The sequence below is a fragment of the Maniola jurtina genome, chromosome 3 (genome assembly GCF_905333055.1).
Source record: "Maniola jurtina chromosome 3, ilManJurt1.1, whole genome shotgun sequence".
NCBI lineage: Eukaryota > Metazoa > Arthropoda > Insecta > Lepidoptera > Nymphalidae > Maniola > Maniola jurtina.
In genome coordinates this window covers 7,226,304-7,285,586 of record NC_060031.1, presented here as the reverse complement: position 1 = coordinate 7,285,586, position 59,283 = coordinate 7,226,304, and the positions used below count along the sequence as shown (strand labels likewise).

General features: G+C 35.4%; 1 protein-coding gene across 1 annotated transcript; it reads left to right on the top strand.

Moving 5' to 3' along the window:
• Positions 1–6,733: 6,733 nt before the first annotated feature.
• LOC123880453 (5-hydroxytryptamine receptor) lies at positions 6,734–47,259 on the top strand. Its single transcript, XM_045928583.1, has 5 exons — positions 6,734–7,082; positions 43,825–43,918; positions 44,745–45,005; positions 45,536–45,779; positions 45,977–47,259. The coding sequence occupies exons 3-5, from the start codon at positions 44,774–44,776 to the stop codon at positions 46,833–46,835; spliced, it is 1,335 nt and encodes a 444-aa protein (XP_045784539.1). The 5' UTR covers positions 6,734–7,082; positions 43,825–43,918; positions 44,745–44,773; the 3' UTR covers positions 46,836–47,259.
• The last annotated feature ends 12,024 nt before the right edge of the window (positions 47,260–59,283 follow it).

The window sequence follows — 59,283 nt, the reverse complement described above, 5'->3', positions numbered from 1 at the left end:
TCTACCTAATATCTTGCTTTGTTTGACCTTTTACAATGTTTAATTTATTGCCGTTGAATCTGAGTATTGTGTAATAACGACCAAGTTTCACTGCGATTGAAATGCTTCTATTAATTTTGAAGTGCACTTTATTCGCTCTCAAGTTTAAAATTGGTTTCTGTTATTTTCAGTACTTTCGATAAAATACCAAGGGGTTTCATGAACTCTCGTTGAAACAGCGATGACTTTCCATTTCACTGAATCAGAAACGTATTCAATTACCTACGTACCTACTCGAAGTAGGTACACAAGTACTTATTGAATTGTTTACATTTTTGATATTCTTTTGTTTGATTATAATAATTTTGAATTCACAAAGGGATTGATCAACCCAAATCCACGCGGAAGAAGTCGCAGTTTTCAGAATTGACTTGTCAGTCTAAACTCGTGCAACGTTTAATTCACTAGAAATGAGCTAGTAATAATAAGGAACACGTGAACGTCTGAAGTAAGACGATATCTCTTTGAAACGTTTCCGCTGCTAAATGGAAAATCTACGCTTACACGTAGAATGTTATATGAGAAAAACTAGAACTCGGTGTCGAGACTGAGAGCGCACTTTATTTCAAGAGATTCGATTACTTAACATTGGTCTCTCGGAGCGAGTGTGCTCCATACAAATGTAGTTTGGTCCTCATTTGAATATTAATCAATCAAACTCATGTAATTTTGTAGACACGTTGGAATATTCAAAAAAATCAATATGTGCCTCCTACAGGTATATTTATGAAATTAGGTATCTAATCTTCTTTTTTTTATAAAAGAATATTAGGTTAAGCTATATTAGTTAATTATCATCATCAACCCATTACCGGCTCACTACTGAGCACGGGTCTCCTCTCAAATTGAGAATGATTTGTTTGGTTATAGTCTACCACACTGGCCAAGTGCGGATTGGCAGAAGCTAATAATAAACATGACATCCCCTTCCCTCCGCAAATAAGTAAACTTTAAACTTTTTTGTAGTAGGTATGATAATAATACATACACAGTGCACCAGGTGAGGTTAGAACTATTGAAGATTGAACCCTCGACCTTTTTTATTTCTGAGTGCTTTGACTGTTAAACTGCTGTGGTTTCAAGTTGAAAAATTCAAATCCCATGAGGCATGTCACTTAAAAAGAGGCGTAAATGAAGATCATTTTATACTGAGACCTAACAATATTATCAAGAGTGCCATTCTGATAAAGGTAGGAAGAAATTATAAAAAGTTCAACACTTGACAATAAATAGGAGTAGGTAGCATTGACGTAGGATAGTAGGCATATAGCTGGTAGGTACAAAGGCATTTCATCATGGTACGACTAATATATTTTATTTAAATATAGTAACTCATTACCTAACTTACAAAGCAAGGCTTGAGCGCTTTCCAGGTAAGACTAAAACGCTATAATATGAAACCAGCTGAGAAATCCTTTGAGAATCTATTGAGATCCGAGACTGTATTGGAAATTTCCTTGAGATTGCGTACGAAGTTCCCGTACCTGTTCGTAGAACTCAATACTCATTAGTAGCTATGTGAATATTTAGAGGTAGGAGATTTAATCAATATATAATCAAAAACCGATAGTTTTGATACAACGCTCATTTACGCTGCCACTAAAAAGTGCTGCAGTATCGAGATGTCACAAAATTGCTGTTCAATGCCCGGCACAAACAGCATTGCGTGTGTTGTGTTGTGGTCCTTTATTCATTTGGCAATTCAAAGGGCAAATAGCATACAAAAATATCGAGGGCACCCACGTGCACTTATAGGTATACATTTGGAGTGATCCTTCATTTCATTTTAAATATGCATTTAGTTAAATTCTAAGAACAATATAATAAATTCACTCAGATATGAATAAAATATAGCCGACGATTAATGAATAGCAAGTAAGAACAGTGTCATTGATTATCCAGACGTAGCTAAGCGGTGACTGTGAATGGAGCAACCATTGTTACGCAGGGCTTCACTTTGAATCCTTTTGAGAATGCCGAAGGTCGTGGCATACACCTCACCTTTCAGCATTACAAACTTTTAATACCCACTAGTCAAATTGCTGTGTCATTCATAAAATTTATACCTACCTATAGCTATGATGGATTAAAAGGAATTTTAGTCTATTATAAATGTTCAAAGTTTGTAATGATTTATAGATTCCTTACAATAACGATAGATTCATTAAGAGGTAAATGACTCGAAGAGAAGGCCGACTCGATAAATTACAATTAAGTTAGTTATGTTAATGCACCCTTAAGAGGGCTCTCTCCGTCACTCGTTTCATACAATCGTAGTTCCAATTTCATTTGAATATTAAGCAACCAAAGTCCATGAAATTTTGCAGACATATTCTAGAAACTAATATCTATGTTTGTGGTTTTCCAGATTTCTGTTAAAATATTCGGTTTCAAAGTTACGCGGTCTTTAAAATTTACATACAAATCTTTGAGCCCCTGTAATTTTAAAACTGCATAGTTTTAGAAAAATCTAAAACACCACAGACACAGATATTAGTTTCTAGAATATGTCTGCAAATTTTCATGGACTTTGGTTGCTTAATATTCAAATGAAATTGGAACTACGACTGTATGAAACGAGTGGAAACGAGTGACGGAGAGAGCCCTGTTAAGTTTTTGTATATCTAAGCTAAGTCCTACCGATGGTACGTACTATCTTATTCCAATCATCTATTTAATTTATCATCCAAATCACACGTTTGTATAATTTCATATCAGTCGGACAATTTGAAATAAATCAATTATTATCAATTTCGATAGAATGAAAACATCCAGACAAGAATTGTTAAAAAGTTTTGTGTTGTGCGAAAGTTTTAGATAATAAAGTTATTTAGGTTCCTAAGGAATACTATTTTTTGTTAATATAATATTTAGTAGGTACTATTATTTGTTGCTAATGACTTATATTTTATTTTTTGTGAGTGCTAGAAATTAGACTTGTAATTTGGTATCTACCTACTTTAAATAAGAAAAATTCAAATAAAGTTTAAAAGATCTAGGATCAGGATGCATAGAGCCACGGCGTCCGCGCCGTCGCGTACGAATATGATACGGCCGTGGTGTCGTGCTTTGCTATAGATAAGTGCATCACGCGCCCGGTGCGCCGTAGCACGGTATTCGTTCCGTGTCGTCGCATCGCGTCGTAGAATGACACGTTCGCCGTGCTGCAGACTGGAATGGCACGGCAGCGGTGGTGTATCCTGACCCTTAGGTAGGGACATAATATTTATGTGCTAGTTACTAAATCTAATGTCAAAATAATTATTATAATAATGCATGTGAATATTAAAATACTCGTATTTGACATAAATCTACTTTGACAAATCGTCAAAAGTTTTATATGGCCCCAAAAGGTTCTTAAAATATTAATGTCGCTTGAAGCATTCTATTTTAAGCGAGATTGAAACTTTGGTGCTTTCAACGTGTTCCTTTTAAAACTCCCGCGTTTTACAGTGAATTTATTATTTTTTAAGTGCACACAACCACATACATGCCACATCACAGATTTTTGGGTACGAGCTAAAATAAAATCACTATCGACTCTATAGAAACCAAGATTTTCAATTTATTGATTTATAATTATAATGCCTACATTATGATTACAAATCAATAATTATAAATTAATTAATATAATTACCATAAGAACCGTCCTCCGTTGCTTTTTCAAAAATAACGTGGGTAAATATGATTTATTTAGAAAGCATAACAAAAGTTTTCGTTCATTTAAATAAAAAAGAGAACGTTTATTTTTGGGCGGTCGAATTATGATTTGTTAAGTAGATAAAACATTATAACATCACTTTATAAAAGAAAAGAGGAAAATAATGTACGTTAATTATTAGGGCAGGTACTTTTGTCAGCATATCTGTTATTTCAAAGCTTGTACAGAGCTCAAAGGAGGTGCTAGCAGCTCGTATGAAGTGAACAAATATTTGATGAAACCACGTCATACCTGCCAACGTGTGACCCAATTATACGAGGCGCTGCACATATGTATTATTTCTACAAAATTATAGGTAAAAAATAAAGTAGAATTGAATGCTTATAGTCGCGTAGCTCATAGTCTATTGAATTTGAATCAAGACGTCTGCGATCTTCTTGACATTTTACTGGTGACCTTTTCAAAAATAAGTTAAACACTTTATTCTAAATGCGAGTAGGCTCAATACAAAATAAATTGAGTAAATGGGCTACACTTTACGCACATATAGCGCCGCCGTATGGGGAGTCTCAAGAAATTGTGTTTGAATTAAAGTTGACCGTTGTGCGAAGTACTTTTTATGTAAAATATGCATTCCGTAATCAAATGACAACACAGTTAGTTTATAAGTTATAGTATAGTCATAGGTACCACACGTAGACAAAAGTTTATGGAAAGTTTCGTACGGGATCAAAAATTTAAAATGAAATTGGGACAATCTCCGTATGGGTCCTTGGCAGGAGGTCCGAATTATCACCAGAAGTGGGACGTCCCAGCTAATTCGGGGCGGCGTGCAGCCCTAATTGCGACCCTCATCAACGACAACATGAGTACAACTTGTACTGTTACCTAACCATGTTAGGTGGCATTTGACCTCTAAAACATTTATGTACTTATACGTATGAAGAAAGTGCAGTATCGTTTCGAACAATTTACGAGTAATACCTGATAGACCTTGAGACCCGTACCTTCTCAGTACTAAGTCGGCAAAGATGATGAATTGATAATTATTACGTGTCTCTTGACTGCGATCTCATCTGATGGTAAGTGATGATCATAATCATAATTAATTTATTGCAAATACACGTTTTACAATAGGTGGTACAAAAGTTTAAGGTTACAGTGTATTTACCATTATAGTGGTGTGCAATAGGCAACATATTTCATAATTATATTGATAACATGAATGACAATAAATGGAAATTGGAAATTATTATTGTAACAAAGGAGAGAAAAATAAAAATAAAGAGAAACGTAACACTTATTATGCTTTATATCTATTGGCGTATTCTTGAATGGTGTAGTACGCCTTGTCTACTAAGTATTCTTGTAAGGTCCTTTTAAATTTTTGGTAATTATTAATATTTAAAATTGTTTCAGGCAGCTTGTTGTATAGAATGCACGTCATTACAAATGCACTGTTACTAAAATGTGCAGTGTTTGACACCGGCAAACCCAGTTTATTTTTGTGTCTTTTACTTACTAATTTTTTATACAAGTGAAGATTCTTCCTAGCAAACAAAATTGACTCTAATATATACATCGAAGGAAATGTCAATATTTTATATTGTTTGAAATATGGCTTACAACTATCAGTTTGTTTTAAATTGAACATTGCTCGTACACATCTTTTTTGGGCTTTAAAAACTGCATCATGACCCGTTGCATTGCCCCAGAACATAAGACCGTATCTTAAAGTGGACGCTACATAGGCATGATATGCCGTTCTGAGTGTATCTGTGCTTACTACTTTAGAGAGCATAAATAAAGAGCGTACGAGAATTTGCTCAATCTAGCACAAACGCTTTCGATATGTGCCTTCCAATTTAAATTATAATCTATATGAAGCCCTAGAAATTTGGATACATTTATTTCTTTTATTTTTTCATTGTCGTATGTAATATTAAGGGGAATAGTTTCTTTATTTCTATTTTTAAAAATCATAACATTTGTCTTATCAAAATTTAAAATAAGGTTATTTTTATTTAGCCAGTCAACTATAGTTCTAAGTGAGTTATTGATTTCATTTTCAAAATTAAGTGTAGCATTATTAATGAATGTCACAGTACAGTCATCTGCAAAAAGTGTTATTGGGTAATGAATTGATTGTGGAAAGTCATTTATATAGATTACTAGCTGACGCCCGCGACTTCGTCCGCGTGGATTTAGGTTTTTCGAAATCCCGTGGAAACTCTTTGGTTTTCCGGGATAAAAAGTAGCCTATGTGCTAATCCAGGATAATTTAATATGAACTTTATACCATAGCAATAAAGCTCAAATTGACTACGTTTTAGTTAGAAATCATTTGTATGGGAAAAAGAAAAGGGCTATTTTTAGGGTTTTTCCAGCAATAATTCTAATTTTTCTCGCCGTAAAAACCATCCTTGAACTTCAACGAACATTTTAAAAAAAGATTTGGCCAAATTGGTCCAGGCGTTGTTGAGTTATGCGCTTACCAACACATTTTGCGATTCATTTTTATATTATAGATAAATAAGAGAGGGCCAAGTACACTCCCTTGGGGTACAGACTCCCTTGGGCTATGATGCAGTCTAAGATGAAAATGGGTTAACTTGAAAGGGATGAACAGTTGATTGAATGATTGAAGGGTGAACAGTTTTATTAAACCCATACCTACCCATTATCGCTTTTTACTTTCCACACGGCATGGCACGGTTTTTCCGATAGGTATTATCTAAGACAGAAGCTTTCCAGCAGACCAAATATAGATTCTCAAATTGTCTCAGCCAGGACTTGAACTCTGGACCTCCCACAGCGCTTACCACTGTGCCAGCGAGGTCGTCAAACGTAAAACATTGTATTAATTTTAGGGATATTTATTTGGCCTTTAGGATCGCTCTTGCTATATTACGATACAATGATTACCCGTGAGAAAATTTCGGGAGGTTTTCAGCGGTGACGTCAGAGGGAAGTGCGGGGCGAGACGAGCGTGGCGCGCGCCGTCGCCAGCGGCACCCCGGTCTCCCCAGCCGCCCCGTGCAGCCGCGTACCTATCTGTTGATCTGTGGCCCGCCGCGCGCGAAGCTCGTCGCGAACGCTCGGAGAGTGCGCCCGCCTCACACCGTCTGTCGTAAACAAAACACTACGTGCTCGATTTCACGGTCGACGTTCCCCGGACACGCTACAGTACGTTTTCATGATTCTTCAATCAAAGTGTACGTGGTATCAACATTTCAATCCGCGTAGACAAATACGAGGGGTAAACGGCCCGCCGCCGGCCGCCCACGGACTGTAGTAATTTGTGCTGTACTTAATAGTAAACGCACTCCAGACGTTCCCAGCAGGGGATGCACCAAATATTCGCGCCGCATACATCAGATAGGTACGTGATTTTAACTATGTAATTAGAGATAAACATCTATTTAAGATCCCACTGCATGAAAATTACATTTAGGTATATTTTCTTCAAGAAAAATGCACTTGTAAAATTTTGTAGCTTTAGAAAAATACTTCTTATTAAAATTTGGCCGCAGACATAGATTAAAAAAAGTAACAATCCTAGTCGACCTAAACCACATTCCGTAAGAAAAAAGAGAGGTCTTAGAGTACCTATTCAGTGCTGTCAACAAGTTTAAAAATCTGTTTTATTTTTGTAAAATATAAGTACTTAATTAATTTAAATTTAGGAATACCTATAAAATATGTGAAACTCAACGCCCGCTGCGCCGCCGCCGAGTTTCTACTTTCTTGCTGGTTTTTCTCTGTAATAAGGACATTCCGAACCAGTCACGCAGAGTCACGACGATAATGATTCAAAAGCACTTTTAAAAGTTTCTTTGAATAAAAATCTTATTTCAACAAAATATAATATGTAATCTATTTAACGCTAGATCAACAAAGATTGAAGAGAAACAATTGAAGATAGCAACCAAAACTTTTTTAGTAGATTTTTCACTTGCTGCCATGATAGGAATCCAGGGCAAAACACATTTAAACACTAATGCCGAGAAATTCAATACCACTGAGTACAGACCACTATTATAGGTACCTATAGTTTTCATGCAAAGAAACCTCGAACAATTTTTTTCTTGCCTTTTTATGTAAAAATGTAGGTAAAAAATCAATCTTAACGAAATTATACCTAACAGCTGAGACGCGAATAGATGTTATGATGAGCTTAATTTTGTGAGTTATAGGGGGTAGGTAATCTTTGGAACTAACTAATAAATAATCTGATTCTGAAAATTCTTTCACTTATAGATAGCCATACTCGTACATTATCCCTAAGTCCTATAAATAGGTTGTAAATCACGCGGACGAAGTCGCAGGTAAACGCTAGTTATTAATAATACAGTTCCAAAAAGTAATATTCAAGTTATAAATTAATAACATTTTGTCAAGGTCACTATCACAGGCAGGTATTGAATAAAAATACGTTTTTCTTGCTCGATATACTTAGTCAGGTTGACAGAGATAAGGATACAGCTACCTATTGATATCCCTCTGCATTAGGCATATCAGACCCAACGAAGTTTTCTCTTGAGACTTTCCTTTATCCTGTTTTACCTTCAAGTAAGTACTCTTATTCTTTTGACACAAAAACTAAAGAAGCCACACTAAAAGCTTTACAAAAAAGTCTCTGAAAAATTTGTCACAAACAAGCTCTGAAACACTTGCGCGTAAGTAGGTAAGTAGTAGTTATTTACAAAATCATTTGTTTCATAGAATATGATTGGATTCTAATCTAGACTTTTTGATCTCGGCTTTAGAAGCGGTCAAAACTCTACCATAGAGCAAAATCGGCTGAGGAGACACTGCTTATTAACTTAGCCGTAACTTAGTGCGCCCATGCGATGCAGCGACCACATTGTCTGCTGTTTAGGTGGCCTCTAGCACAAGTGTACCAGACTATCGGCCAGCAGGGAGAAGTGGCGAATGCTCATGAGGCGTATAACATCTGCCCTCAGATACGTTGTTTCGTGATGACCACGACCGCTCTGCCAAGAGTGTTATGACGAAGAAGAGGATGACTCTTTTAATAAAGTACTATTATATCAATATAGGTACAAAAATATTATCAATAATTTCTATCAAGAGTGTACAAACTAAACTATCAGTCTGTCTCTGTAGGTAGTATAAATAATAGTAAATAAGGTACCTAAGCGGTACGTAGTTAACGTTAACATAGAATATCAGCTTACTTACATAATTTTATTATGTATGTTAATTATCTAATATGACGTTAATTGTAGTAGGTACGTACACATTAATTCCAAAATACTTACCTATAAAAGGTAATTGAACATGAATCTTTTGAATGAAATACCAAAAGTTATTTTATATTTATTATTTGCATACATTTTCTTGTTGGTATGTATTATAATTTATCTAACACAAAAGACCAGACCTTGTGGATTGTCTTATAATATTATAAATACTTACCTAAAATAAAACGTATCTATGGTCTGTCTCTACGTTTTATTTTTACTTCTACGGACGAAAATGGCTCGCCACGCCAACCCTTTGAAGTGAATTGGTTGAAACAACAGTGTTAATTACGTTTAAAATCTCACCATTTCAGTCTTTTGTAAAAGAAAGGAAATGGGCTACCATTTGTCTTATTAAAACATTTTACCTAGAACCTAACGACATCACAGCTTTAGATAGCGAACATTTTCGTTTGCCCAAAATAACAACCAGGAACCATGCATGTTAACTGCAAATCTCATTTGGACTAGATAGGAACCTATATATATTCAGACATATTAACTACTGTAAACCTACCTACCAAAGCCAATAGGTATGTCTGAATTTTGGAAATCTAATCTCGGTTAATCTCGGCAAATTGGTGCAAGATGAGCGAATCCAGTCCCAAGTCTTTTTATATTTATACTGTATCTATAAGAAAACCGGCCAAGTGCGAGTTAGACACGCGCACTGAGGATTCCGTACTCGGGTATTTTTTCCAACATTTTGCACGATAAATCAAAAACCATTATATATAAAAATAAATAAAAATCTGTTTTAGGATGTACAGGTAAATCCCTTTTATGTGATACCCCACTTGGTATAGTTATCTTATTTTGAAAATTGAATACATTTTAATTATTTTTTTATATGATGTAACCATAAATTCGCGGTTTTCAGATTTATTCCTGTATTTGTGCTATAAGACCTACCTACCTACCAAATTTCATGATTCTAGGTCAACGGAAAGAGTACCCTATAGGTGTCTTGACAGACACGACGGACCGACAGACAGACAGACGGAGAGACAACAAAGTGAACCTATAAGGGTTCCGTTTTTCCTTTTGAGGTACGGAACCCTTAAAATGTGTTGTATTGTAACTATTCCGAAATATAATATCTCATAGATACATTGAAAAGAGGAGCGCATTTTTGAGTCCCTTTTGCCAACAACAAGAAATAACAGAAGCACAAAATAGATTGCAGTTTGTGGCACAAGAGCCAAGGCTGATTGCTACCATCGACGTAACCAATTCGTAATCACAAATATTGTCGCCTCAGTATAAAAATACTGCAGCAATTTGTCCGTTCTCTTCTGTATAATAACATTACCTACGTAGTTCATTTTAAAAATTAAACACTGCAACCATTCATTTATTTTCTCATTATGTATGTAAGTATGCAATTCTGAAATTGGATTTTTGAACTGCAAATTGTTAGTGGACAAATGAGTGCCAGGCCATTTACATCACGTGGAAATGTAGTTTTTTTAAGAATATTTATTGGATTAATAAGATTATGAAGAGTTTTAGGTATTACACATCATAGAGCAGCTGATCCGCAGACATTAGATGTCAAAACACAAGACTGGAGAACACAAATATCTAATCTTCGAGGAATTATTAAGTAGGAACAGAACACACTACACACTAGGTACACAGTGGTACTCATTTAATGACTCTTTAAACACATAATATTATAACTAAGGTAAGTCATAAAATCAAAAAATTAACTGTCTTTTCTACGAAATAAGTAAAAATCGCTGTCCAGCGATAATTTACTAAGACCTAGTTGCAAATTAGGTGGTTAGAGTAAAGTATTGTTAAAGCTTAATTTGTTCGCCATAAACGTTAAGCACTTGGATAAGGAAGGTAGAGGGTCAGAAGTGGGCGCAGACATGCTGATGGATTCGAGATCTTAACGGTAAAGTTGCAAATACTGAGTTGTATTACCCATTTTGCTTGTTGCTTTAAGTTTTACTGCAAGTAACACATGCAACTGATCCTTAATGACCAAAAGCATTACTAGTGAACATCAGGCAAGTTGAGTCTGTTATCCGGAGCATTAATAAATATGCTTTAGTAATATATTTAAACTCTATAATATGATAGGTACTTTATAATATAGGATTAACTATGTTATGATGTAACTAACGCATTTCCACGTCAATATTAATAAATTAAAAAAAATTGTCAAGCTAATACTGTTTCGCCATCGATCGTCGACATAGGGACTAGAACTGAAAATCAACTAAAGTTACCTACCTACTAATTTAAAGTTTAACACTACGAATCCAGCAACTTTCTAAAGTATGTTCAGAATATAGACGAATTTTCTGTTAAAATATAAATGAAAACTTCATGAAAACACACAAAATGAAATTTAAACTAAGTTTGCTTATTTTGTATTCTAGTTTAATGTTAAATATTTCTACATTTATTATGTTTGTAATTTAAATGAAACCTAAAAATTTAACTAGGTACCCTTATACCATGAAATGTTTATAATAGTTTAGATATATCTGTGTATTAGCCTACACACGCACACGTCCGTAAAATACATCCATGAAATGCACCATTCATCCTGCAAACGATATCTTGCTACGTCATGCTACCTACATTGCTTGCCGATATCCAATAAAAGTTTTGCAATTCTGCATACCGCGTCCATTTATGAGTCAGTATAATTTGAAGATTGTCGATAAGTTACCCTATATTTTGCAAGTCACGTTTTTTATGCAAAATCTATAAGATATTTACAACTTTGCCGAGTGGCTAACTCCCAGAACTTAACTACCTATTAACCTTTTATTACAGAGTTTGGGTTTACTTCTCTTGTACGATGACTATTATGTATAATTTTAAATTTTATACTACGATTTCAAGTTATTTTATATTAGCCTCTTCGTGTTCAGATCAAGTTATGTCTAACTGTAATGTTACATCGCTATTGAGTAACGATTCTGCTTCCCTGATGAATAGTTACGAATATCAATCTCAAAGGTATGTTCCGAAAAATCGGTCTAGTATAAAAAAATAATGATAGAATCATTTGATTTCGGTTTAACATTTACTCGTAATTCGTAATAAGTAACAATTTCATAAAGTGCTCATAAGCTATTGGATGCAAAATGACAAAATATTAGAACGCTTGATAAAGTTTATTAAATTTTTTTCTGAATTTCGGAAGAAAACAAAACTCTTTATAAGGCACCTAAGTAATTGTATAATTTAGGGACTCGTAGCTCAAGTAGGTATATTTCTAGTCGCGAAAGAGACTTCCGCAAGTAGTTTGGAGATACAATTTATTTATTTATGGAGTAGGTACAGTAATAGATGATGCCCGCGACATCATCCTACTGGATTTAGGTTTTGAAAAATCCCGTGCCCACTCTTTGATTTCCATTTTGGACAAAAAGTAGCCCATTCGTCCCTGGGACGCAAACTATCTCTGTACCTTTCCTTAAAACCGGTTAAACTGATGGGCCGTGAAAATCCAGCTTAAAGACAGACACACTTTCGCATTTAAAATATTAGTTGAATATGTATTGAATATTAGATTAACCTAATGGTTAGGAGATTGATATATTATATACAGTTGCGGCCTGAACAATTCCTCAAATCTGTCTGTTGTAAGCGCGTTGTAGGTATGTCACTTTATCGGTTACCAAACAATTAACTGTCGATTTTGCTATCCAAATTTTATTGCAATTGCAATTGGCAAAGCATTGCACTGTATTGTTACCTGTTGCGGTAAACCACGATCTATTTATATACCTATAGCAGCAGAATATAACTTTTGGAAAGTGCTTTTACAGTACATAAGGCTGTAACACCTTTTATTTATTTGGTAATTAGGTAAATATCAATGCTCCCTCTGCATTGTTATTGTCTTTGCTGTGAACTCTTTTGATATTGATAAATATCCACCAAGCTTATTTTAAGCGTGGCTGGTTAACAGCACACTGCACAATCGATTGATTGATTACGCTTGCAACTCGCAACTAGGCCATACCACCCTCAAAATATGATAAAATATTTAAGTAGCACACAAGTTCTTATTAGTTTCCGTGGAGCAAAATTGGTATTACTATTATAGGTAAGTACTAAGTATATTCCGTGGTGTTAGGTACATGTAATTACCTACGATTGATTAGAAGCGATGCTCTGGGAATTGGCTCCCGGCGCAGGTTCAGGTGTTTTCTCGGCTGGGAGGCTTTGAGCGTTGCTACTTATTACCCCGCTACACCAGCGACGGCTTAGGACCTCGTTAGAATGCCGTGTAAAATGCCAGTGCAAGTTGAATTGAACCCATTATTATGTGCAACTGCCATAATGTTATGACAATGAGGAAGATTCTGACTTTTTGCCTGTTATCTCTCAAAGCCACCATGATCCAAACCTCGTAGTCGCCGATCGTTCCTCCCTGTGGTAGGGACAATACGCAGAGAAACTTTCAGCTTTTATAAAATTACGAAAGTCCGGCACTCGCTAGCTTTCTCTATAAGCCTAGCTCAAAGAATTTAAATATAAAAATTTGTTTGTTTATTTAATAAAATATTGATCAATTAAATAAACAAACCGAAGCATTTCAATTGCCTCATCTGGTGACAGAAGGAGTGGCTGCTTTTTTGCGCAAAGGGTACCCAGTGCGGAAATGCTGCAGCCAGTATACATATTCTTGGCACCATTCCACGCGGAGATGACTAATTTTACAGTCACACTATAATATTATAAAGGCGAAAGTTTGTATGTGTGTGTGTGTGTGTGTGTGTGTGTGTGTGTGTGTGTGTTTGTTACTCCTTCACGCTAAAACTACTGGACGGATTGGGCTGAAATTTATAATGGAGATAGATTATACTCTGGATTAGCACATAGGCTACTTTTTATCCCGGAAAATCAAAGAGTTCCCACGGGATTTTTAAAAACTACATCAACGCGAACGAAGTCGCGGGCATCAGCTAGTATTAAATAAGGCTAGCTTTAGTTTTTATTGTAACGTTTTCAATACATCCATATTTACTATTCATTTTCCTGCAAACTTACTTATACAATTTTCTAATAAAATAAAAATAAATAGGGATAGTTCGGTACAAGTGGGCATACGTCTTATAATTCAATAAGCACGGGAATCTAATAAGAATTAGATTTGATTGAAATAATTTGATTTTCACATTGATACAATCTATTGTTACTATTTATATTAGTTTAGGTATATATATATCAATCGCAATCCCGCACTGTTCATGAACAGCTCACTAGATTTATTGTCAATGCTATCGCACAATAGCTGCAATATACCTACTCCATGACATATTGATTTAGAACGGTAATATCGCTCTAGGAACAATGTTCTAATTAGTAGATCTGAATTGTGATATTATTATCATCATTACCATGATCAATTTATCGCCGGCCCACTATGAGCACGGCTGTGCTCAGAATCAGAAGGATTTAGATCTAGGCCATAGTCTGCCATGCTGGCCCAGTGCGGATTAGCAGATTTCACAGTCCTTTGTGACCATGGAGAACTCTCAGGAATGCAGGTTTTCTCACGATGATGATAGGAAAATGTCAGGCAGAAATTAAAGCAAGACGAAATTGTAGCACGCTTATAAACCACTCGGTTCAATGTAAATGGGTGCGAAAATGCAAATACATTACTTAAACAATTGGAGCTCAGATCCCAATCAACATCAATCAACTGTGATAGCTGTGATTGCAACGTTATTAGTGCAATGGAAGATAAACTCGATACAAATCCGAACAGCTTTCAGTACATATTAATATATGAGGAGTTACAAAGAGCAGACATTTAGGTAGCTTTATCTCTAATATCTTCTTGAAATAGATACTTACTGCAAGCAGAGTTATAATTGAATTTCTAATGCACATCAATGTTAAGACCTAGGTGCCTCGATCTTAACGTTAAACTAACAGCGCAATAAATGTTAATCAGTCGTAAAACAGATCCAAATTGCTTTCTTAATACCTATTATACCTAGTAATAAATTGTAATTAACTATCTATTGGGTAGAATGTAGATAAACATACCGTATATACGAGTAAATAGGTAAACAAAGAATATAATGAACTATGCTAAGTTGCTTTTGCACCGACTGTATTAAGATGATTGTATTAAAAAACCATCCAAGAGAGATTCAGACTCGTGGAGTCTGATGATGGAGCAGGAAGGCGATCATAGGAACTAAACCTTATTATACAAAAGGAACTATAAACTTAATTTGCTATAATCCGCTGAAACAGATAGATCTGTATGGCGCAACATCCATATGCACCACCCACTTTTTCAATGTAAGAAAAGCAAGCATAACGCACCACCTGTAGCTCGCAGATCCTCCAAAACACACCTCGATTCAGGTTCCACTCCGACACCGGAGCATCCGCAGGAGACGTAGATCTTACAATGCACAATGGCAGAGATAAACATAGGTCCACCGAGTTTGTATCCACTCGTTGTATTTGTCACATGTAATTGGTAGACAAATAGTGATGAAGGTCTGATTTTGAAGCAGGAAGGTGGTGGGTAACAGGATGATGTTTGTCTAACATAGACCCATACGTTCCACTTGTTAAAAATAACCGGCCAAGTGCGAGTCAGACTCGCGCACTGAGGGTTCCGTACTCGGATATTTTTTCCAACATTTTGCACGATAAATCAAAACTATCATACATAAAAATAAATAAAAATCAGTTTTACAATGTATACGTAAACCCCTTTTATATGATATCCCACTTGGTATAGTTATCTTACTTTGAAAATTGAAACAAATTTTAATTTTTTTTAATGATGTAACCACAAATTCGCGGTTTTCAGATTTATTCCTGTAGGTACTTGTGCTATAAGACCTACCTACTTGCCAAATTTCATGATTCTAGGTCAACGGTAAGTACCCTATAGGTTTCCTGACAGACACGAAAGACGGACGGACAGACAGACAGACAACAAAGTGATAAGGGTTCCGTTTTTCCTTTTGAGGTACGGAACCCTAAAAATTATTATTACAGCTTGATGCGCCCCAATATTGGGCAAAGGCCTCCCTTCTCCTTCCATGTCTTATCGGAGATGACTTACATTTTTAATTTATATTTGTTTACTGTTAATTTATTTGCTGCAGAAATACTCGGTATTTGGATCATTGGGTTCATATTGTTACATTGAATTGCTATTGACATTCGATATTTCGCACATTGGGATGGATAAAATAAATAAGCGAGAACTGGGACATAATTAAGATCGATCAGATCCTGTCGCACTATCGAGACGGTATTATTGCCGGATGATACGATAATGGAATAGTGTTAAGTGACTAGATTACTGTGATTCTAGTGGTTTGAGCAATTTAGCATTGCCATCATTAGTCACATCATTGATTACAATGGGGACTGATTACATTATCTTACTTTAGCAAGGATAAAAAAGCTTAACACCTCTTTAGTTTTTAAACTTTTCTTGAAGTCTTTCATGCAAATGTTAAGAAAGCTTTAAATAATTTATTGCATTTAATATCCGTTGAGGACTTCGTCTGTGATGGCGTTTGCTGGCGCGCGTGCTGTGCTTGTTTGGAGTGTTTTTTTTTTTTTTTTTGTTAAGAGTGGCTGGTTTTTGTATTAGTTGCTGTTTTTTGGTGGTGGAACTGACTGGAAAGCGCTCTAAAGGGACGCCGCGCGTATGTCGGCGGGCGCCGGCGCAGACGGAGTCCATACTTGTATAAATTCAATAACTTGAAAATATCACAAACTTGACATTGGCTTATCAGAGTAAAGCCAGATTTAAAGAAAAAAAAAATATCCGTTGAACCGTGACAGCCTAGTCGTTAAAAAACTATCTTCTATTCGTGAGGTCGGGGGTTCCCGGGCACGAACCTCTAACTTTTCGGAGCCAATCTACCAATCCGCACTTGGCCAGCGCGAGCGTGGTGCACTTCTAGTTTTGAGAGGAGATCTGGGCTCAGTAGTGAGCTGGCGATGGGTTGATATGCCCTATCGTGTACCAGTATGAAAAAAAGGCTACTAAACGTAAAAGAGAAAGCATTAAAGACGATACTTTTGTCCCCGCGGTGTGAGATACCTACGTCCTTAATGCGCTAAAACAGTGATGGAAAGACGCATTTTGTCCTCTAGTTGTAAGAAGAGATTGGTGTCATTCACAATATACGCAATATTCGTCTCCAGCATTACACTTCGAACGCATCTCTCTCTGTCTGCTGAATACCAGTAGGTAGCTACCTAAATCCATAGCAACATTACCGCGGCAATCAATGCTCGACAATTGGTATTGCGGTCCTATTATATTGGGATTCGGATACACACAGGCCTGTACTGTTCGGCAGCAATGCACGATTGCATAAGCACAGTAGGTACAGCACGGTAGGATGCGTGACACTGAAAAAGCGCGTAGGTGTTTACAATTAGTAATAAATAATGAAGGGCGCAATCCCATCATAGGTAAGTACCTAACAAGTTATACTCGTAGCTCATAAAATTCGTACTCGGTGATAATAAGACAAAAGATACCAAACGCACGAGAGTAAGAGAACTAGCACTCTAAAAATATGTGCCAAAATACGTATCTAACATATCTAGTTCCTTTTTACATAGTAAGTACATATGTATTATATTATCATATATTTTTATCATTGGAAGCACGTCTAGAGCGTGACGTCGCTAGAACGCGATGCAGTACCAGAGCAGCACAGTCCTACGCGTGCTCGGAAAGGGTTTAAACTTTAATCTTTTCATATCAATCTCTCCCTCATTATATGGAAAGAGCCAATATAATTACCAGTCTTAACACTCAATATAATTACCAGTCTTAAGAACTGAATTCGGATGTATAATTTGTAGATGTGTTGGCCGAAATATAATATTTTTGTCTTTCCTATTAAGAGCTGCGTTGGACACGTTTACTTGGCGCATTGTGTGTGTACAAGCCTTTATAGCGACGTTGTTCACGATATTAATCTTCATTGAATAAAATGAATGAATACCATTTTGAGAATATTGTTTTTGATTGCTTTATTTTGTTAGCAACAGTAACAAAGTGTGATCTATCATCTAATTAAATTCATGGTTCCAGCATAGTACGCTTCCACTTTGTATAAATAGAATAAGTGATACGATTTTTTACGGACGATAATCCGCATGAGTTAAATGCCATCGGGTCGTAGGAATATTTTTATTTGTAGCATCGGGTCCTGACTCCTGAGTCCTGAGTCAATTTAACGGAGCGAAGTTTCCGAATTGACTTGGATGGAATCTATAAGTCTACAATCTACATAATATAGATATAATGTCTATCATCAGAGCCTTATAGATTCTGAATTTATGCACTCAACTAACTTATATGTAGGTAAATCAATAGCCCAACGCCGAACAAATACTACTGATAAACTATCAGAAGTAAAATTGTTACACTTTTTATCTGGTTAGAGATGAGGGAGAGAGGGAAATGCCTGCCAGATTTTTTACTGAAAGACTTTATGCCAAAACTTTACAATCGCATTCATAGATAGCACTAAAACCGATAATTTGAAATTAACTCATGCCATGATACCTGTCTTGGACTGTTTAAGGTAATAACTCAAAATTTAAAAAACCCCCAACACAAAAACCTCTATAAGAAAACTAGAAAAGAGCTGATAACTTTCAAACAAGCGGCTGAACCGATTTTCTTCGATCAAGCCACCTTTCAAACAATAAAACTAAATTAAAATCTGTTCATTCGTTTAGGAGCTACGATGCCACAGACAGATACACAGACACACACATCAAACTTATAACACCCCTCTTTTTGGGTTAAAAAGAACAAGATTATAGTCATTACTTACGATTGATCACGAGAACATCAAGTCTAAAGTGGAAGTATTTGATTGTTAAGGTTTAAATGTTTCAAATAACATCATTGTTTTGGCCAACGTAATAATTTGAACGGATTTAAATCGTTGAGATGTTTCGAAAGACATAAATTACTGTTTCGCCTACGAAATTCCGAAACTGTCGTCATTATTTTCAATAAGAGTAACACGTTAATTCTAAAAATGCTACCCACGAGATTACAAAGAACATTGTTTTATAAATACCGATCTAAAATATAGACAATAAAAAAAAAGATCCAGAAAATCTTCTACGTAACCTACTGTTACGGGGTACCTATACCATACTCGTAAGAGTGGCATCGAGACCCTAATACTAAATAGAGTAGCATCTCGCCGCAATAGATAGGTACGAGTAAGAATTCTGGTTAAGAGGGGTCTCTCCGTCACTCGCTCCATACAAAGGTAGTTCCAATTTCATTTGAATATTAAGCAACCAAAGTCCATAAAATTTTGCAGACATATTCTAGAAACTAATATCTATGTCTGTGGTTCTCCAGATTTCTGTTAAAATATTCGGTTTCAAAGTTACGCAGTCTTAAAAATTTTCATACAAATCTTTGAGCCCCTGTAAAACTACTTATTTTTAGAAAAATCTAAAACACCACAGACAAAGATATTAGTTTCTAGAATATGTCTGCAAAATTTCATGGACTTTGGTTGCTTAATATTCAAATGAAATTGGAACTACGAATGTATGAAACGAGTGACGGAGAGAGCCCTGTTAAAAGAGCAAATCTCTAAATCCAGTACTTAGGTACCTTATTCAAATTGTCAATTGTCACCTAAAATTGTTTATCCGCGAAAGGATTTCTCCTAGTTAGGCACAATAAAAAAACTTTTTTGCTTAAAAATACATTCAATTTATTGATTTGTCCATGCGAAGCCAGAGCGAGTCGGCTAGTAACAAATAATTCCAATAAAACAAATCGCTACCAGAAATGTAACAGATTCTTCAATAATGCGGATGAATTCGCAGGCATCTGCTAGCTTCACAATGTTCGCAATAAATAATGTTCCTCGAGCGTTTCGTTCCACGTAACGAGTACCTACATGCCGATGTGGACAAAAATTTTCGCTATTCGAGGCAACACACACTAATTACTTTCTAGGTCTATAAATCGCTCCATAAATCTCAATAAATATTATTATGTGAGAGAAACGAATTTCTTTGCGCGTGTATTTGTGACTGTCACTATGATATTGCCACCATTATAATAAAGCTATCAAACTAATATGTAAAACATTTATATAAATATATAATGTGGCATGTGGCATCGTCTAGATAATAGACAACTATCACACTAATCACACTAATCACACTATCACACTATCACACTTCACACTAATCACACTAATCACACTAATCACACTAATTCACACTATCACACTAATATATTATAAAGGCGAAAGTTTGTATGTGTGTGTGTGTGTGTGTGTGTGTGTATGTTTGTTACTCCTTCACGCAAAAACCACTGGACGGATTTGGCTGAAATTCAGAATGGAGATAGATAATATCCTGAATTAGCACATAGGCTACTTTTTATCCTGAAAAACCAAAGAGTTCTCCCGGGATTTTAAAAAACCTAAATCCACGCGGACGAAGTCGCGGGCGTCAGCTAGTGAAATAATTATTAATTAATAAAATACGAGCTAGTCGTACTGGGTCTTCTATACATTTAGATGTTAAATTGATAGTTGAGATAAAACTATAAACTCGTACTTAGATTGATAGTTCATACGTTAATATGTTAATAGTTGCATTGATAAAAGTTTTCCCCGTCCATCCCCACTTAGTAAAGGGTAGATTGTTCATTTGTTACTTCTTACATTACATAACGTCATTACATATTTTGTTCTTAAAGAGATGTTCGTTAGATGAGTGTTTGTAACACACATATTAATTTCGTATTAAATAATTATTTAATGCAACACTGCATGTAACGCGCAGTTAAACATTTATAAGTTGGTTCTGGTTTTACTTTCGTCAAACTCAAGTTGTTCGTGACAAGAAAACATTAATATTACATTTTCGGTCTCTTTGTGTTAAGTGAATAAGATTAAAGAACCATTAACCTGTCATTTTTAGGGGTCCGTACCTCAAAAGGAAAAACGGAACCCTTATAGGATCACTTTGTTGTCTCTCTGTCTGTCTGTCTGTCCGTCCGTCCGTCTGTCGTGTCTGTCAAGAAACCTATAGGGTACTTCCCATTGACCTAGAATCATTAAATTTGGTAAGTAGGTAGGTATTATAGCACAAGTACAGGAATAAATCTGAAAACCGCGAAAAAAGTGTTTCAATTTTCAAAGTAAGATAACTATACCTAGTGGCGTATCATATGAAAAGGCTTTACCTGTACATTCTAAAACAGATTTTTATTTATTTTTATGTAACGGGTGATTCATTTAGAGGTATTTTTTTAAATAAAAAAAATAAAAGAATAAATTCAATTTTATTTTATAATATTTATTATCATACAAAAGGACCATTCTTTACAATTATTTATAAAAGATAATTTCTTTTAAATGTTGTCCGTGACTACGGTTAACATGGTCCCTTCTGAAGTTCCAATTTTCAATGACTCGTGTGAGTATTTCGAGAAGTATTTGGCCAATGACTCGAGTAATATTGGTCTCCAATGCCTAAATCGTAGCTGGCTTATCCATGTAGACTTTGGACTTTAGATAGCCCCAAAGGAAAAAGGCAAGAGGTGTGATGTCACATGATCTAGCCAGCCAATTTAGTGGTCCAAAGCGTCAAATGATCTGTTCGCCGAATCGTTCTCGCAGTAAAGCCATTGTTTCACGGGCTGTATGGCAAATGGCACCATCTTATTGGAACCAAATTTCGTTGAGACCACGGGCTTCAATTTCAGGTATCAAATAGTCTGTTGAATACGACAACGTTGTTGAATCCGACAGGCCAAGCTCTTGAGAACGGCGACGAATCGACACTTTTCGGTCTTCGCGTATGCTCGCCGCTACCGTCCCTATATTTCCTTCACTACGTGCTGGATGTGGTCTATTTGGTCGAGTATTATCCAATAATGAAAATTGGGTCTCAAACATACTGATAATAGAGCGAATTGTGCGTTCGATAGGCCGATTATGTGGACCATAAGTTGCTCTAAGCGCCCGATACACATTCCTCGTAGAACGCCCATTTTCGTAAATAAAGTTGAACTATTTGTAGACGCTGTGACGGGCTAAGTTTTTCGATTATGAAATGTCAAACACTACTGAACAGGAATGCCACTTCAGTTGACACGACGCATGCGCGATCTGCAATTAAATCCCCACCACAAAAAGTACCTCTAAATGAATCACCCGTTATAATAGTTTTTGATTTATCGTGCAAAATGCTGGAAAAAATACCCGAGCACAGAACTCTGTGTGCGAGTCTGACCCGCACTTGGCTGGTTTTTTCGAATTAAATGCCCTTTTCTGTAGAATCTTAAGTTTTTTATCAAGTTCACAGCAACAGAGGTTAGGTTTTGTAAAAAATTGAGATCACAATTAATTTATCATTATAAAATTATGTAGTTGTAGGTATGTATTGATACAGGGACACAAAACTGCCTGACCATTCGAATCAAATAGGTACCTATTAGTTATTATTTATGTTGCTTTTAGGTTCGTTACTGCTCATGCATAGGTAATGGTATAGCATTGGTAAATAATGTAATAATTAAAATTAGTATTGTGTAGCGCTACGCTTATCTCATCATAATAGCATTGGGTAAATTAGTACAAATGATTAGATAAAATTGTATAACGTACCTAGATACAAAATGTTTTCTAAATAATATTTTCTCTTTATCGCTTCTTCCTCGTTTACGAGTAGGTACATGATATTACTTTGAACAAGTAGGTAATTTGCAGAATAAGTACGATATTTTATACAGACCAATTTTCGTAATTATAAAAAAGTAGGTAATAGGTATCTTAGTTTCAGATTGCTTCTTGGAAAACTAGTATTAACACTGAATAGATAAAATATGAAGGAACGATAAAATTACCTTAATTAATTAAACAAAATACACACCACATTAAATACCCATTTAATATACTTACATCTTCTTTCTACATACGTAAATGTAACAGTCCGGTGACCATACTTATATTATACCTAGTCTATGCTGGTAATTAACTGACAAACAGGATAGTGTACTGAAGGCATCGGTGGATGTAGAAAATTAGGGTTTCTCTTTCTTTACAACGTAGACCTGCGATGTGAAAGGATTTTGAGAAATGCAAACGCGACGGGATCGTAAAAAACCTTCACGGAGATGACGTCACGGGAATTAACTAGAATATTATTGTATTAATTATATCGGTGTGCATCTGCCACTAGACCTTCAAATGCGACCGTAAGCCGACCCTACGCTACTGACTGTGGTTCACCCTAGGGTGGATTTAATTAAGGCATTCCTGATTAAAGTCTTCAAACTGTCTTTAAATGAATCCACTGGATCCTTAATGATAGAGCTTTAAGCTATTCCTTTAACTATAAGTATAAGTCTTCTTATGAGATTTGGACAGATTATCTAAACTATAGACAATTCCAAGTTCAGTGGCTTAATTGCGATGCGGCATTATTACTGCCTAAGGGGCTTACTCATGTGTAAATACACATAATCACTACTATTGATATTATAACACAAATGTTATATTGTTATTTCTTGTACAATGGTACGGAACTCTTCGTATCCGAATCCGACTTGCGCTTGACCGATTTTTAATGGATATAGTAAAAGACCTGGCTACTTTTTATTCTGGAAAACCAAAAAGTACCAACGAGATTTCAAAAAACTAAATTCAGCTGACGAAGTCGCGGGCATCACCTTGTATAATTATAATATCTAGGTTACCTACCTACTTAAATAAATTGATCGGATGGTTACTTTGGCGAATAAAAGAAAAATATAAAACATTATTTTATCCATCAAAAGAATCTTTTTAGTCTCGATCTATTACACAATTAATGGACCACCCACATTTTGTAGCAGACATAATAGATTATAGAAAATAGTATTTTTAGAAGTCGCGACTCGCGAATATTCAACATGTTGAAATATTTCCAAAGCAATGTCAATTCCGAAATACATTTTGTTGATGAATAGTATAGTAAGTTATTTGGAACTGCGACTGTTTCTTGGAAGAGATAAATTTATACTTTTCCTTCAAATTGAGAAATAGCAGTTGTGGTCAGGGATATTTATTTTTACGTGATAATTTGTATGAGATGATTCAGCAATAACTCATTCTCAGGGTTCATTTAACCAGACACCTTCAGCCCACACAGACACCAAAACACACCTCTCTACGAACTTTTACACTTCAATATACCAGAGCAACAACTTATGGGTAGGTAGGTACTAGGTACCTATAAGTTGTTGCTGCGGTATATTGTTTTGCCTTTTGAAATTATTTCTATGGATGTTTTAAAACAAATCAACTAATTTTAGATTGTTCGTTAAATATTAATTAAGAAATTTTAAGCTTACAAAAATAATATTATATTTTAAAAATAAATTATCTACAGGACCAAATACCAATGTATACTAAGTAGATGCTTAGTTTTTATTCTGTGTGAAAAGTAAAACTTAAATAATTACAGTAAAGAAAAAGATGAGTCCGTTGTTACGTATACCTATTGTTTTAACAAAATCTCAAAATCTGTGTAGTTACATCTCGTATTTGGCATGTGTAATTATTATGTTTGCATAAATCTAAAGGCGTCACTTGTCCAAAATATTGAAGTTTACGAACTAATTTTTTTAAATAAATAAATAAATTTATTAATATTGAAATTTAAAACATGTCAATTAAAATTTTATTCTGTAAAACTATTTACAGTACCCAACTAATAAAATCTAATTCAGAGGTTAGAAGTTCTCCTAACTTACATGTCTGAAAAGCGGCATCCGACTCCATATTTTAGGTATATTCTCTACTCATAAATTATATTTATAAGAACGAAACAACTTTTGTTGGAGGTTACTTTGTTTTATTCATGTTGTGGCCGACGATTTAGATTATTTAAACTTTCAAACATGAAACGAAACTTATTTTATGCTTAATATTTTATGCATCTCGCAAGAATGTTAAGTAGGTACCTATACTACGGACGCATTAGTCCTTGCATCATTTGAGAATGACAAATGATGAAAGTTTTACGTAAACCATAATTTAATACTTATTGTCCTATTTAGTACGTTAGTACCTACATTTACTATCAAGGCATCTTTATTAGTTCTATGGAGTTTACACAACAATGACCGTCGTAGCTTTAGCGATGGTAGACGCCATGACTTGCGAAAGACGCAGTGAAAACGTGGCACAGTGACACATTCTATCAGTGAAGGCTGAAGACGTTATGAGAACAATCAACGGTGCCTATATAGAAAATCCATGAACAATAGCGTCATTTATCTAAAATTATTTAGTAAAGCTAGGAGATACATATTTAACGTCGTCAGTGTATCTACAACTGTTTGTGCATCTTTATTTTACTCTACTGAATTTCTCTCTGCAGTCATTTCGGCTTAATTAAGTAACAAATAGATGGTTGTATGAGTCGAAGATCGATGACGATGGCTTGCATCATCGGTTTCAGTCGTTATAACTTTTGAATCCTATAAAAGCGAATAATATTACTTACTTACTGACTAATCACGAAATCTTACGAACTATAAAGCCTAGAAACTTGAAATTTGGAAGGTGAGTGCCTTCTAGGACGTAGGCTTCACGTAAGAAACGGTTTTGAGAAAATCCCCATCTAAGGGGGTAAAATGGGGGCTGTAAAGTTATATGAAAGTCTTATGTTGTTGAAGTTAGACGTGGAAATCGGCATTTAGGTTAATAGCTTTAAATAATAAGTATAAGTAATTTTGGAAAATCCCCCTCAAGGGTTGTAAAATAGGGGACGAAAGTTTGTGTGGGAGAGTTTTAATTATTGTTTGTTAATTTGAGATTTGGAAGGTAGAAAATACATCAGCTAAAAAGGATTTACAAAATTCCACCCCCTAAGAGGGGAAAAAAACAATCTTCCAACCGCCATTTTATGAAAGCTGAATGAAGTTCGACCATATTCTCTAGAATTCTTTGGATAAATATTATTATATCTTTTATATTATATCTATTATATTAATATCTCTGTTGGTAATAAAGGAATTCTTACGAGTGAGTGAATAGGTAAGCGGACAAAGTTGCGGGCAATTACTAGTAATCTATGAAGTATAAAACTCTTATTCGGAAGGATCGGGGAGGTAGGTGCTCGCTACATTATTACCTCAAGAATGGGACTGATGTGATTAAGTAATTCATCTAAGCAAAGACTCTCAGAAATGAAAAATAAAACGCAGAGAGAGAGAGTGAGAGAGAGATCCTAAATCTTGGCATTAAAACATTAGTAGGATAATAGTTGTTACACAATATTACACGTAGCACTGGGTAGATTTTGTTGGATTTGGGACTTCGTGATACATGAAGCATGAATAATTTATGATTACGCATTCCAGAAACGTATAGCTGTCTATTAGCGCTAACTTCTGACCCTTTGCAAATGTAAATTCAGAATTGTTTGTTCTAACATTGTTGTGGCTAAAATATATCTATTGTTCATATATTTTTCTAGAATGCAGCCCGTATTATTTCTGTTTTGATTAAGTATACAGTAAAATAAATTCCCTTTTTGAAAAGTGGTTGTGATTATCAAGCAGTCTGTTCTATTTTGCCCGAAAGTATGTTTTTGTTAGTTCTTGTTTGTACTTACCAACACTTAAGTACTTAAACTAGCTATATACTTAAGTATGGAAAGAGAGCCTAACGTGACCCGAGTTACTTACGCGTTGTCTTTTTAGTTTTCAAGTTTCAGCGTTCCCTCGCTTATACCAAACTAGTGAATACCCAGCATGTGTTGCGACTCGTCAACTACCTATACCCTCTGCGTTAAAGGTACTACATCAGAAACCTTCAGGCCGAATATGCCAAAGTCAACTGTACACAAGTGTAAATTAAAAATTTATAACACCCCCAACAAGGGAAGGTTACAGTAACTAGAAAAGAGCTGAGAAGTAAGATCTTCTAAACGGCTGAACCGATTTTCTTAGATAGCTAAGAATACTCTCAATTAAGCCACCTTTCAAACAAAAAAATCTAAATTCAAATCGGTTCATTAGTTTAGGAGCTACGATGCCACAGACAGATACACAGATACACACGTCAAATTTATAACACACCTCTTTTTGGTTCGGGGGTTAAAAATCTCAACTCAACCAAATGAACGATGCGCAGCAAACACCTACCTAGGTATTGATCAAGCATTAATATTTAAATTTTCGATGGAAGAAAAATAAAAATCAAGATAGGTTACGACAGATTTACGTCAAAACTTATATTGCCCAGTTAGTTTACTTGAAAAGTTTATTCTAGGGTGTCTGTATCTAGTCATCTATTGATATTATCCACACATTCAAACTTAAACTTCAATAACCAAGTAGGTATCACAGTCACGCATCTGAGCGGTTCGTTATTGTCGGTTTGCCGGTAAATATGAAGCAATCTATACTAATAAATAAAATTGGAGTGTCTGTCTGTAATTTCGAAATAACTACCACATGTTAAGGTCATATGGTTATTTGAACGATACTATAACTGAATCACACGTTTTTAAAATTTTTGTCTGTCTGTCTGTCTGTCTGTCAATTTGAAAAGGCTAATATTGGGAACGGCTGAACCGATTTTCACAGACAAGTAGATAATTGACCAGGGAGTAACATAGACTACTTTTTTAACCGACTTTCAAAAAGGGAGTTGTGTTTTTCTACCTATGTACACCGAAATCTCCGAGATTTCTGAACCGATTTGCGTCATTTCTTTTTTAATCGATAGAGGAACTTTGCGACATTGTTTCATAAAAAATTTGGAGTCCAACTCCTCAATCCTGATGCTGCACGGGATCTGACCAATCCACGCGGGTGAAGCTGCGGGCATCAGCTAGTTTACAATAAGCTATTTTCTGCTTCGCTACGCGTTGTAGCAGCGATGCGTACCGAAGCACGGTACAAATATCTGAGAAAAGCGTAGAGCATTCTGTGATAGAGCTACGTGCGAGTACGGTCTAACGATGCGTACAACGTCACGGTACATAAGTTAGGAAAAGAGAATGATGAAGGAATGTCATCCCATTTCGTTCGGGAAAATATTCTATTCACGCGGAGTAAGAAAGTATTTGAAATTATGTTTTGGTTATATCGGCTTTTTTTACGCGACACGAAAGTATTCGGAGTGTGAGTGCGAGTGAAATATTTATCTGCTTCTGAAGGTACCCATAAAAAGATTTGTCCTAACTGACTGAAATATCGACCTAAGCCTTGTAAGGGTTGTATGATAATCCGTTATTCTTCAAGTTTATGTATTCATGAAAATTGGTATTTGGACTTTCAATTATTTTGACTATTCAAAAGCACTTGCAAAAGTTTACTTGAATAAAGATATATTCTATTCTAGAATTCTATAAAGGAATACGTGTTTCAGGGTTCTTGGAAATTCCACACAGATTTTCAAAAATTCCACACAAGCGAAGCCGGGCCAGGTCAGCTAGTTATGATATATTACAGGACGAATGCCCAAAGGATAAATTATTATTAAGATCTAGGAGTTCATGTTTTCCTTTTGAAGTTTAATTTGTTCTCGTAACTTAGAAGTTCCTACTAAACTGTCGTCAATTTCCGAGTGCCAAACTGTGTGTTGCCGCCCTCGCCACATTGTTGGCTAAAGTTTAGAAGTTAGATAACGCCGCTTTGCCTAAGTTTTTATCGGTTAGCTTTTCCAAGGTGTCGCGTCGCGTCATCATTCTTTCGACTTCGAAGTCGAACTGTATTTCTTATGAACCAATTGAACAATTTTAGATACTAAAGATAGATACGTATAGGTATAACATCATCTGTTTGAGTTCTTTCCCGCAGCAAGTGGGAGTTATTTCTTAATATTTTTGAGTAGGTACCTACCTATTTAAGAATATTATTCAAATTGTTTTATTTTGTGTAGGTACCTCAAACTTCTTTTAATTAGTTAATATTAGATGAACGAGATCCAGTTGTATACCTACCAGGTAATTCGAAAAGGGAGTCCTAAATCCTAAGAGGGCTTCAGTCGTTACATTGAGTCAAATTATGAAAAAAAAAAACCACATGCTGTCGATATCACTCGACAGTACGTGGACCAAACACTTTGTTACCATTTAAGGTTTTGGCCCCGTAGTAAAAATTGTTTATAATAAAACGACCCTTTTCAACAAACCGTGTTTATTATGTCAATTCGTTACTCGAAGTTTGTCTGTAATCTATTCGAGTTAAAATAATGGTACTAATCATGACGTTCGTGATTCCCTAAAGTACCAAATGTAAATTGAAGCTATTTCGCCTATAATAACAGAGCTTCACGGGGGTTGCGCAACATTATATTGTGAATCTTACATATTTAAAGTGCTACCTGCAATGAGATTAAATGAGCATGTATGTGTGCTTGATTTTGGTTCGTCAATTTTTTGGTTTGTCCTTCAATTACGCCACTACGGGATAACGGATCCGCTTGATTTTTTAGCATGGATAATTTAGCTATAGTTAAAGTCATGGAGAGTGAGATGCTAGGTACTTTTTGTTCCTGAAAATCAAAGAGTCCCCACGGGTTTTTGAAACCCTAAATCCACACAAATGAATGTCGCGGACATCATACAAACATTATAGATTTTTTTATCTAGACTGGTTTAGCAATAGGTATGTCAACATAAAAGAGTAGGTAATCGGACAACTAAACCATTTTTATCACATCAGTTTTGTTACACCCATACATACGAGTAAACTGATTTCGTTTAAAGCTAATTACTTAATTGATCGTGTGTAAACCTGCCATCATTCGTTCTGACATAAAGGGACCTTTGCGGAGATCTACGGATTTTAATCAACATGGTTCCTACTAATTACTTACCTACTTCTACTTGTATGAAACGGAACATTAACGAAAAATTATTTATAGAATTCCTAAACTTCGCAAATTAAGATATAAGTATTATTCTACTGCCTCATAACAATGTTAATTAATCCGACGGGAACCAATTCTAATAACGTTGACTGCGAGGGGAGCATGAATTATGATCGCAGTTGCTGCTTGTTTCGCATCTCGAGAATTCCACAGTCTTGCCAGTTTAAGAAAAGCTTTGAACAAGGATTATATTGTATCGAAGTACCTAACTTTTGTTGTTAATGGTGAAGGCCATCTGACGAATGTCCTAAAAATCTCTTACGGAAAAGACGCAATACCATTTCATATTACTTTACGCTCAGGTTTTATTTTAAAACCTGCAGCATTAATGCTGAGCCGGGGCCTTTTCATCTTGTGCCATGTGGGTGCAGGAAGTTTTTCGATTATTATTAAGTAATTATTAAAAACTACTAACCTACTAACAAGATGAATAAATGAATTTTCTTTCTTTCTTTCTTTCATATTCCTTACTAATATTATAATTTAAGTGAAATTAAATGAAATGTACTGACCAGAAATACGGAATAGGGATGGCTTGCATCTCAGAGTCGGACATATGTAACTTTTTATCTCGAAAAAACAAAAAGTTCCCGCGGGTTTTTTAAAAACGTAAATAGCGACTCGTGAGTAACACTCGTCTTAAATAAATCACCAATTATGGCCAAGCACATTGACAAGACCGGGGATCGATACTAGGACTTCTTGACATAGTGATAATTTGCAGCTGTTCTGAGAGAGCAAGTTTATCGTAAGAGCTTTGGTAGACCCCTTTATAAGTAGACAGATAAGACGACGACAAACAACGTATTTGCCAACAATCTTCTAGGTCTCCACTTAATTAATACGATATCATTGCACTTAAATAATTGAAACCAATATATGTAATAGAGAAATTAAAATTAAAATAAATCGTTCAAACTCGCATCGTTTTTGATGTTTTCGTGTTTAGATTGAAATTTATAATTTACTGATAGAGACTCAAACATAGAAAGTAGGTCATTCTCTCGTAAGCAAGGCTAAAAAACATTTATTAATCATCACAATTTTCAGCCTCGTTGAACCTCGTGCTAATGATGCTGAAAATGATAAGAAAAACTAGCTTAAGTATATTTTATTATTTTTGACTTGGACCTTGATATAATATTATAAAAATTGGTCTAAGATTATTAATGTTTTTAGGTAAAATTGTCATTATTTAGCTTTATTATCCTCCTTGTATTATTTAGCATTATATATTAGTAATATCTTTAAAAATGTAATATATGGATAATCAACGATGGATTATATAGACCTACGATCGCATCACATATTTTGTTTTCCAAATAATGTCTCTGGTGTGCCAAATTTTCACAACTTATCTACACTTATTGCCAAGTACGCAATATTCAAAATTATTTAGAACTAGCTGATGCCCGCGACTTCGTTCGCGTGGATGTAAGTTTTTAAAAATTCGTGGGAACTATGATTTTCCGGGATAAAAAATAGCCTATGTGCTAATCCAGGGTATAATTATTTATCTCCATTCTAAATTTCAGGCAAATCGGCCCAGTAGTTTTTGGCGTGAAGGAGTAACAAACATACACACACATACTTATAATATTGTATACACACACACACATATTTATAATATTATTAGTGTGATAGTGTGATGTGATATTTGCGTAGGATGGCTCATTTAACCTTAAAGAGAATCAAAATAAAACTACAAAGCCAAGAACTTTGAAGAAACTAAAGCACTCTTTATCTGCTCTATTTTATTACAGTGCAGTATACAAAGTTTTATTCCAGTCGTAAAGTCTATGATATTCTCTCGTATATTATTAACATAGCTGTATAAAACTGGGTGTGGGCTAAGTAGGTAAAGTCAAACATTATGAACTTATGTTATAATATTCTTCAAAGCTTTTGAGTGCGGTCTGTAAAATAAGATATTATATTTTATTTTTTACTTAAAAACTAGACTAGCTAATGCTTGCGACTTTGTCAACCTGATTTAGGTTCTTAAAAATCACGTTAACACTCTTGTTTGATTTTCCGGGATAAAAAGTAGCTTTGTCATTCCGCAGGTCTTTAACTACCTATATATCGATGCAAAAACTTACGTCGGTCCACAGCTCCGTGGAGGTGTGATTGAAGGACAAACCAACTAAACACAAACCCTTTAGGTATAATTTTTATGAAAGTGTTTTTACTTCAAGGAAAATCCTGTATGGATGGATGTTTGTTACTCTTTCACGCAAAAACTACTAGTCCGATTTGGCTGAAATTTAGAATGGAGATATGTAGATTACACCCTGGCTGAACACATATGCTACTTCTTAACCCGGCAAATCAATGAGTTCCCGCGGGATTTAAAAAAACCTATATCTACGGGAACGAAGTCGCGTGCATCAGCTAGTTCTAAATAATTTTAAATATTGCGTCTACACTTGGCAATGAAATTGCCGAACCGTGGTCTACCGATCAAAGGCGGTCTGGGCGCGATACCCAGAGAAGACGCAAGTCCAATTCGGCAGTTTTTATTGGAACATTGTTTTTGATATGCATCTGTTTTTGATAAGGCATTCCGAACCAGTGGTAGATGCTTTTGACGACCCAAAAAAGTACTTGTAAAAGTTTAATTGAATTAAAATATTTTTATTTATTTATTTATTTATGTATTTAAAATTATTTCACTCAAAAATCAGGAAACAAAGAAGGAAAGGAAAACTACATGGAAAACTATATACCTACATAAAACTGTTAACACTAGGTAGGTATAAAATGCTAAACATTTTGAAATGCTCTACCTACTCCAATTGTTTATCTTTTGTCTCAAGCGTCAGTTTATAGTCTAAAGTTTAAAGTTTAACTTTGGAAGGGTTTACTCTGTCGATATTCAGTAAACACTACAGCAACACTATACGGCACGCTTGTGTCCCGAGAAATGGGCGTTTATCAGAAACTTGACTCTAAAATGCTCAACATACTACTAACGAAAGTTTTTACTAAGCACACGCAACATCTGGAATATTCCTGAAGCATGTTAACAAAACAAAATTTAAATCAATTCTTACTACACAATATTATAAAAGCGACCCAGCTCTGTCTATCTCTTCTAGCTTTTGACGTCTCGTCGTATTACTGAATTTGAAGAAATTTTGTATAGACTTAGGTTACTTCCTGTCCCGGAAAATCAAAAAGTTCCCACGGGATTTTTAAAATATCTAACCCTATTTAGTTCAGAGCTTCTTGCATCACGAAGATGGATACTTATAGGCTACTTATTATCCCAAAAAATCAAAGAGTACCCAAGAGATTTTTAAAAAACCTGAAAAAAGTTGTGGCCATCATTCAGTTTTATTATTGGTTTACAGTATTTCTCTTCCACCTAATATTATTATTAATTTAATATTATTATTGCTCTGCATTGGCCCTATGAAGAGTTGAGATGATGATGATGATTATAGTAATGAAAACCGTAGTGATTGTGTAGAAAATTAAAAACTATAATACTTAGTCACTAGATGCGATCGTAGCTTTATTCTAGAGTGGATCAGATAAAATAATAGAATTGAGCACGGCAGCGACAGAAAGGGTGACGTCAATAAAGAAGAAATTCTCAGACAAGCGTCTTTGTAACTGAAACCGAGTGGTGATTTGATATTTACACTGTAGGTATACGAACCCACCTATCCAGATTCAAACTTCTCTTCCTCAGGGTTTGGGTAAAATCTGCATACCTACTGGGTCCCCTACTATAAGTATGTTCAATATTTATGGAAAATATGTAGAATAACTTCCGTAGTACACAATCACTACTAAACTACATATTGCTCATAAAATCAATCAAGACGCTGTCGCCTTGTCAATAAAAGAGAAGCATATATAGGTAGGTATATCAGAGGGGCTTCTAGTGTGGATAAGCTTTGAATAAACAGTTCAAGCCCCAAAGCACCTGACTCATTTGATTGTCCGATCAGGCAGACACTCGTATATCCCTAGGTTCATCATTGGACGGATACGATAGTCCCAAATGATTGAATGTGCCTAAACGCAAATCGAAATTGTTAACGTTTAAATAAATACCGTTTATACGTTTTTTTCAATCATTGTTGCAACCATTGAAATAAATACCTATGGAGTAACAGGCCTGTCAGACGTTAACAAGTAGGTTCCCCGATCTATTGATTAGTAAGTCCCAAACTTGACCTTACATTTTTATTTTATTTATTTGAGCTTACAAACGACACAGTATGTGTTAGGTAAGCACTTAAAGTATTTTCATCACACTATCACACTAATATTATAAAGGCGAAAGTTTGTATGTGTGTGTGTGTGTGTGTGTGTGTGTATGTTTGTTACTCCTTCACGCAAAAACTACTGGACGGATTTGGCTGAAATTTGGAATGGAGATAGATAATATCCCGGATAAGCACATAGGCTACTTTTTATCCCGGAAAATCAAAGAGTTCCCACGGGATTTCAAAAAACCTAAATCCACGCGGGCGAAGTCGCGGGCATCGGCTAGTAATATTATAAAGGCGAAAGTTTGTGGGTGTGTGTGTGTGTATGTTTGTTACTACTTCACGCAAAAACTACTGAACGGATTTGGCTGAAATTCGGAATGGAGATAGATAATATCCTGGATTAGCACATAGACTACTTTTTATACCGGAAAACCAAAGAGTTCCCACGGAATTTCGAAAAACCTAAATCGTGGGCGTCAGCTAGTACATAATAATAATTACCGTGGTGTCAACCACTTAAACCATCGATTGCTCGATCGAAGCTCTAGTTTTGTGACATCTCTTTTTCATTATTGTAGCAACTATTTAATACATTCAGGCTAAGGTTTATTGAACGAATCGAAAGAACTCAGTTATAAGTTTTACACAGTTGCCTTTCTATAAACATTTTTAATTTAAAGTTTTACCGAACAGTTTGTCCAACTTGAAATTGGCTCGTTTATTTATATGCAAAACTACTCGAACTACTGTATCTTCCTATTATTGTATGACTTTTTCAGATAAATCTTAATTTGATTAAGTACAGCTTGATCTAGCTACAGAATTGTTTATTTAAAAATGTAATAATTTCTTACGCCTTAATTAAATAAATATAATCAGTCTATCTAACTAGTAAGCAACAATAAGCTACTAGTATGAAGTGTTGTTTATTCTCTGATACAACAAGTGTAAATTAAAAATTTATAACACCCTCGACAAGTGAAGTTTACAGTAACTAGAAAAGAAAAGAGCTGATAACTTTCAAACCGCTGAACCGATTTTCTTGGATTATAGCTAAGAACACTGTCGATCAAGCCACCTTTCAAACAAAAAAAAAACTAAATTAAAATCGGTTCATTACTACGATGCACAGACAGATACACAGATACACACGTCAAACTTCTACCACCCCTCTTTTTGGGTCGGGGGTTAAAAAGCTACAGCAACACAAACTTAATGTAGTTTTTCGATCAATATAAAAGAAGTTCAAGAGAGGTATCTAAGCTAATAGGTATTTAATGGGGAGCTGGTGTCGTTTACGGAAACAATCAAGCTTCCAAGAAAGGAAGGAGCGACATCGGATATAATTGCAGCTCGATTCTGATTCCCACTCAATTCTATTACAACTCAGCCCAATGTAATGGAAACTAATCATTTTCAGTGTAGAGCTATATAAATACAAGTTGCAAAAAAAAGTTACAAATAGTAAGATATGGATATCTTTTGTTTTTGTAGCTAACGACTTTCTATTGGGCGAAATAAGTAACTGTTGCGCCTACCCACGAAATAGTGGTTAGCGTGCGGTAAGCGGGACGGTGAGCGGGGCGTAGTTTCGCAGTAAGCAAAATGTATGTACAGGTGCATGTAGACTATAGAGACGCCTACAAACTTTAACGCCTCTAGTTTGTACGTGACAAGTGGCGTGAAAAGTGTGGCATGGCATTCTTTCTGCTACTCGCCGTCCCGCCCTGAGCTCAAGGCTCACAGAAAGTTCGTGAGCAGGCCCGAGTTGAGTTTAAAATCGATTGAAATCATATAATTAATTAAATGATCATGTAGTGTTAATTATTATAAAAAGAAGAATTATTTATAATGATTATTATATTAATTCACCAACAAACTGGTGTGCAGTTTGGCGAGAGATAGTTTGTAAGGAATTTTTGTGTCTGTAAAAAAATAATTAAAAATAAATTATTATGTACACACATGACTACGGACTTGATAGGATCACTTCGTTGTCTGTCTGTCTGCCTGTTTCTCTGTCTGTCCGTCCGTCATGTCTGTCTATCTGTCTGTCTGTCATGTCTATCAAGAAACCTTAACGGCACTTCTGAGTCGCACTTGGCTGGTTTGCTTATTTTATGATTGCATGGCCCGGATAGACAGTATTGTCCTACTCTGTGGTATCGTGCTCCAACAAGAAATCGGGTCGCGACCGTGTCCGGCGCCGCGTCGCCGCGCTAGGAAGCTTCCCTGTTTCCGGATGCTTTCCGGTAATGGCAGCGGGTTCCTATTACAAATGCGCTTTTCCATTAAACTTATCATAATAATATTGTAGTATTAATTAACTTTATTTACAAAAAAAAAAATTGCTTTTGCTCCTAACTTCGTTCGCGTGGTTTTTTTATTGCAAGATAGGCTTGCGCTTACAGATAATCATGTTTAATTAAGATTAGTATTTTAAATATGGTAATCAGACGATTTGCACAAAATCTTTCATACTTATCTGTTCGTCAATTATTATCTGCATATTAATTATATAATAACAACCACACAAAAGTTTTTATACCTTGTCATAGGCGTAAGGCGGTATACTTACTTTCAATTGAAACGGATAGTAGGTATAATTTCATAAATTCGGTTAAAATTATATGTAGGAGTATAACCACAAAATATTTGCAATATAGACTTTAGGTATGTAGATACTCGTACAACCAGTTCAGACAAAATTCTTACCATGCCATGTCAAATTGGGTGGATATAGTCCCAAAATTAGTTAGATACCTATCTGTTACTTTATAATACTTTAGTCAAAGTCAAATCATTTATTCATGTTGGGTACCACACACACTACACTTACACTTTTTGATTGTTAATTGTTGAATTGTTTGGTGATGTGATGTTACCTAGTCTACCTAACTTAGTTGATATCCGTAGTGTATAAATTGCAGCATTGACCGTAGCGTATCGTGTTTGTATACGTTTCCCTCACGGCTCTTGATTTCAGACATTCACATAAGATAAGATTTATGTTCATTGTGTACAAGGCACAAATGGCTTGTTTGTCTCGCATTTGTCATTCGTCGGGAAGAGGGAATATTGGCAGCACCTAGAATGGCGGTCGTTCTAATGCAATATATTCGCGAAAATACTTTCAGTGTATACGCGAAACCGCATTCTCCGTTCCAATATTGGTCGATTAAATTTTATGAAAATTCCGTGTATACTTACTGGAAAATAAGGGCAGTAAACATTTATTACTGCAACACTTCACTAGAGTCGTTTACTTCTCTCATACTTCGCTAGCGTTCCGTTAAATACTGAGTTTTATAACTGGTCATTTTCGCCTTGAGTTTATAGATTTACCAATTACATTTTGTAAATACTGTACTCCTTACTTTATGTCTGTTACATTACACATTACATTTACATTATTACATTTGTGCACATACTGAGCAAGTATAAATATGTTTTTAATAATTTTCACCTTATTTAAAAAAATATATTATAAGACTATGACGGATAGGCGAACTGACAAATAGACGGACGGAGAAAGTGCAAAATGAAACTATACCTAGTCTTCGCGCAGTAAAATAGTAAGTTTAGACCTCGTTTAATATTAGGTCAATAAATTGGTAGGTACTATTAAAATAACTAAAATACTATTATATTATTAAACAATAAAAAGTTAAAATGAAAAATACCTATAACCACACGATCCTTGTTTCACGTTATGAACGCTTCAGTTAGTTCGAATAACTTGCGTAGGCAGTCGATAGTCGATACCAATTCAACTGTAACTGTGGCAATGTATCGATAACATACGTGATTTTTTTATTAATTGGAGTTCGAATAGATACATGACATTTCATTCCAGTGAATAAAATTTTATCTAACGGCAGTTAATTTAAGTGAAATGGAGTATGGAGTATGAAAATGGAAAATATTTCTGATTTATTTTTTCGCTTTTTTCAAAATCGAATCGTATCGAGCATCGAAATGAAATGTAATATATTATATTTGCCAATATATTTGGTGCAATAAAAATGATTGGTGGATTCACACACATCCATTAGCAATATAGCATAGCACACCTCTGGTGAAGAAGCAGCCTTACTCGTATGTGCCTCCTGCGGATTTTGTGGATCCGAAGTAATAGATATACGTATAAATATTTTGTCATACGTATTACGTTACGTAATTTTATTATTTTTACTTCCGTGTTTCCCAAATTTACCTCACTTGCAGAGCATCCGAAACTGTAATGTTTACAAGTAAGAGTAAGGTATCAACATTTAGTATACCTAAGTCAAATTTGTTTGTTCTACCATAATTCTATGTTATTAGTTTTATCTAATCTGCATTAATAAATGAATGTATCAGAGAAATGTGCAGCGCCGAGTAGGTATCTATACTTATAATAAAACTGTAATCTTTATATAAATGAATAAAACAAAATAAATAAACCGACAAATCAGACAGGTTAACAAAAAACTTTTCTTGTGACATTGATGGGAGAGTCAGCATTTGTATTTTCTTAGGGATTCAATTACCTTAAGAGTTTAAATAAAGCCATAAGTACGATTGACAATAGAAGCTTTCGAGGAAAAGAGAATCCAGCGGGAAATATTTGCTTTGCTGAAATCGCTTTGACATTTAAACTTGTAGAGTAGGCTACAATACAAGTCAAATTCTATTGTTTTTGTTTGAGTTGGCTAATTTTATTGCTTAAATTTTAGGAAAACATCGGTGACTCAAAATATATTTATATTATACTAAATTGATATCTTTAGAATTGACGAAATTTGATTCCGAGGAAGTTGGCATACCAGACGTGGACGTCGGATTCTTTTAATCCCAGAAAGTTAAAAATTCCCACGCCTTTTACAGAAATCCTAAATCCATGCGGACAAAGTCGAGGCCATCGACTAGTATTATAAATGCAAAAGTTTCTGCATGTCTGTTACCTTTTCACATCCTACCTGGTAGATAAGTATAGCTTGTATCCCGAAGACGAACATAGGCAATTTATTACGAAAAATCAAAGAGTTCTCACGGGATTTTCAACAAAAATCATCTAGTTTCTTATAATAACTAGGATGGCAAAATATTGTAAATATATGTATAGATATGTATGTATTATATATACTTAATAGAATTTTGTCAAAAAGAAATACAATTATATTAAGTTATTGTTATTTTATGTCGTAAATGTGACAAGAAAATGACAAAACATAACCCATGGGACATAACCGCATTAGTGCATTTGTCTTCCTGTAAATTGAATTATCGTGAGACTCCTCGACTCGTCATAAAAGAAAGCTACCTGCTCCTGTCACGGAGAAGATTTTATGTTTGTTGCTTACGTTTATTTAAACTCAAAGCCTCTAAGGGAAAGAATGTCACTTATGTAACACCAAGAAACGAGACTTTTTCGCAATATTTATTATAGCACTGAATTATATATTGTTCAATCACTTACGCTCACTACCTACGAGTATAAATGCGAAAGAGTGTTTATTTGTTGGTTTGCCTTTGATCACGCCACAACGGAGCAACAGTTCGACGTGATTTTTGCATAGATATAGAGTTAAAGACTCTATCTGAGCACTAGGTTAATTTTTATCCTGACGAATCACAGAATTCCCACGAGATTTTTATAAAAACCTAAATCACGCAGACGAAGTCACGGGCCACAGCTAGTATATTAGGATTGAATAAATATTATGGAATTTCGGGGTACTTCAATTGCATTAATTACTTACCTACTTAAAAACAATACGATGTAAATGGTCACTTCTCTAAAAAGTGAGTGAGCAGCGTCCCATAAAATGACTCTACCTGTGAGGTGTACAAGTCCACGAAGTGTTTTTTATTTAGTGAATTGTCGTCAATTTACCTATACAAGCAAACTAAGTAAAATAACAGATTTTCATTTTCTAAACACAAAAATATATTCTATGTAGGTACTCGTAGCTGCTAAAATAACGCAGGCACAAGACTGTGTGTTCCAATGGGAATAATGAGGTGCTCACATTGTAGGAATATTTTTATCCAAAAGCTTTTCATTTAAGACTGACGTCTAGGTATCTTACATTTACTTAGCGAGATGAGGAAGTGAACATAAATGTATCACGTTTGCATAATAATATATTATTTCTTAAATAAAACATGTGACAAAAAAACTTGGAAACTAACTAAAATAAACAAAACAAATACAGAAAGCGAAAAGTTCAGTCATTTGTATCCCGTTTCAAAACAAGATAACAACAAAATGGCATTGGCAATATTTTGCGACGGTAATAATTTCTTCCAACAAGTTAATCATGCTTTTTAAATCACAGTTTATAAATAAATGCCCGAAATAGAATTCGGATGGGATAATTGTTCGGATATTTGGATAATAATTAAACGCACTTGGGATCATAGTCATTTCCGTACTCCATGGATGAACGCGCATGCTTTGGACTGACCAAATCAAATACTGTGGATTGTAGTAGTTTCTCGTATGAATAAAACTACCTATACCAGGTTTTTTGCTAACAGAGAGAAGCTGTGAAGCTCATTGGGCTGCATAATCACTACTTAAATGCGAAAGTGTATTTGTTTGTTGGTTTATCCTTCAATCACATCGCAACGAAGCAACGCGCAACGAATTGACGTGATTTATAGTTAAAGACTTGGACACTGCTGACATATGCTACTTTTTATTCCTGAAAAGCAAAGAGTTCCCACGGGCTTTTCAAATAATTAATCTACGCGAACGAAGTCACGGGCATCAGCTAATAAATCCTGCCATATAATGGCCATTCATGATTACCACAATCGCTCTGTAAGGAATCTTACGACGAAGAACCGATACTTAAATAAAAATCTTCCAAGCTTACTCTACTAATTAGTGGTACCCACTAAATCATGAACAGGTGGAATAAAGTACCTACTGAGTCTGCAGGCTGCGTTTTCACGTTGTTATGCTAACTACTTCTATGCAATAAGAATATGAGTATCTACTATTTAAAGGCACCTAACAAGTTAATTTAGTGGTGATGGGGGTTTGATCCTGGACATGCACCTCTGACTCTTCTGAGTTATGTGCGTCTTAAGCGATTAAATATAAGTAGTTTTAACGGTGAAGGAAAATATCGTGAGGAATATCAACGTAAAAAATATAGGTTATACATACATATCTTTTACTTACTTTGTTATTCTACGATTCCATTTGCGGTATCCTGTGGTTCAATTTAATAGGACCAACGTGATCTTTCTTATTGTATAGGGTAGGTACAGATACAAAGTAATTTGTACTTACACATAGGTACAGTGGTAAAAATAGAGCTATTTTTTATACTTTAACAATATACGGCCCATCCGTTGAACCTTTGACGAAATTTGGTACAGAGATAGCCTGTAAGTATCCTGAGGAGGGACATAGGCTACTTTTTGTCCGGGAAAATCAAAGATTTCCCTCGGGATTTAAGAAAAAAACTACCTAAATGCACGGGCATCATCTATTTGTACAAAGATGGCTTGAATCCCGCAAATGGAATATAGGCTACTTTTTATCCGGGAAAATCGAAGCTCCCACGGAATTCGTTGGAACGTGGACGAAGTCGCGGGTATTCTCTAGTTTTTTATACTTTCACAATATACAATATTATATTCAAAACAAAATATGAAAGCACGTTAAGACGTTCAGTGAACCTAGATTCAGCTTGACCTGAATTCCACACGAGAGGATCCACGGGCATAAACTAGTATGAATATAATTACGATGATTAGAGAACAAACATTTGTAATTCAAAGTTATTCTATATCTTTAGAGTAAAACAAAACGAGGTACGATTTTCCTTTGTAGAAAATTAAAACCGATGGGAAATATCTGCTATAACTCAAATCGCTTTGATGTCTCGCCTTTTGCTCGACAGTTTACTTAGGACGTCTTATTTCTATATTATTGTCTATATTTCTTTGTAATTATTCTTGTAAAAAGGGATACAAAAAAATATAATAATATGCGTAAAATTAAAAAAAAAAAAATTAGATACTAGTTAGCCCTTGACTACAATCTCACGTGGCGGTCAGTGATGATGCAGTCTAAGATGAAAGTGGGCTAACCTTCTATCATTTTTAATTCAATTTCAAATATGAAATCAACCTTATATTGGAGACTATGAATGTAAACCACGGAGTGAACGCCTTCAAACAGTTCCTTTTATTTTATTATAGTTTTTAAAACAAGACTGCCTTGGCATACCTAGTCTAATTGTACTTCTTCTATCATGTAGCCAGGAATCAGCTTAGCTTTTTTATGTCTTTTAACTTGTGAATAAATATTTTAAACGTATAGATTGTTCGCAAGGGAGTTAATCCCGAACCGTCACACATATTTTTGAATTGTAAATACATTTTTAGTAGAATATTCATCCTGATCCAGACTCCAGATGTTCGCATTCAGTCAGCAATTATGCAGATATATAATATCGTTGTTCATGGTAATTTCACGCCACGTGCCGCATAATACAAAAATCGTAATTCCCCGCCACGAAGGATATTAATATCACTTTCAGACTCACCGCTACGACATTAATTTTGAATACGTGTTGAATTATTTATATCATTGCTCGCCTTTGTCCCTGACTTCATAACGCGAGCATTAAGATTTTTGTTTCAAATTCTATATTAATCTAAATTATTTTATTCAATTTTTTTTCTACAATAATCCTTTAAAAAGGGATAAGAAGTATAGGTCCTTACTATCAAATTATCCAATGGTTTGTGCCAGCTTTGTGCCAAACTTCGTTGGAATCGGTTCAGTAGTTGGAATGTAAAGAAGCAACAAACAAAGAGACACATAATATCCATGCTAATATCTGTGTGTCTAAGTACCTATATTATGAATAAAATGTATATAAGTATCAAAGTATTATTACTTACATTAATACCGACAACTGTTTAAAAACTGTTTAAATCATAATATAGTAACAGTTTGCATTCAATTAAGTATATTTTTCAACAAAAGCAGTAAATTACAAACATAATATAAGTACTTAGACTAAACCTGACTCAAAATTATTGGCTGCCGTAATTGTATTGACACTGTAGTCTGTGTAAATAAGATAGCTGAAAAGCATTATTTTGCTTTATTTTGTATTTTGAAGGGGTAACCGCGCCTCACGTACCCTCGTCACGTATTAAGCTTCATTCCAAGAGAAAGGCTTTCCCAAAAATTGAGATTTTGATCGAATTATTTGAGAAAATATTTTATAAACGGCAGACACAATGAGGTACTGATACCTTCCATGGCTTTGATGAAATAAGTCTCTACATCGTATCAAGAAAAAATCAATATACCTACTGCGTAGTTATTTCGTAGCTCCTTCAACGTATTTTGATTACAGGAATAGAAAATTAAATAAACTTTGATACACGGAGCTTCAAAAGTGTTTATTTAAAAAATATTACGTTATAGTTAGAGACCATCTACTAAAAGTATTCCTACAGCGAATTTCCGTAAGGGATTTCCTTCATTTCCTTTGTTCAATTTCTTGCCGCCCTTGAAGAACGGTTTTAGAAACCTAAAATCCAAAGTTTTACCATAGAATTTATTTAGATTGTTCCTGTGTATTGAAAAATAATTTCAATACACGGAAAATGTTAAACTTTATAACAGGCAGCTGTAGCCTACTTATTATAGACCAAGGTTTTAATGGAATGTGTTTCATTTACAGATAAGATTTGGTATCTGCTACCAGGGATCAAGGAATAGACTCAGAATGACGAACGACACACTGGGATTTTTCTTACAGAAATATGACACAGATAGTAAGTACCTACTGTTACGATATAGTTAATACGCAATTAATATTATAGGGATAACTACCTAATAATGTGGTTACACTTGCGCAAATCTGCGCCTGCTCTGAAATTACTAAAATATTAACATACTTACAAACTAGCTGTGCCCGCGACTTCGTTCGCGTGGAATCAGCGCGCTTTATATAACCACGGACGTTCAGGCGCGAGGCTTGTAGTACGTACTCTGTACGTTAAAAATGTTCGCCGTGATTCTTTAAATTGACATAACTTTTTTATTTATGAACCGATTGACATGAAATAAACACTAAAATGTTAAGTGAAGCTTACTACAATATATTAGTGAAAACCGTATCTAAATCGAATAAGCCGTTTCTGATATTAGCGTGCACAAACATACAGACAAACAGACAAAAAAAAAATTAATTACAATTTCGGGTTCGGCATCGATATAATAACAACCCCTGCTACTTTTTTTTATATATTTCCATTGTACAGACACCAATTTTCTACAATTTTATTATATGTATAGATAAATCTTTAAGTCGTCTTATCTTCAAACTTCGATACTACTTATTTTTACGGAAATCTGACAAAATACACACACAAAATATTTTTTTTCTAGAACGGGTCTACAAAATTTCATCGAACTAGATTGGCTAGTATTCAAATTAGAACTAAATTACGTTTGTTTGGAAAGCGCTGGGAAAAGCGCCAGGGTTACTTCTCTTAACATAATAATTTTACTATAATAATATTCAAGATCTTTGTAGGCTTGAAGACTTTCTTCTTAATGAGAAGCCGCTCCACTTTAACTAGCTCTACATTTTGACAGTTGGTGGCGGGGTGTGGCGGTGAGAGAGCATGGAGGGCGCGGACGGGAGCGACGATCTGTTGGATTGGGAAGCCCTGTACCAGTTTCCAGTGCAAAATGCCACCTGGAATACGACGGAATGGGTGCCCAACGCATGGAACTCCACTGCAACAAACGACACCTGGTGGAATTCGTCCGCGCCCTTTGACTCACCTGCCGCCCTCATACGCGCCGCAGCGAAGGCGGTTCTCCTCGGTTTACTGATTCTGGCAACAGTAATTGGTACAGTATTTGTTTTCCAATGACTAACATTTAAATTCTTGTAGTGCAGCATAACAGGAAACCATAATTATTTATCAACGAGCATTAGTGAACAACATGTGTTTCTAATATTCATATTTAGTTTAGTCACGTCATAATTTATAACAATATTACTGAACTAACATTCGGTTCTGATCTACGAATTGAGTTATTGTTGCATTATTGAAAGCCGCGGAAATACATAAATATTTGAACATTTAGTTTCTTGAAATCTTTAGAATCAAACAAATCTTACAATTCAAACGGTAGTATCTAAGTACCTATATTTATTGTTCAAAAGTATAATATTTATCTATTTGAATAATAATAAGTACTCGTTTTATTTATCGAAAGCATAATATTATTTTCGAATTGTCTTTCCCGGTATTCAACCTGAATCGCTATGATATTTAAAGTGTCCTAACCTCTAAAAATAATTCTATAAGATACAAAAACAAAGGTAAAGTATAATATTAATGAGATCTATAATATTGAATTATTTATTGTTGCAGGTAATGTATTTGTAATAGCAGCAATACTGCTAGAGCGGCATTTACGCAGTGCTGCTAACCAGTTGATCTTATCGCTGGCGGTAGCAGATCTCCTGGTGGCCTGTCTAGTGATGCCCCTCGGCGCGGTATACGAAGTTGCCCAGCGCTGGACGCTGGGGCCCGAGCTTTGCGATATGTGGACCTCGGGGGATGTGTTGTGCTGTACTGCCTCCATTCTGCATCTAGTTGCTATTGCCCTTGATAGGTAAGCCGCATGGTGAAAAGTATTTTAATTGACCAAAACAATAAAATTTTAGTCAATTTCAATTGTTATCGATTGTTAGGTGAGGTGACTCAAGGTCACAAAGCAATAGTCTGTCTTCGATAATATCTCTAGTGTCTGTAATTATTTCAATTGTAGTTTTTCAAAGACATCCTTATGTATCTATCTCTTTTTTTAAGGTATTGGGCTGTGACAAACATCGATTACATCCACGCACGAACTGCACGTCGAGTTGGTTATATGATCGCGTGCGTTTGGGTCGCAAGCTTCCTAGTTTGTATTGCACCACTCCTGGGTTGGAAAGATCCCGACTGGAACCGACGCGTCTCCGAAGATCTTCGTTGCGTCGTCAGTCAAGATGTGGGCTATCAAATATTTGCAACCGCGTCGTCCTTCTACGTACCAGTGCTAGTTATCTTAATATTGTATTGGCGGATATATCAAACGGCTAGGAAAAGAATAAGAAGGCGACCGGGAACGACGACTAGAGGAGGACCACCACCTGTCCCTGCGGGTGGAGCTCTAGTCGCGGCGGGGGGCAGCGGCGGTATAGCCGCGGCAGTGGTGGCGGTAATCGGTCGTCCGCTGCCCACCATATCCGAAACGACAACGACGGGCATCACAAACGTATCGTCGAACAACACGAGCCCCGAGAAGCAGTCGTGCGTCAACGGCCTGGAAGCGGACCCGTCGACGACGGGTTACGGAGCGGTCGCCGCCGCTTACTATCCGACGCTGGTACGTCGCAAACCCAAAGAGGCGGCCGACTCCAAGAGAGAACGAAAAGCGGCGAAGACATTAGCAATAATAACCGGCGCGTTCGTCGCGTGCTGGCTTCCTTTTTTCGTATTAGCTATTTTAGTCCCGACGTGCAACTGCGAGGTGAGTCCGGTGCTGACGTCGCTGTCGCTGTGGCTGGGCTACTTCAACTCCACGCTGAACCCGGTGATCTACACCGTGTTCAGCCCGGAGTTCCGACACGCGTTCCAGCGCCTGCTGTGCGGCCGCCGCGCGCGCCGCCGCCGCGCGCCGCCCTAGCCGCCCATCTCGAGAACCTTCGCCCCAACCCGACTGACCTCATTTAGCTCGATACATAAACATATTACTTTATCTTGTTACATTTTCAGAGATATATTTACACCCCCTTATTTTTTTTGTACGTGATAAATGTGATTATGAATAAGTATAATGTCTAATTCCTATTAAATTACCTATAAGTATAGGTTTAATAAAACATTTTTAAGTAAGGGATGTGTTAAGTAAGCTTAATAAATACAATCTTAACTTAGATACAATAGAACTTACTGTGATCAATGATTGTAGTCATGAATATAAGGTAGGTACTAATAATTTAAATAGTAATTTGAAATATCATTAAATAACTTATGAAGAAGTGTTTCAGTTACCTATACTTAGTAGGTATCTTATATATATTTTTCCTGAAATATAATAATTATTATTATTTATGTCTTTTATTTTAATATAATTGTAGGTAAGTATTGTATTGTACGAGTAAGCAGGTATGAATACTAGCATTTTTTCCATTCTTGAAATGCAACGTTTTTCGGACCCAAAAACTAGAGAATCTATTCACTCAAAAACTTAGTTCAACTAAAAAATATAAACCGATTTAGTCTAAGTATGTAATACAGGAATAACTACATCAATAAAGGATAGCTACTTCTAAAATGATATTTATTCCTGATTTATTAAGTGAAGATAAATCTTCTCCGAAAATGGCAAACGCGACGTCATCACTTCAAAATTTCTAATTAAATTTTCCTTCGTTGTGAAACTTGATTAAGGCGCGTCTACCACAATAAACAAAATGATACGACGATAACGTAAAATACTTGCATGAGTTAGAATTTAGAAGCTTAATTAAAATCGAACAACTAAGTGAGTACTGGTTAACGTGTCAGCCAGCCGTGTCTTTCTAAGTAAAAGCGTTTGTTTTCCTTCACCGTTAAAGCAAGTAATAGGTACCTATACTAATTACTTACGAGTGCTTGCTCGGGATCAGACCCCGGACTCTCCCACTAGGAGACCATCTTAACCATTAGGCTATTGGGAGCGGTCAGTGATGCGAAAATTTAAATTGTTAAGGTGCTGATAAACCTGAATATTCGCTTGGAACAAAACCTAAAGCATTCGCGTTTTTTCATTGTCGTCCTATTAGAAAACGGCGAATGCCCTGTTTTATTACAAGTGAATACTCAGAAATCCTTAAGACTATTAGAGATAGAGGAATTTTTGCAAGGAACCATGGTGTTGACTTTAAAATAAGAACTGCATTCAAAGATATCAAATATCTGATACACAGGTGGGGAAACTGCGTACTTAGCGGACGCGAAATTTTCTTGCTTTTCCCTAACTTGTAAATAACTATAAACCTGACACTGGCTAATCTGTGTAAAGCCAGAAGAGAGAAAAAAAAAAGATCACAGGTCAACAACCGAACTCAGTTTATATTTAGCCATTAATTTTGATTGATTAATTAATATTTCTATTCATAACCTAAGAACAAAATAAAATTAAATAGCCTCGTGGAAGGACCAGAAGTAACATAGGTTACTTCTGGTCCGGTAAAATCAAAGAGTTCCTGCGGAATTTATATAAAAGTTAAAATTCACGTGGAAAAAGTTCCGTCATCATCATCAGGTATCATCTAATTGTTACAGAGAGCTGGGGACGGATCTAGACTATTTCTTAAAAAAATCAAAGAGTTCTCACGGGATTTAAAAAAATCTAAATCAATGCGGTTGAAGTCGCGGGCATCATCTACTATAATTTTATGTCTCAAGTTACAACATGTTACTTTGCGTTGGGTTAGATATGGTGTTTCTAGCTTAGTTAATTCAAAAGATTAGGACAATATCATTGCTTTAAATAACCGTAGGTTGGTGTGAAGTATTCTTTACAAAGTCACAGCCATAAATTGACCGTAAACGTTCAGTATCATATTATCGGCGAAACGTTCATTTATTACCTATTTTTAATGTGCCATTAGGTCCTCTTGTTCGGAATACCGTAATAGTCTGGACAGTATCACATTTATTACTATTTCACACGAGGTAAGTTTCGCTGTAATTAATTTTTTTAAAGCTAAATAAACGCCCCATCTTTATTAGGCTTTCTTTTATTTCCAAGATTGGTTATTCTTATTAATTGAAGGTTTAGATTTTAAAACTTTTATATCTGGTTTGCCGGAGGTATTTTCATTGAGTAAGTAATAAAAATGTGGATAATTTTGAAAATAACACACGTTAGAAACAATATCCAGTGGCTTCTGAAACGATATTCATTGGGAATAACAAAGGGTAATCATCGATCAAGATCTAAAATATTCAATTGGATCGAGTTGACAGTTTGGAAATTCAACTTGATTGACATATTTCGTCACAATTACAAAAAAATTCAAACACTGCAAGTTAATTTACTTCTTATGGCTGAAACACACCGATCCAATAAGTAGATTCCTACCAACTCACTACCTACCAATAAAATAGAACGAGTAACATGAACGCATTACAATGCAAAAACTAAACATGGTTAGCAACTCTGAAATTATTAATTTTGCTGAAATCTGACTTTAAAATAACAGGGCTATACTTTTTTCCTCAATGGAATGTGCACGGCTGCCGTTCCGTGAAATATTTATTCTTTTCCACGAGTTTTAAAGATAAAACCTACTTTATAAAATAAAGCAAAATTGTATCCTCCAAACTTTTGCTTCGTTTAATCAGCTGGGACCGGGTACGACTCTTTATCTTCATTTATTTTTACTACCTACACTGGGGAGTGCGGCATTCAGTTACCTTAGTTATTAACTAATTCCATTAAACACAGTTAATGCAGATATGAGACAATGGGTAGTATCACAGTTCACTCGGGTAGTATAAAATGAAACTTTGTTATTAGGGTGACAACGTCTGAACTTGGACCGGAGGTCGTGGTACGAAGGTTAAAAAGACTAAGTAATTTCTGTAAGTACTTATATTATAATTTCATTATTTTGGAGTCATTTTGATATACTTTTGCCCGCGATTCAGGTTTATAATAGTCCCGTCTTTTTTATAAAAAAATCATTTATAGTAATCCTTTGCTTTTCCTTCATTCATGTTAATCAGTTTAGGCGTAAAAATTAAAAAGACTTTTTATTCAAATAATTAGCAAGTACTTTAGAGATGTAACAAAGAAACATACAATATTTTTGATGCATATAATTATAATATAATTTCATGGAAAAATATATTTAAATATAGTGCGTTCAGAAACAGGTTAATATTAACATAAAATTTAACGTTTCTAATAGTAGTTATACTAACTGGAATTTACTAAGACTTAAGTTTCAGTTATAACGATATATGTTTTAAAACTGAGCAAAGTCGCTAAGTTCGCTCTATATAGATCTGAAAGGACTCTAAGTACCAAAGAAAAAATTCAATTAGAGCTTCTGAATTTTTTTGTGATTATAGCTACAAAATGCTATAGATAATATTATTATAAATGTTTTTTTTTAAAACATTCTAACTTTAATTAACTCATTGACATTGTTCAAATTACGAGTCCAATAATTTAAGCGTAATTGAAAAAAGAATGAAAAAATAAATGCATTTACAAGGTTGAGAGAGATAAAGTAAAAACTATTAATCAAGCTCGGAAGCGGATGCTGGATGCTGGAGCCGTGCAGATGTATTCGCATATTTCTTCATTTGGGATTCTCATTTTTTGGCGTTGTGGCATTGTGATAACAATATGAAATTTCACAAATTTTCACCATTACTTTTTCACAGTGAATCGACACGAACTTTAATTTTACACCAACATTCAAACCTTACATTGCAAATTTTCACTAGGTAAGTACTTACAATAGGTAACGAAATTGCTAAATTTATCCGTAAACTCAAATCAATACTGAAAACGCTATTAATTGTTAAGTATCTTTAACATTTAAAGGTCAAATGTGAACTGAGATTTCAGGCCTTGTCGAACTCTATTCTCTACCTTCGTAAACAGTACAGCAACAAGTTAACGTGGTTTCCACGTTAATTAAGCCTGATGAAGGTTATTGTAATCAACCCTTTATTCTTATGCGTTAAATCGATGTGGGAGTCATGTACCTATTGTTCACGACAGGTCGAGGAGTAATACGTTATTCATCACAATCCAAATCAAATAAACTTACTCTAACATCGCTACTTATAAGTACTTGATTTTGGAATTATTCATCACTAGCTAATGCCCGCGACTTCGTTCCCATGGATATGGGTTTTTAAAAATTCCGTGGGAATTCATTGATTTTCCGGGCTCGTGCAAGCAACGTGTGCCCTCCCCCCCCCCCCTCCCTCCACCCCTCACTTCATACCTACCTAATATACCTTCCTATATAATACATAATATCCTATCAATCTGGAATAATGTAACTTTCAAGTGGTGAAGAATTTGTCAAATAGGTGCAGTGGTTCCAGAGATTACTATCCACATACAGGTGAGTGTGATGGGATCACACTACGCAGTGCGACCCGCGCGACGCGACGCGGACGGCGCGACGGAGTGGCTCTCTAGGTATACTAGTACCTACCAGTTACACTAAGGAACTAACACAAAGGAATGTACTTCCTCTATTGGCAATTCATAGATTTATTAGCTACGATTAAATCTATGTTAAGTATAGGTGCAAATCTTGCAAATTTAAGATTTTGCCGTTTCGTAAACAATCCTAGAATTTTTGAAACAACAATTTAGTATACGTCTACTAAAAGTGCTCCCAGCAGGCATGTTTTATTAAAAGTGCACGTATACTTTTGTTAAAATGAAATTTTATGTAGTAAAATAGCAAAAGTTGAAAATATCTAAACTTATGTAAACATGCTGCAAACCATCTGGTGTTATTATCTAACCGCCATCATACTTAAGAGCGAGGGTAAAGTATAGGCTATTAGTAAACGGTGGATCGGTTTTATAAAAGTATCGTATTTTCCTGTTTTATTATGTTTTGCCCTAAGAAATATAATAAATTACTTCATTTCTTCCCTTCGGGGGGATTTCGGGCTTCGATCCCCTTTAACGGCGAAGGAAAACATCATGAGAAAACCTGCATGCTTGAGAGTTCTCCTTTATGTTCGCAAAGATATGTGAAGTCTTCTAATGCGTAGGTACTTGATCAGCTTGGTGAACTCTGGCTTAAACCTTTTCATTCTAAAAGGATCCTTTTTTCATCCTTGCTCATTGATGAGACTGATATGGCTTGAGATGATGACCTTATTTTAACAACAATTTCGTAAGGCTTGAGGCCGATGCAAATTCTGTGAAGGTTTAACAGCAAATTGGTGCCTTGATTGTAAATAATCTGTTTTAAAGTATAGTCAAGTATTATTTTCTGCAGTAAAAATAGTGAAAAGGATAGAACTAAAAAGAACGGTCAATTTAGTTTACTTTAAAAATTGTGTACTACAAGCCAAATTGTCTTTTTTCTAACTTTTCGCAGTTTGTAAGGACTCAAACCCTTCAACTTTTTTGGGAGTAATAGAAAAGCTCAGATGAAAATAGAAGTATGATCTTTAGTTAGAAATTAAATTACAAATGGTAACGATGGAGCGTATCCAATGTCACAGTGCTTTCAATCAACGAAGTAATTTGGTAAGAAGTCGCAAAAATACTTGACGAGTGCTTAGAATTTTTTAAATAAAATCCGCACGGCATTTTTTGCGATTAGCTCTTTCGCTTTATAGAATTAGATGTTCTGAACCAAGAAAATTCCTGGAAGAAGATATAAACGTAAAAACAATTGCACAAAGTGCTCTGTTTTAAAATTGCTCTAAAAGGTTATTGTTCTCAGTGCTACTTGTAAAAACGGTAGGTTTCAATTTTATGAAAAATGACATAATTGAAACAACTAAAAATCCCAACTGCGAATAAAAAGTAACTGATAACTGAAAAACAAGCTTTGTATTCTATAAAATAGAATTCACAAAACATAAACTTTCAGCTTTTAAAGCTGAGCCAAAGTTTACAAAATTAGCCAATTTGACGGACAGACAGAGAGACAGACAGACAGACAAACAGACAGACAGACAGACAGACAGACAGACAGACAGACGGAGAGACAACAAAGTGATCATAATATAAGGGTTCCTTTTTTCCTTTTGTGGTACGGAACCCGAAAAATTATGAAAATTGGACTACATTTACGGAGAGAAAAACGCTTTTTGTATTATTTACAACTAGACGATAAAATCGCAATCAAAGACCAAATAAAAAATTGAAAAATATCCAGCAAACTTAGGCTCTATGCAACAAAACAAGAGACTTGGAGTTTCTTTCCCAGAATAAAAAAACTTTGCATAGGTATACATGAGTTTAATTTGTATGATCGTATTGACTGGTCTAAGTTTCATAATCCTATTATCGTAGTTTTCAGCTGATTTACAGATCTTTCTCGCTTCAATAGCTGACCTGGTTTCACAGCTCTGATCGCGATAGCGCCAGCCTTTAGAACTTTCTCGAGGAGTGAAACTAATCTTGTTTAGCTTGGTATCTGTAGCCAAGTAGTTTATCACACTTCCATGACCAATAAAAGCATGAGCCAACGGAATCAAATAGCTAAAACAAAACTTCTTATCATGCAACTGAAATGATATAACCAGGATATATATAACTAATCAACAAACAAACGAACGAACGAACCAATAAACAAACAAACAAAAATATTTCCTCTTTACAATATAAATTTACAATATAAGTATAGCCTCACCATGCGGGCAACTTAGACCGCGTGGATTTAGGTTTTTGAAAATGGGACTGTTATAAATATATAATAAACTAGCTGACGCCCGCGACTTCGTCCCCGTGGATTAAGATTTTTCGAAATCCCGTGGGAACTCTTTGATTTTCCGGGATAAAAAGTAGCCTATGTGCTAATCCAGGATAATATCTATCTCCATTTCGAATTTCAGCCAAATCCGTCCAGTGGTTTTTGCGTGAAGGAGTAACAAACATACACACACACACACACACACACACACACACACACACACACACACACACACACACACACACATACAAACTTTCGCCTTTATAATATTAGTGTGATAATAATAAAAAAGTTAACAGATAAAATAATATGATAATAATTATGAACTGATAGGGTACCATAGTCCCCGGGGAACCAAGTAGCCAAGCAATGTTCATGCTCCCTGGTTTCCCAAGAAGACCCAAGTTCAGGACCCTTAAAACTAGCTTAGTTATCTATTTTAGCTAAACGGGGCGCTGCCTCAGCTTGATGCGGCAGTCAGTCTGCAATGTTGGTTTTCAGGCATGACCCGTAGATCGGGAGCGCAAACATTGAGTTTCTTGCTGGTGCTTTTTCTGTAGGAAAGTGATTCCAGACCAGTAAATCGTATCAAAAATTACTTGTAAGGTTAGTTTCTTCTATTCTATATCTGTTGGTGGGGACTGTTTAATTTTCCGAGATAAAGATATCTTACGTACAAAATTGTGCTACTCCTTTTGTCTCCAGATGAGGCAATCAACCGCGGTGAATAGCATAAAGCCTCATAGCCCCAGGGTCTCCACGGCAAACGGAACAAAATGTAACTGTGTGGTAGTACTGGTAGGTGTTTCATGTCATTTATGACAAATCTTGAGCCGACGTGTAATAAGATTTTTACATTGTTTATTGAAGAACAACAGATTGTCGTGATTGATTCGCAATCGCGCCGCTACAGATCAATCACGCCTTCGCACAAATGACACTAAGAAAAGCTACTTGCGGGCAGAGAGTTATCATAATAGTAGTCTTAGAGCAACAAACTGCCACGTGCGTCGCGTCCTTACCGTTACCAGTCGTGTTTTTCATCATTCGGTGCACTGGATCTGCTTTTTTCTGTGATGGTTTCAGTTTGGTTTCGTGGAAGTTACGATAAGGTTTCGTTGAAGTTTCAGTGAGGTGTCGCGGGCGGTAAGATCTCGGTGAGGTTTTGGTAAGGTTTTGTAATTTTGTTGAAGTTTCAGTGAGGATTCAGTGAGGTTTAGGTTTCATTTCGTTGTAGTTTTGCTTTCGGTGAGGTTTCAATAAAATGTGTCGTTAGGTTAGGTTTCGGTTTGGTTCCGTTGAAGTTTCGGTGAGGTATTGGTTAGGTTTCGGTAAGGTATCGGTGAGGTGTCGGTAAGGTCCAGCTCAGTTTCGTTGAAGGTACGGTGAGGATTTGGTAAGGTGCCGGTAAGGTTTCGGTTAGGTTTCATCGAACTTTCGGTGCGGTTTTGGTGATGTATGGGCGAGGTGTCGGTGAAGTTCGAGTGAGGTATCTGTTAGGATTTGCAAATATTTCAGTAATAATTATTAGATTTTTGCTAGAATATCGCTCAGTGTATCGCTTTTCAATATCAAATGAAACACAGTACACATGATAGATAGAAAACTTTTTTAATTTGTCCACGTAATATTGACAAAGTTCATAGTTATGAAGTCCCTAAGTCCAATATAAACCTATAAACTAAACAATTTAACATGGAATAAATAATATAACAAGAATAAAAGATTAAATTACCTATATTTAATTAAAAAGCTTATAAGTATGTCGTTTTACTTATACGGGATTAGGTAAAAAGTACGCTGTGAACTTAACGGTACCACTTTTTTGACGCCTGATGTATGAGAACTGATGCTCCTCTGTCAAACTCAATGCTTATATGTGATACTGGTGAAATTACTTCCATGATAAATTGGTACATCAAAGTGTAGGTAACCTTTAGGTATATTTTTACTTCAGCAATGATTTATATGGGATATCTATATGTCAGGATCATAATAATATCTAACCATCATGTGGGAGGTAAAGGTTATGGTTCAACGAAAACCAAGTAGAAGCTATAATCAGCAGACCTAGCAAGTAGCAACCAAACTTTTGCCAAGTAAATTCAAATCAAATTCAAGTCTATATATGATCACTAAACTTAGTAAACAAAATATATTTGTTATGAAACCTTGCTTGATGGTTAAATATCCCTAAATCGCCAAAAGGAGTTTTCACGTCAATAAAGATATTTTATCCCAATTAGGCTTGATTTCTTCGCGGACCTTTCCGTGTTACACTCCGTAACAAAATACATCAAAGGTCAAATCACGTAAATCTTGAACTGATGGTGATTGCAGGAAACCCTAAAAATATTCTCAGTAACACCGATTCACGAATAAAAAGTATCTAAATGGATTTTCGATGTAGACCAAGTTATCGATGGGATCGAGTGATTTACAATGCCACATATTTTACTTCTTGCCTTAGGGAAATGAAAGAATATTGCATACCCACAGCGATATAAGACATTTATAATATTTTCGGGCCTTTTGTGTGTTCCTAACTTTGTTTTTACTTTATATTGGGGATATTATTGTAATGGTTTAATCTTACTAAAACATTGGGTAGGTAGATACCTGTAAAAACTTGGGACTAAGTTTAGTTTATGGAATAATAGTTAGATGTGCCTTTGTTCATAAGAAAATATTATTGAGATCCGAGTCGGTGCCAACTTGCCAAGTTCTAATAAACTTCCTTCAAACTTAGGTACCAATTTGGTAGGAGCAATATTATAGTAGGTAGGTATAGTAAGTGCCTATTAATGTTCAAGGATTCATTCATAAATCATTTTATTATATTAAATTTAATAAGTGATAACTAATAACCTATGTTTTAAATAGGTTGTCCTTACATCTCTAAAAATATTACAAATCTTATAAAAGGCAGAAGTCGGCAAACCCTCCAAACTCTACCTATTGAGAAGGACACAAAAATTAACTTTGCTAAGGTACTTGCGCTGTATTATTCATTGCTGAGGGTCATGGCCCCTTTCCAATAATCACTTAATGGTAGGGGTTTTCCTGAGATAATAATGCGATGCGATTCTTCCACAATCCACATACGACTCAACTTAGAGTACGTTATTAAAACTGTTAACCACCGCAATCGATTGATTTATGCACTGTGGTAACTGAGTCACATGTATCTATTCCCAAAGACAATTTTTTTCTACAAACAATTCCCTTGGACCTTCAAGGAATACAGTCGGCTCGGTTATTTAGAACAAAAAGTTACCTTTTGCAACGATTAGTCGTCTTGTCCATTAACTAATGGATGGCTGTGACATTGGAGCATAGTAAATATACGGCTTTTTATCACCATCTTTGCTTAGTTACGAGTGCTTACCAGCGCATCAAATTTCATCGTTATGTAACTTAAATAGTTTCTACTTTATGTAGGTATACACCGTTTTCTTGAATATTATACATAGCTACATTGTTACGTAATGAAAAAAGCTCATGTATTGCAAAATAATCCATACTATATAAACGCAAAAGTGTATCAGTTTGTCCGTCTGTCTGTCTGCTTACTTTTCACGGCCCATCCGTGTAACCAATTTTAACAAAATTTGGTAGGTTTGGTAGCTTGCATCCTAGGAACGTACGTACGAGTACATAGGCTACATTTTATCCCTGAAAATAGTGTCCAACGGAAAACCTAAACTCACACGGACAAAGTTGCGGGAAAAATCTAGTAGATAAGTATATCTATAATTGTTGAAATGGAAGTTTTAAATTGTTTGTAAATTGGCTTCGCCTTTGTCGAGTTTCGTATTGTATTTCCTAACTTTGTTTTACGATACTCTCCAAATTAACTTGTGTATGGAGAATTGGGAAATAAAACAAGAAGACACTAGATAATTACTATTTATTGAAGCCAATTCTTCAGAGCTTAAAATTTAAAGTACGTATAATTTTTCTGAAAGTCTATAATTTGTATCTTATTTTGTGCAGACTTCACGTACGTTTATCCCAAGATCTAAGAACTTCATATTCTGCCGATCGAGGGTAGGATGGTAGGATGATAGTACCCCAGGGGCATGCGTGTGTTTTCCTAACTACGACAAATGTTCACGCAAGCACAGTTCCTAAACTGCTGTCTGGAAAACCCTCTCGGTTTAGGAAAAGGTTGTTCCAAATTGGGCCTAAGTCTGAAAATATGATGTCAGTTAATGTTGTTGTAATGTCAGTTGTCCAAAAACGTGTTTTAATTCAGCATTTTCTTTTAATGGGTAAGTGAATAACTCATATTTCACGTTGTTTGCACTAATCTACTTTATATTCGTTCTTACTTAAATTTTTTGTTAAATAGGGTTCAAATAGGGTTAAATAGGGTATCAAACCAAGACACACAAGTCAAACTTATAACGCCCCTCTTTTTGGGTCGGGGGTTAAAAAGGCATCAATAAAAAGAATTTATCAATACCTCTATGATCAAAACTTGATCAAAATGGGTATCACCGAAATGATTGACATATTTCATTTGTTTATATAATATCTCTATGAGTCAAAAGGTGCGTGTCCATTAGAAAATTCTAGCAGTTGACATAATTGACAACCAATAAGTATAATGACGTATGTGTCTCGCGAGCGACCTCCGTCACATTGGTAACAAGGGTTTGCTATATCGAAGGTATATCGCCCGCATTCTCGAAGATTTCTTGTATTTCATATGAATATAAAAGCATTTGACGTTTTATGTCAACTCATCAATCCAACTCGACTGTAGTTGTAGTAGTCATTTAGCAATTAAAGCACTTAAGGGTCATAGTATATACTTATATTAGTACTTAATCTCACTCAATCCCCAGCCTCACAAGTGAAACTTCATATAACTAGTAGGTATATAAAATATCTGCCTTCTGAATTGCGACGAATAATTATTTCAACCTGGACTTGACTAAATGTCAGATGTTAACGAATGCTTAGTAATATTAACTGAACCTCTTCGTCAAAGAGGGCAAACAAACAGCCGAAGTTCAGCCACGCATACAGTTTTCGACAAGAGTACACATTGCATAATCTACGCAATCATTTCACATACGCAGTCGCAACCACGCCGCACTGCCCCCAATTCAGTTTGCTTACTTAGTATAAGGTTTTACATCTCCCTCGGTTTGGTTCAGTATCGGTTGATGGAATTCAAGCGTCGAAACACATCAGTATTAAATCAAAATGAACCTTAACTATCCCGTTTCGAAACTCAATAATTTCATACATCTACAATTCTACAGCCATCACTCCAAGCGCAAACGTTGTGAAATTAAAATCTGTGGCACTGAATTCTTGACTTTTTAAGAAAGTTTAGGTCCATTACACTCTGACGTTACTGTTTCGAGGTTCGAATTCTATCAAAGTTGGTGAGATGTAAAATCTCATACTAAACACTCTGCTTGTTTTTGCTCTTTGATAAATCCTAAACAAACACGGCCCGTCGTATAGGTACGTATTTGATTTGTATCGCTTATTACGGATGCTGTTCGGGAGACATTAGGATTCAGTCTATATTCATGCTCGTAAAGATATGGTTGACGTGTTCTGAATATATTTTACCAAACGAACCCTAGTTTACATACAAAATCTTCCTAGGTTTTGTATATAAGTAACGGTGTTAAAATAAGCATAAAA

Excerpts from the sequence above, each read along its gene's own strand:
- LOC123880453 (XM_045928583.1), top strand. The coding sequence starts at position 44,774 with ATGGAGGGCGCGGACGGGAGCGACGATCTGTTGGATTGGGAAGCCCTG. Across the intron at positions 45,006-45,535 it reads GATTCTGGCAACAGTAATTG|GTAATGTATTTGTAATAGCA; the intron begins GTACAGTATTTG and ends TTATTGTTGCAG. Across the intron at positions 45,780-45,976 it reads GTTGCTATTGCCCTTGATAG|GTATTGGGCTGTGACAAACA; the intron begins GTAAGCCGCATG and ends TCTTTTTTTAAG.